The sequence below is a fragment of the Polistes fuscatus genome, unplaced genomic scaffold, assembly GCF_010416935.1.
Source record: "Polistes fuscatus isolate 324 unplaced genomic scaffold, CU_Pfus_HIC Scaffold1, whole genome shotgun sequence".
In the NCBI taxonomy this organism is placed as follows: domain Eukaryota; kingdom Metazoa; phylum Arthropoda; class Insecta; order Hymenoptera; family Vespidae; genus Polistes; species Polistes fuscatus.
In genome coordinates this window covers 9,089,231-9,153,302 of record NW_025112997.1, presented here as the reverse complement: position 1 = coordinate 9,153,302, position 64,072 = coordinate 9,089,231, and the positions used below count along the sequence as shown (strand labels likewise).

Genomic DNA, 64,072 nt, shown 5'->3' with positions numbered 1-64,072 from the left:
GTACCTAACCTTAAAATATGTCATATACTAATTTTTGTAAAATAAGTCTTGATACGTTCTTTCCATGTGACCAATTAAATAAGGTTACATCGGAATGTATCCAATTTCTAGGTTATTATAGGCGATTTTTCAAAGATTTAATTATTAAGCCTTATTTACAACAACAAATAATAACGATATAAATTTAATTTGAAAAATTCTTTGAATACTTGTCATGGTAAAATTTTTGAATAATCTGAATAAAATAGAATTTTATACAGATTAATTAAAGATTAAGATATTTTTTATGTAATCGTTTCATACTTATGTACATATATGCACATTTTTAAAACAGAAAGTAAACATAAATATTATATTATCAGTTTGTAATGCGATTAAAATAATAAAAAAGACTAGTTGACCTTTTTTAAATAGATATTTATTACATTCATGCTTAAGTTGACATGTAATGCTCATTAAATGAGCATTTAAGGGTAGTAGAAAATAAAGATAGTTATGATATATGAGAAAATATCAGAAATAATAGAATGAGAAAAATTTGTTTTTTATTGTTCACTGCGACAAACTATTAATATTTTATATTTGTTTTGTTTATAATTATTGGGTTGGCAACTAAGTGATTGCGGATTTTTTCGAAAGATGGTTTTTATACTTTCTTTTGTTTTGTTAATGTGTTCAAAGCCCCTAATCTATATTTTTTTTTATTGTTTGGACTTCTACCTTTAATTTATTAAAAAAATTATATCAATTAATTCTTTAGTTTTGTGTTTATCTCAATTTAAAAATGGAAGAACAAGACGTGCACTTCAGACATATTTTATTGTATTATTTCCGAAAGGCAAAAACGCATCGCAAGCACAAAAGAAGTTATGTGTCTTATAAGGGCAATATAATGCCATAAGGGAATGAAGTCTTAAAAGAAAGGCAGTGTCAATATTGGTTTGCCAGATTTCGTTCTGGTAATTTTGAACTGAAAAATGTACAACGATCTGGTCGTCCAGTTGAAGTCGATGAGGCCTATATCAAGGTCATTATCGATTCAGATTGTCATAGCACAACGCGTGATATTGCAGAGAAGCTCAATGTATCGCATACATGCATTGAAACTCGATTTATGGATCCCTTACCAGCCTTAGGAAATTCATTTGGCGCAACGCATTAGCATCTGCGATTCGCTTCTGGAACTCAACAAAATTGATCTATTTCTGAAAAGACTAATTACTGGCGACAACAAGTGGATAGTTTATAACAACGTTAATCGGAAGAGATTGTGGATAATATTAGATGAACCAGCCCAGGCGACATTAACCCTTTGGCTACTACGGACCACTATAGTGGCCTTCCATAAGATGCCACCGAGGTACTACGGGTCATTATAGTGGCCCTTCATAAGATGCTACTGTAATTGCAATGTATTAATGCCAATGCTAATGTAAATTAAAGAGCGCATGCTAAGACGTTATAAATACCCTGGAATACCCTTTATTTACAAATACCCTTTGGAGAAAAATTTTTTCGTTCGAAAACATTCAAGCAGCTTGGATTCTCCGCCGCGGTACTCCCGCTGACGTTCGGCGTCGCGTAGCGTGCAGTGATGTCGCGGCACTCCGTTCAGCGGAAGTACCGCGGCTGAGAATCCGCCCGTAGCGAAAGGGTTAAAAGCAGAGATTTATAAAAAAAAGATTATGTTGTCTGGTGGGATTATAAAGGAATTCTACACTTTGAGCTTTTACCAAAAAACCAAACGATCAATTCAAACGTGCACGTTCAATAACTCGCCAAACTGAGCGATGCAATTCAAGCAAAACGGCCAGTATTGGAAAATTGTAAGGGTGTTGTTTTCCACCATGATAATGCAAAGCCCCACACATCTTTGGTCACTCGCCAAAAATTATTGGAACTGGGTTGGAATGTGTTGTCACATCCACCATATATAGTCCTGACCTTGCGCCTTCAGATTATCATTTATTTCGTTCCATGCAGAAGTCCTTAAATGGTAAAATTTTTAATGATGATGTCAAATTGCATTTAATTCAGTTTTTTAATAGCAAAGATCAGAAATTTTATGACACTAAAAATTATGACAGTACCTGAACGATGGCAAAAGGTCATCGAGAAAAACGGACAGTACCTAATTGAATAAAATTATATTTTTCAGTAAAAATTTTGAATTTTCCTTCTTATTTAAAATCCGCACTCACTTAGTTGCCAACCCAATATTATTCTATTTTATAATTATTAGGATGAAGATTATAGGGACAATTGCGTAATATATATAAAGGTTCATGCATTTTACATTTATATATAATAGAACTAATTTGTATCATAATTTTAAGCATCTATTCAGAATAAAATTTTTGTAATATAGATAAATATAAAAGATATAATATTATAAAAAGGATGTACTACACACACACACACACATCTCGATTATTTGTTTTGATAGTAAGTGACAGAAGCAGGAAAGTGTACATATAGTATTTGGATAATAGAACGTTTCGGTAATGGATATGCGGATACTGGAGGTTCACTGTATTCAATATTCTACACTTATATATATACTATACAGGTTGGTCCACCATATTAACACCTAAATATATTCCGTTATTTGTTATAATATAGAAAAATGTTATATACAAAACTTATATGGCATGAAGAAGTATATAAGGTAGTGTAAATATTTTTTTCTAAATATTTTTTGGGTGGAGGCGTACAGAAGTTCTTAAGGTCAATGTCAACGGCAATAATTTCGAAAATTTTCTATAAATTGAAGCCTCATTAAGAATAGATATTCAAAAGATATTCATACGAATTATTTATCTTGTAAATATTGACTTTGGATGACCTTGGATGACCTTGTATGACCTTGAGTCATACGTTGTTGTACTTTGCTCATGAGCCATTATAATGCTATACAAAAAAAAACATATCAATCCTTTTAAAAAAAATCAAGATCATTTTAAAAACTTCCGTACCCCTCCACCCACGCAAAAAATATTTACACTATGTTATGTACTTCTTCATATCATATAAGTTTTGTATATAACATTTGTCTATATTATAATAAATAACAGAAATATTTAGGTGCTAATAGTTGGTAGATCACCCTGTATATGATAAAAAGGAAATATGATATAAATTCTAAGATAAAATATGTATAATAAATAATTATTAACATTTTATATTGTATTTTTACGATAGGTATACACCTACCTCTTTTTTTTACACGGTAGATACGTTCCTTAGAAAATCGTGCAAAAAAATTTATGTAAAAAAATACATGTGACATATGGTAAACTTGGGGAAATGCTGTAAAAATTTAAAAAATCGTGTAAGATGAAAAAACTCTACACATTTTCATTTAATATTTTCATATTAAAATAAAACGATGTAAAATAATATTGCTAATAGAACTTTTCTAAACCGAAAAATTAACACAAAAAATATTACCTCTTTTAATAGTAAAATGTTATTATCAACACAAATTATATTAGAAATTTCACCATCGAATTAATAAAAACTTTAATTTGAACATCAATTTTTAGAACTTTATTGAAATTATTTATTGTATCCTACGAAGCGAACACTTTAACATAAAATATTATACTGAAGAACGAAATGCTGTGTTTAAGTTGAAGTACAACGAGATAAACAAAAAAATGATTATAAAATTCGGGTATTCCCCATAACTCCAGAATACAAAGTAAACAAGTTATGAAGTAGATCAAATTACTTATACATGTGTGTGCATAAACAGACCGTCTTCTGATTACACTGTCAAAAGTAGAATTAAAAAATATTTTTTTTGGGGTTATTGTTTTTGTTACAGAACAAAACATTTGTGTAAAAAAGTATATTGGTGAGTCGTGTTATTTCAAAATCGTGTAAAAAAAGATAAACAAGATGGATTGGAGATATTAAGAGATTAGACTTATTTTTAAAATATTATTAAATAAATATTGAATAATTAAAGGAATAAAAAACTTTGTCCTTTCATATTTATTATTTTCTTTGTACATTTTACAATAATAAAATTCAAATAGAATTTAAAATAAGTATATACTTTTTTAAATCGACCATCGATAATAATGAAATCTGTAAGAATAATTATTTATGTTGGCTGCACTGCTTGACTGACGTCATGATTGGTCCCGAAATTGAAATCAATAAATGGTGTGCAATGTTGTGTGCACATGACAGTCGGAGGTGATTATGTCAAAACATAGCACGAATCCGTATTATTTTTGATTGTGGGCAAATGTAATAAATGTTTTTCACCAAAATGACTGGTAGCACAAAGAGAAAATTGGCGATATTCATAGGAACATCTAAATGTCTAATTTATGTAAGTTATGTTACACTATAAGTGATTTTATTATTTTAATCAAGCTTGATCGTTTCATTGCTATAAAGAAAATGGTTATCGAAGTATTTATAAAAAAAAAAACATTCTCTGCGAAAGAACAAAAATATTCCATTTTGTTCAAATTCGTTCATAAATAAAACAGTCATTAAGCATTGGTTTGTTGTAAATATATTACAGCAAACAAAGAAATATGATACTACATCCCTTAAAACACATTGGGTTTCATATACTGTTATTTTGATTATCAGATTGTAATTGATGATAGAATTTTTTTTAGGCAGAAGCCAAATTCTGTGCCTCTGAAATGCCTGATCAAAGAAAATATTATGAGTGAGTTATATACACGTTTTACACGTTACTCTTAGTAATTAGTGTATTTAAAAATTTTTATTTATACGTATATAATTTATAAAGTTTATATATATATATGCTTATATATATATTATAATGATATATGAACATTGTACAAGATCGATACATGTTTTAATCTGCATGTATTTGATTTTCTTTAAAAGAAATTATTTTTTAACAAAGGAGTATGATTTGTTCAAATAGAAATTATAAGCGTTAAAGTTTTACGAAGGTTATCTTTGTCGCAGGTGTTCTAGAAGTGAATATTGTTGCGCCTTCGGCTGCTGTGTGTCTCCTGGACTTCATTTTCATCATTTATGGTATTATTGGTGCGTGAATTTGTAATAATTTTAAATAAAAATTTACACTCGCGTTACTCTAATCTTTTCATTTTCTTCTAGGATCTTAGTTATAATTATGTTTTTGGTGTGTTCCGGAGGTGGTTGGTGGTATCGATACAGGTTACAGGGAAGATATAGAGCCGCGGCATCAGCCATTCCAAGCAGACCTTCTAATTCGAGAACACAAAGTACGCTTCGAGGTCAAACTTGTCAACCACAACAAGCTCGTATTTCTTACAATTCAGCAAGAAACACCGTTCTATTACATCGTATGTGGAAAGGCTAGTAAATCTTTTTTCGACTTAATTTCTATTAGTTATTGAATACTAATGCTTCATGAAATTATTTTTTAATTTGATATTTCGTCGATAGAATTACACACGTTCGATATCATCTTTTCATACTTCTTGGTTTTCTCACAGAAAGCAATGGAATTAACATTTAACAATCTACCGGCCGTTATTACTTATTGCATTTAAGTTCAAAGGTCATTATCTATAATAGTTTTCTGGGAATGTTTATAACGGTTGATGGACCGTGAGAAATCGATCGTTGGTATATCAAGACGGTATTTTCTAAAGGAGAGATTTTTCATTAGGTCCTCAAAGGAATGGAACATCTCTTAATTTCAATGGGAACGCTACGACGTCAACACACTATCAAAATATGAATGTAGTGCTAAACGACGCCAATTGTCCCTACTATCAATTGTATGGTCCCCCACCGAGTTACGAAACGGTGATTGCTGAAACTCGGGGGAAGACATTATCGACGCCCACGTCACCGGAAGTAGGAGCTACCAGATTGAACTTGGAAGCAGAAAGCAACGTGATAACGAATCCGAGTGTACCTTCATATTTCGCTTATCCGTGCAGTCCGGCGAGATTGAATCCCGTCCTAATGAATTCGGATTCGCGTAGTCAACAGTCCATGCAGCAGTGTGTAAATGATTCAGTGAATTCTCAACCAAGCAACACTGAGGATTGTACACAGGAGAACGCAGCGTACGTTCGTTTTCCGTCGTATTGTCCGGCGGAGAACGCTGTCGGTAGTTCTGCTGCCATTGTAAGACAGAATTACTGTGTTTCTCCTTTGCGACAGGAGCGGAGTTCGACGACACTTTCGCCAATTGACACTTTTGAATTTCCACCGATTGTTCATAGTATTTCAAGAAGAGGCAATACGCTTAAACCTGAATTTGATTCGAGCAACTCAAGAGAACGGAAGGTTTTAAGAGATGCTTGTGAGAATGCGGAGTATACAGTTTCGCAGGTGCGCGGACACATGAAGCTTGAGAAGTGTTCATCGAATGATAGATACGGAAAGTACCGTCAGCAAGTATGGAAGGAGAACATGAAGGATGACGACGTAGATGAATTTTTCTCGGTCGTTCATTCAAGTACAACGGAGAAACCGGATGAGATCGAGGTTGGCCGAAATAACTCTGGTGGATTATTCAAAGTCGTCGGCAAATATGCCAGCGGTTCAAAGTATGATCAAGATGAGCAGAATGAAGAAGAAAGAGGAGAGGAGGACGACGAGGAAGAAGAAGCCAGGGACTTTTTAGGTTCTCACGAAAGGATCTTCGTGCGAACGACTTTAGCTTTGTCTGAGAATGCAAAAAGGAAATATAATTTCGTAAAACGCGTTCTTACGGACGTCGCTACAAGTCCTCAATCAAATCCATCCAATAATGTGATAGCGGGGTCCTTCGTTTCTGCCGCGACGAGAACGAATGCCGACTCTGATTTTGAAAGTAAACGTAGATTAGACAGATCGAAGTCGTTAGATTAAATACTGCGTCCCTTTTTATTCGTGTTCTGATTAATGATTCCTCGTCAATCTATCGCTTATTCATGTATATGTTGTTCGTCGTGTCTGATCGATCCGTATTCCAGTTAGAAAAAAAGGAGGCACATGTTAAAGCCATTCAAAAGAGTCACTTACGTCGCACGTGCCGATAAAATAGATATGATCTTCGAATATGATTTTTAATTATTTAAATTAAGTATATATGTTCTATCTACTGGGATAATGCGAAAGCGTTTTGCATTTCTCTTCATTTTCCTAAAAATTCATGTAACTTCGTAGTAACTCATGTAATATAGTATTAATTAATGGTTTTTCTTCTCGCTAATATTTTTAGACTTTATTATAGATAGATTTCTCATTTAGTTTTTTATTTTATAATTTTATTTAGTTTATCGTTAAATATTTAACCCTAGATTATGATACTTACTGTAAGTTAAACTTCCGTAAATTTACTACTCAAAAAAAAAACTTGTGTAACTTGACAAAATAATATTTTTATTGATTTTTTGGAACAAATCTTTGGAACACTTACACTTTGAAAGAGTTACAGTTTCAAAAATGATCGATACAATTAAAAAGCACAGCAAAGACAAACGTTAACATTATGTGCACGACATATAGTTTTGTTTACAAAAAAACAAAAATTAACTGTTTCTTAATTTTGAAGGATACAGAGCACAAATTTTTCGTAACAGATCTACTTAATGCTCAATTATCTCAGCATTTTGTTCAATTTGTAGAATTTCTTTGAAATCATGTGGTAAAATCGGGGTATTGAATTTTTCAAGCATATGCACATTTAAGACGTCTTCTGCCATTTTCAGGATAAAATCCTGCCTGGATAAACTTCTTTTCTTATATCAAATATTATATTATTGCAAACATAAATAACATATAGATTTATAATTGTCAGATTTAGCATATTGTAAAATAGGCAAAGTGGTTCACGAGCGTCTAATTGTCAATTTCCAATAAATTTGAATTTTGAGATCATAAATTTTACAATACTATCGTAATCTAGGGTTAAGATACATTTTTATGATGCATATGTATAAACATATTTATATACTTGTTATCCTATATTATTGGCTGTGTGACGTATACGATGTGTTTCGAAAGGTTACTGGCAAATTTAAGTAGCATGTGGAGAAATAGAAAATAGAGCAACTTTCGAATTAAAAATCATTCGAAGTAATTCTGGGTTAATAAAAGACTTATTATTAAGAATGTAAACAATTATAGACGTTGTCGAATATTACGAAGCGGCATTTCTTTGGTTATTGGTAGAGTAGATAAAGCATACAGCTCTTTGCGTAGAGTATGTAATATTTAGTAAACTAATAAGTTGTTTTTTCATTTATTAACGTGTGTTTATTAATCGTGAGTGTAAAGGTCCGTGGGTTGTTCTTATTATTAAGTTAAAGATAATTGCTTTCTCCTATTGGTATATACAGTATGGTACTATATGCTTATAAAGAATTACGAGATATGTATTTTATCTATAGCACAGTCACTAAAAATACATATGAAATTGAATACCTATACCGAGAACAATTTCTGAACAAAAACATCATCCAATATATTTTCAATAGTTCACTAGTATCTCGGGGAACAACGTTAATTTCGTACATTGCATTATATATTTAGGTCTTCCACGACAAATTCGAATAGCCGCTATCCAAGAGGATATATATAAATAATTACTTGTGCGAAAGAATAATTATCTAAATGTAGTTCTTACATTAAAAGGCTTGTACTGACTGAGACTAATTTGGAAGAACGTCGTTTATTAGTCGAAAGTTGTTCTAGTTTGATCCTTTCGCTAAAATTTGTCGGTAACCTTTTAAAACACTTTGTAGCTCTAAAAAATCTTGTATTTGGCTAGTCAAGTTCCCATTTTTCTCAACAGAAGCTCATTGTCCAACTTATTTTTCATCGCCTGTCTATTTGTCTCTGTCTTTCCACCCTTTTCCTATTCTCTTTTTCTCTTTATAATCGAGTATATATATAATTTCGGCATTAAAAATTATAAACTTAAATTTTCCGATTTTCGGATATAAATTTATTCTTACATACGTATTTTACCTTGTACTTGTGGAGAATAATCCAGTGCATACGTATTTATGTATGTATATATATATTGTACATAGATATACATGTACATACATACAAAATACATATATACTAAACGTGTAATGCATGAAACATGTTGTCGATATCGTTTCTTCTCTGATGAAAGATGTGAAAAATTTGAGTCGTAATTTTATTGGCTTTCCAATACGAACATTTGTCTTTACGATTTACCTTATATATATATGGGACCACTGTCCGTAGTGATATATAAGATCAGTCCGAAATAATAAGCTGCGTACAATCTTTTTTTATAAGCCCATTTATGACTCGTTTAATAGTAAATTGTTGTTTTATTTTATTTATCTCAAATCTCATTACGATAATGAGTAATTATGTTGTAAATAATCTATGAAACATTTTCGTTCGTGGTGGTAGTTCTTTACGTTACATGTAATGTTCCATTGTGTATGCGGAATTTCTATATTTTAAAGTTGATAGTCATTCATTCGATTTACGCACAAAGTGGAGAAAACAAAAAAAGAATCAATGTCGATCTTATATTCAGTCCATTTCACATTCTACGTCGATGTGATAAACGTCATTTTTCTAATCTTCATCTTTGCACAGGTCATTACACTTTACGAAACAGATAAATTTTAAATATTATACATATATAACGTTTGAATCCATAGGATAATTTACAATGACTATCTTGTCGTATTTTTTAATAAGAAGCAACAAAAAATAATATAAATATATATATATTTAAAATAATATATATATATAATAATATAAATAAATATATATATATATACACATTATATTATATTATATTAATATTTATAAATTTCGATGATGGATAAACGCCGCGTTTCTAATCGGGCTCTTTACGAGAGTTTAGTCTTTACCAATAATGCACGTTATTTCAGTCTTAGTATTAAGGACTAAGGAGAGCACATTAAACAATCAATTATCGGAGTATTGAAGCGTTAAACCGTCATTTTAAAAGAAGGATTTCTAGTTTGCTTGAGCTATTATATGTAATACAACGCATAACGACGATATAAGAAGCTAATATCGAAGAAAGCTTCCAATAACAAATGATCGTACGTATCTACGTAGAAAGTAAGAACAGAATATGATTGAGACAAAGATGAAGAGATGACGATTATTATTCGATCGATTGTACAGACCCGAGTACGTTTTCTTATATTAAAATAACACACGTTCTATTTCTTATTCGCTTACATATCCTTACGAGATCCTAATCTATATAAGATCGCAATAAACATGCGATTGCGCAACGTTAACGCAATGATTATTATGTATTACTGCTGAAGAGTAAAATCTAAAATTGATTATTTTATTATATATACATACATACAGACATATATGTATATGTATATATATATTGTATTAAGTAAAGCAATTAATTCGGTGCCATTTAAACAAATTTAGTATTTATTTATAAAGTAATCGTACATCTGTCACTCTTTGAAATAGTCTTCATTATTTTCGATGACTTTGGTCCATTTTTCAGGCAAGTGCCGAATTCTTTGACGAAAAAAAGATGGCGATTTTGATGGAATGAATTTAATATCAAGGTATCGAATTAATTGCTACACCTTATATATTAATACGAGATACGCTATTATAAAATAAGTATTACGACGTCCATCAGGGAATAATGTATTATGTATGTATATCGAGCGATGCCAGAAAGTCGGCTTCTACAGTGCCACGTTCCGACGTGTTTTGTTTTCCTCAATGAGATTTCAAAATGGAACATAGAAAGTGAAGTAAGAGCAATATTAAAGAAGAGGGAAAAACGAAAAAGAAGAAAGAAACGCTATGACGTGCCACCGTCTGTAACTTTAAGTTCTTGTACGTAATAGCGGTCCAAGATAAGCGTACATACGTGCCAATAGCGTCAAGTTTGTTTAGATAAGAACGTACCAGTTAAGATGAGATGAAAACAGAGGTCTCATTTTTGCAAATATATATAAAGAAAGCGAATATAAAATGATATAACACACGCATATGGACAGATAAATAAATATGTGAGTGGGTTGAACAATTTTGAAAATAACATAAAAAAATGTTCTTTCAGTTAAATACTTTTATTTAAAAAAGAAAAGTAAAAGTTCTTTTCTTGTTGAGGCTCAAAACTTTTCAATCCACCCTCGTACATATATAAACACACAGACACGAATGTAAAAGTATATATATGCGTGTGTTACATATAGATATGAAATATACATACAATATTTTTTGTAATCGATTCTAATTTATTAAAATGGGTTTGTTCAATGGCCCCCGCGAGGTATATATTCGCGGAAAAAGCATATTTGCGTAATCACATACGGCGCACAGTGTGTTCAAATTCAGAAAACGGGGCCAAAATATGAAGATGTAATTTAATTTTGTTGAAGATAAGTATTTGGGAGCTTTTGGGGTCTCTGATGATGAATTTGATATTATATTTTTGAAAAACAAAACGGCGGATACAAATTCGAGAATAGTTTGGATGTCATTATCATTGAAAGTAAAATTATATGTTTATTAATAGGTATTATGACGGGTAAAACAACAATAAGAAATGTTTAAAAATAACAAAATAAATGTTAAATGTTAACAATTTTAATGTTTAAAAATGTCTTTTTTTTAATTATCTTTGTATTTGCTTATGTTATATTCATTTGTAATTATATTTATTCGTAATTACATAAAGTAGAGGATATACTTTACGACTGAGCATGTGCTTTTACACTGTGCATTTGTGCATTATCGTAAAAAATCATGAATACAAGCTAAATTAGTAGTTATATTGGTAGCTAATTTTTTTATATTTATTAGGTAAAGGTTCAATAAATAATTTAAAGCTAATGAGAGCATCCGATGTTTCTCGGGTTTTAAATTACGATTAGAGAGTTCTTTGTATAGATATTTTTAATATCACATCGACGAAAAACATTTAGCAATATACTTTTTATTAGCGATTACATTTGTTATTTATGTAAATTTTAAACAACATAATTTAATTATACTTACTGTCAAGCGAATATTCTATATTTATACTTTGAAATCGATCAAATATTAATGTTACTCTGCTCGTTTAAAATGACCGTAATTTTCGGGAAGCAGCGAGTCAAACGTGCAATGTGCTCGACGTTCACGTTTTAACTGCATTTTACAGGCATACATAAACACTTGTCCATAAAAAATGATTGAAACAAGCGCTACAAGATCCAGTAATAATATTTTTGGGTTAATTTTTAGGTTTAAAAAAAAAGCCCAGAAAAAGGTTTTTCTTTTATTTTGGTCAGATTTTTGGGGTTTGGGACCACTGTGCGGCGCCTCAAATTTGGCCGAGGATCCTTAGAGATTTCCAGCATTACTATATTTTGTGTGCGTGCGTAACCTACGTGTTATAACGATAGCTTTAAAAAGGATAAACAAAAAAAAAAAAAAAGAAAGGAAAACTAACAATAAATCTAGATCCGTGACGATCCTCTTCATTGTAACGTACAAAATTCGCGTGATGTATCGCGCGAAAAAGTATATTATAAGTGCGAAGAATTTGAAAAGAAGATAAGTGAAATAAATAAAAAAAGAAAAGGAAATAATATGGAGCAAATATTGTACCTAACGTGGAAGAACGTCTTCATGAAATAAAAACACGGAATATTTATTCACATAAAGAAAGAAAAAACGATATCAAATTACACGTACGCGTGCCCGTGCGTACGTGTAATACATTTATATATTATGTAGATTTATTCATCATATTTTGATTTTGAATCCTTTTTTGAGAGAATTTCGACGTTGGTTACATTATGGTAATACCTCAAATAATTATGATACCAAACGGAAAGAATAATATTCGTGAAAAGACATAATCACTAATTGAATTAGCGTAAACATGAATTCTTTCGATTTTCAACGTCGAATTTCATTCTGACCTGATTAATTATTATCACGTATTTATTCCATCACCGCCCTCTCTCTCTCCTCCACCATTTTTTATTCAAATATTATTTCCTTCCCCCTCTGCTCGAAAAATCCAAGATAATTGAATTATTTCAACAATAAGTTTATTCTCGTTACTACTATCGGTCAATTTAATCGACTGACTTTCAGTAGATCTATTCTAAGATGTAAATCGTAATACGTAACCGTCATCGTGAATAGTATTCGCGGGGATATACATGAATGTTTTCCTCGTAAAAGATGGCAGCTCTGGTGTAACGATCACCTTTCTAGAAATCAATATAGAGAAATAAAGAGAGAGAGAGAGAGAGAGATCGCGATAGAGGGCGACTTCGTTGTTAGTAGCGACGGCAGTGGTGGAGGTGGTGCTGCTGGTGCTGCTATCGTAAAAGCATCCCCCATGCAGGTCGTCGAACAGCCGTCAAAAGCGAGACGTGAACGGTTTCGCGGCCACATTGGCAAAGAGAGAAGATGCCATAACCGTTGAAAAGTCGGACATCTCGGACGTAATCTTTCTTTATCCTCATTCTTGAATCCTGTCCTCGTTCTACTCACCCTATATTCGTTTTTTACGTTCTTAGATTGAATCTTTCCCTTTGTCTATCTGTCTTTTTTTCTCTCCCTCCTCCCTCACTCTCTTTCTCTCTCTTCCATTTATCTATCCTACCTACATATCTTTCCATCTCGCTCGTTCGCTGTCTTGCCTCGTCGTTCAACCCCCGATGGTGAATCAATAATTAAAGTGACAAAGTGCGGTGATTGCGCGATCGTGTTAGTTCAAGATGTCGGTTAAGGTGAGTCCTGAAGGATCGTTAACACGCGCAACGAACTTCATCAAAGTCAACGTTTTCCTCCAAAAATCTTTCTTTTTTTTCGGTCATGTCAAAAGAATGGACGAGTCGACTCTATCAAATACGTTTATACAATCGTTTTCTTTTTCGATCTTATATATTACGTGATATTGGTTCGACGTTTTATACATTTTATCTATTTCTATTTATTTTCTGAGAGTCAACATGGTTTTATTCTTTTTCAAGGTTCGCGCGCTTTTACTTGGATAATATGTCAGTTCGATTATGCTTTTATATTTGAATAAGGACACTCTTGTAGAGGATATTATGTTTCCTCGTACGATAATCCCCATGGATTGTTTCTCTGTTTCTTAATTTTCATTATTTTTATATCGTTTTTCGTTCTGCAAATAATAAAATGCTTGCGTAACAAATAATGACTCGATATGTGTATATACATATATGCTTTTCTCGTAGGCATTGAAAACCATGAACATATGTTCGAGAGTTGATATATATGTTGACAAATCTGTTGTTATCTTTAAATAATTGATTTTTTCGATTGTATACAAACATATAAGTTTATATGGATATTAAAGAAAGTTGTTATAATTTACATCCACACGGACCATTTATAAAAGCGAACTTAAGGAATAAGTAATATATTATTTATAATGTTCGTAATTTTTTTGATACAAATTGTGTAAAAATATCAAAGGTACCATTACTTGTGTTCTAATCAAACGAAGACTTTATGTGTCGTTTCGTGCCTCGATCGCATTAACTTCGACAATCGTATTAAATAATGCCCTACATCACTATTCAAGTGACTACATAAAGTAGTCACGTTAAACTCATTTTATTACTAGACGCAAATGGTCTAATTTGCGGCACGTCAATTTCTTCAAACAGATAAATATGTATGTGTATAGAAGTTTCTTTTCTTCTTCAATCTGTCAAATATTTGTGTACAAGTTAGCGGATTTAAAATATCTTACTATTCAATAAAATATTTCATTTATCCAACGTAAAAATTCCGGAAACCTTCATAAAATCAAATTTCTCGTTATTTGATTCTTCATATAAAATAAGAACGTCTTATTTATCATAACTTTATTTGATTCATTCAAGTTATTCTAAAACAGCAGATATAACGTTACGCACCTCGAACGTTATCGATTAGCGTCATTACTTCGATGCTCCCACTTCTTCTCTCTCTCTCTCTCTCTCTCTCTCTCTCTCTCTCTCTCTGTATATATATCTCTCTCTCCCTGCCTCTTTCTCTATCATTTGTAAATTTAATTGAATTTAAGAGGAACGTACGAAATATACTTGATAGCACAAATATATATATCAAAGTACGAAATACCGTAATGACATTAACGGGTGCCACAAGTGTCCGTTTCCTGCTTGCTGTGAAGTACTTACATACATCTATGCACGTATGTATACAAATATAGGCTAGTGAAAGAAAATAGCGGGTGGTTGCATACGCATATATTAATGCATAAACCCACGCAAGCAATGAAGACACGCGTGCTCTTTTGCGGCGCGTGCGCGTCCGCATTGAATCTCGCGCGATGCGCGTGTGTTGTTTGATGCTCGTCGTAGTTGTCGTTTATACATCGAGCGCGTTGGTTCTGTACGTTTTTGGTTCTAGATACGGTTCGTCAGTTCGTCGATTGTGAACGATTAAACTATTTCCGCGGGCATTTGAAAACAAACGGTAGTGTTCGTTCGGTCGTTTGTGTCTCCTGTAAAACTTATTTGCTATTTTCTCGAATATTATCGATTTATCATCAACCTCGTGTCTGATTCATTCTAGTTTTATTATGATGTGCATCGATTTCTCTAACTAAAAGCTTCTTATTAGATTAAGAATTTAATGAGAACGTTTAGGTAATTGTGCACGGTAGAAGGTTATCATTTTTTAGCAATTCGAAAGTTATTTTTTGTTCGATATTTTTTTCTAAAATAGTTTATACAATTACCTGAAACTTTTTTTCGTTGTAATTATTTATTTTTGGAGTCCTTAAACAAAATTCGATAAAAATATTGCTTATTGTTAGTTTTACATTTTTTTTTTATTAAGAAGTTATAAATAAAGCATTCATTTTGATATCTTTTATCTTTATTTATGTACTACGCGAGCAGAATGTTTCACGATGGAGTACTATTCGAAACAACAGTTTCAAATCTAAATTTAGTTATTAATCGCAGATTCTTCGTTGAAGATAACATTCGTTATAACAAACAATTATTAAAACGAAATAAACCAAGTATTATTTTAAGGATTTGAAAAGGCAGAGATCAAGCATTACAAACGATAAGAAAAAATGATGACCCATATTCGTTTAAGTATCATTAATTAAATTTATGTAAGATTTTCATTTTAGAACAAATAAATCGCTCGATTGAATCTTCAAGAGAGATTGCACTTGAATTATATTTTATTTAGAATAATATTTTATATCTTTATGAAAAAGTGTACATAGAAAAACTAAGGAAAGTTGAGCATCGTAAAGAACACAAGCTTAATATTTTATCTAGAGATCTCGATAAGAATAAGATTTATAGTAAGAATGATAAGATAATCATAGTAATGCGATTTCTTATGCATTGCATTATCCTCCATTCAATTCGATGTTGTTTTTTTGTAACATCAATACTTGATATCACTCGATAGAATTTTTATTTACTATCTATTTTCACGGTGTCCATGGGCGACGGGCGATAACGAGTCGCGTATCGATCATTCGAACGAGTTCTTGCAAAATTAATTTTGCTTGAGCGTAGAGCATTACTTCGAGATAACACCTTCATAAGTAAAATCAAAGTTTAGTATTAAAAGGTCTATACTCTTTTCGCTGACAATTCAATTCTTGTTAGATAAAAAGTTTTACGAGATTATCAAAATAAATATAGAGTGGGTGAGCTTGTATACGTTTAGAGTAAGGATACGCGAGAAATTAGAATAAAAATATATACATAAAAATACATATGATACATACACATATCTAATTCGTCACTTTGCTTGCGAAGCAGTGCATCTGTTTCTTGTTAGATATATTTTTTTTAAATCACATTTACTATTTGCAACACATGAAATTGTGTCATGGTTCGTTCGTTTGTTTAGTCGACTCTAACAATGAGACATTACGTCGAGGATATATTCAACCAAGTGCATCGTAGAACACTGTCACGTCTAATGCAAAATTGTCTTTGTAATTATCTCTGTTGTATTCTAGTATATTTCTTATAGCGATAACTCTTTTGTTTTATTTTATTGTTAAATCAATCGCTACGAAATAATTTTTTATATGCATATTTAAATAAGGTTAAACTGATTTCTTGAAAAAGTGAAACATGAAATATCATATATTGTTATATTCCGGTTTTATACGTGTACGTTCATAAATGTATAAGTTTACGTATTTAAATACGTACTGGTCAATTATTTTCTTACGTAAGGAATAATTTTTATATCGGTTCAAAATAATTTGTACATACGAATAAAAAAGGAATAATTCATCGAAATAGCGAGAGCTTTTAGTGAAGCTTACGTACTGATGATACGATAAATAAGTAAATCTCTCATATTGTATAAATTAGCGTTAAATTGTGGAAACCATATGTTTTACCTGAAATATCTAGGCATTTTTGAAAAAGCATACAAAACGAATTTTATTATACTTAACAAGTTGTTTCATGAGATAACTAGATGAAATATAAATTTACAAGAGCCGAGTAGTTAAAATGTGAGATTGAAATTTGATCCTTTTTCTACAATAATGCTCGTAATTATTCGTTTCTATCTTTTCCTGTATTTTGAAAACTAAGTGATACATCATACACTAAGTGATTAATCGTGCTGTTCTATCGGATCCATTTTTTTCAAAATTTAATTTTATACATTAACTACTTGCCTTTTGTAAATTTATATATTATCTAATTGAAGTATTTAATTCTGCTTTCTTTCATATTGAAATAGGTCAATATAAATATTTCATGGTTTATAGTTAGTCATTTCGCGAATTAACGGATTTCACAAGATATGCCACACAATATATTATAATACTTATTATATTATATTTTTTATATTGTATTATATACATTATAAAATATATTTATCTTTTTATAGATTGAATGAAACAATAGACAAACTCATCATGATCTCGAATCGGTATTCGATTTGAATTATAAAGTGTTTCTTAATGAACTATGCCATATAATATAATACTTGAACAATGAACAATACAGAAAAGTACGACGCGTCCCATAGGGTACTTCGAGCTCGTATACGTTACAGCAGATACGGAGATTTATATTTTTAGACTACGTTTAAATTAGATCAAGTCGCTGTAAATTTGGCGTTTTCGTGAACTGCCAAAAGCCCAAACGCCGTATGTGGTTTTACATTATCGGAATCTTCGATAACGACATATCGATCTGTGTTTTTTTAAAAGCTTATAAACATTTATAAAAAACAAGGAACGAACTTGAAATGCGCTTATTTCGATTCGACTAATCATGTTCGTATGGGAAATAAATTCGATTTTATAAGTTATTTGCTTTTTTGTTTCTGTATTTTTTGTGATTTCTACTACTACTCTCCGTTACAAATTAATTGTACTAAAATTTTCCAACTTGAATTGATGAGGAAGTAATATTTATTCACGAAACGATGGAATCGTATTTTTGTATCTTTCTCTATTTTTACTCAGTAAAGCGTTTTGTCTCGAGTTTACATTAGTAGGAATATTGAGAAATCTCAAACGTATTATTTCTAATAACGATCGTTCTATTTTAAGATGGAACTATAGATTTTGTGCTTATCTTTGTTCACAGGATTTGCGTGAAAGATGAAATACTGAGAGAGAGAGAAGCTCTGAAAGAATATCTTTATATTTTTCCTGTAATTAGAATCTTTCTGTTGAGTCTCAAGTACTTTTTATTTATTTTCTTTTTCTTTCTTCGCTTTTTAAATTTTTAAGTATTTACGCGGTAGTTTAGTACTACAAAATCGTACTGTACAAAAGTTATTTTTTTTATGAAATTAAATATTCGGTTAGCGTGGAACCGAAGAATCTTTGATTACGTTGTGTACTTACGTATTCAAATTCTTTCAGATGACGAGGTATAAACAAGCCGAGTTTGAGGACGAGGACAGCAGCAGCATTGGCTCCGTGGCATTAAATAGCGAAGGCATCAGTACTTCAGCCACTCATATTAGGTATTATTCGGTAAGTTTGGTGATAATAAAAATGATTATTTCGATGATTTTAACTTCAATATTTATTGTATCGAAAATACTCGCAAGAATACGGTAAGAGATCGTAGAATATAAATTTGACATTAACGAAAGTAGTGAGTTTTTTGCGTTTTAAAACGTTATTTCTATTACAAATTACAATTTAGCATCGAATTGAAAACGGATATTGAGTAATTTATATGCAGTGAAAATGATGCAATCGCTCTTTCTATATCCTTCGCTCTATATTTGTCGATTTCATTGTGGAAGAAGAAAACATTCTAATGTTTTCTTCGTCCATATCATTTATGTTTCGTTATTTTATTATACTGACAATGAATGTGTAGATAAAGATAAAGGCCAAGCTAGCAAATTCTTAACATTTTTTATGCGATCGAATTATTATAAAACTTGATTATCTATAACTACGTTTTTCTTATCTTGTTTCTTAATTATTTGTTTATCGATATGTAGGGTACAACATTATGGAGAGCAAGAAATACCTTAGAGAAATGTCTTTTTATAATATGTACTTGTCTGCTATTGATGGTAACGGTACTGTCGATTGTAATCAGCGGTAAAAGCGGTTGGAACAAAGGACAATACGTACACCTTGGGTTTCACGATGAAAGTAAGATATTATTATCATTATCATTATTATTATTATCATCTTATTATTATTATTAATATTATTATTATTATTAGAAAACTTTTATTGTGTTCAAAGAGTGTATGAGAAGAAACTTGTATTTTCCTTTTCAATGAATACTTTTCTATTAAATAAACGTGATTAACATTACGTAGATAAGAAATAAATTTATAATGAATTGATTGGTTTATTATCCTTGAAAATGATAGATTCTAATTAATTTATATATTATAGATACTAGTTATTGTCTCACAGAACACTGCGTGACAGTAGCGGCGACGATTATAAACAATATAGATCATTCTGTGAAGCCATGCGACGATTTTTACGAGTATGCTTGTGGCGGTTGGATAAAAAAGAATCCTATGCCAGATGGGAAAAGCACATGGGGATTATTTGGAAATATGGAGCAGCAAAATCAACTTGTAATTAAAAACGTTCTCGGTAATTTAATTTCAACGATATAGCATTAAATTTATCGAATTAATGTGACCGAGTAGAGTAAAGTATTATCTGCTTACGAATTCAATTTTTTAGAGAAGCCTTTTAGCGAAATGAAATCTAAAGCGGAGAAAAAAGCAAAGAATTATTATCTGTCTTGTATGGACGCTAATGAAACTGTCGAGGCTTATGGAGCTCAGCCTTTGCTTGATCTATTGGATACTATCGGTGGTTGGAATATTTCTGGGAATTTTAGCATCGAACGTTGGTCTTTACAGAATAGTATGCATATATTACAAAATGTTTATAACATGGGCGGATTGTTTTCTTGGGCGGTAAACGAGGACGATCGTAATAGTAGCAGATACATTATTCAGGTAGTATTATATAAGATGATTGTCGAGAAACATTCATTTTTATAATTTGTTTATATTGAACAATTTTTCTTTGCTTTTTTTTTCTCTTTTTAAAGATCGATCAAGGTGGGCTCACTTTACCAACGGCTGATAATTATCTGAATGTTACCGAGCATGGTAAAGTATTGTCGGCTTACTTGGAGTACATGACGAAGGTACGTAATCGTTCTTGTAAATACAAAAAAGATGTTTTGACTAAATTAAGTAAAGATATTCGTTCGTAGATAGGCGTGTTACTTGGGGGAGAGGAGAATTCGACGAGACGACAGATGCAGGATGTGATAGCTTTCGAGACAAGATTGGCGAATATTACGACGCCTCAGGAGGAGCGTCGAGACGAGGAAAAGCTCTATCACTTAATGTCGTTAAGCGACTTACAACGCAAGGCAAATTTCGTGAGTAAGATTATTTAGCTTGACAACGTAGAGCTTCAAAATTTTATGGAGAACATATATATTGCGTCAGATGTCATGGGTGGACTTCTTTCAAAATGCCACGCGCATAGTTAACAAGAAGATTAATAGCAAAGCGATGATCGTTAATTTTGCCCCTGACTATTTCGCTAAGTTGACGGACTTGGTGCAGGAGTACAACAAAACGAATGAAAAAAAAATGTACGTATATGTAAAAATGTACTTTTCTAAATGTTATTTTATTCGAACATTGACTAGAAAGTTGGCATGATCGCTTAGAAAAATAATCCAAGGAAGAATACGCTGTTAAAATACACGATTAGCAAAAACTTAGTTGAGTATTATTCAAAAAAAGGAAACGCGATTCGAGACATACCACTTTTTGTATTGCCATCCTTCTCTACCTTTTTTTTCCGCAGAATACTGAATAACTATCTGGTTTGGCAGACCGTGAGGTCCCTGACGGTGTTTCTTTCGAAGCCATTTCGCGATGCTTACAAGGTCTTGAGGAAGGCTCTTGTCGGCTCAGAAGGGAGGGAAGAGCAATGGCGCTATTGTGTTACTGATACAAATACTCAGATGGGATTTGCGGTTGGAGCTATGTTTGTCAGGGAAGTGTTTCACGGGAAAAGCAAACCTATGGTTCGTTTTCATCAAATGCGATCAGATATTTTCAAAATTTATTTATTTTTATTTATATCATACATTTTCTATCTTGTTTTATTATTATTATAATTATAAATGATATGATTATATAAATTATATATAAAAGAAGCAATTTTCTAAATCACGAAAAAAGTTATTTAAAAATTGAAGCTATCGGTAAACAACTTCAATGATGGATTTTAGGCGGAACAAATGATCGATGAAATACGTCGAGCATTTACAAAGAATTTGAAAAATCTTCAATGGATGGATGCTGAAACAAGGAAGGCAGCAGAGGAAAAGGCTAATGCGATTACCGATATGATCGGTTTTCCAGATTTTATTTTGAACCCTAGTGATCTCGATGAGCGATATAGGGACCTCTTGATTAAACCAAACGAATACTTCCAGAATAACATAAGAGTGAACAAGTACACATTAAAAAAAGCTCTCGAAAAACTTGATCAAACTGTAAATAAAACTGCTTGGATTATGTCTCCGTCGATGGTGAATGCTTATTACACCCCAACGAAAAATCAAATCGTATTTCCCGCTGGAATTCTTCAAAGTCCTTTCTATGACATGCAAAATACCGATAGCCTTAATTATGGTGGTATTGGCGTCGTAATGGGTCATGAACTCACTCATGCTTTCGATGATCAAGGTGAACGTTTGATTAATTATTTATTTTAATCGATTATATCAATTGTATATGTAAAGCACTTTTATTAGGTGTAGCAGTTTATTCGATGCCTTTTTAACAAATTTAATATTTATTTATAAAGTAATCATATATTTGTTATTTTTCAAAATAGTCTGTATTATTTTCGATGACTTTGGTCTATCTTTCAGACAACTACTGAATTTTTTGACGAAGAAAAGATTGCGATTTTGATGCAATGAATTTAATATCAAAGCACCGCATTAATTGCTATATCTTATATTTATTTGTTCAGTATTTTAAGACATTATTAGTCAGTATTTTGTAAATATATATTTGTAAAACAGTATACATATATAAATATTCTGTTTAGTATAAATAATAATTTATCTATATTTTAAATGGGTGGTCAAGTACAAAAGTGCCAATATTTTATTTGTATATATTGACCCTTTATTTAAAATACTGATTCAACTAATAGGAGCCGATTAATAGTGATTATTAAATTTATTGGTAGATAAAAATACAAATTACAAAAAGAAATATTTCTTTATATTATTATAAGTAATAATAAATTAAAAATTGCAGGTAGAGAATACGACTTACATGGTAATTTGAATAGATGGTGGAACAACGATACAATAGAGAGGTTCAATAACAGAACGGAATGCTTTGTAGAGCAGTACAATACGTATGAGGTGCAAGGTCGTCACGTGAATGGACGTCAAACTTTAGGTAATTTTTGATAACTATAGATACTTATCGTTTGTATGAAACATAAAATGTTTTCGTATTATATATTATTAAATATATGTACATATCACACATATATGTTTTTACTCTTATTCTATTTTTAGGAGAAAACATTGCCGACAACGGTGGACTCAAGGCAGCGTATCACGCTTATTTAGCAACAGTTAAGAACGAAAAAGAACAATTGCCATTACCTGGTCTCAACCTAACGCATCGTCAGTTGTTTTTTATCAATTTTGCCCAGGTAAGAAATGAATAATTTTCGCGTATATGCACGTACATGAATGATTATTATCGTGAGCGTATAGTTTGAGTAATTTCCAATATGGTGTTTGAAGTACATTTACTTATTTTATTTTATTGTTCTATCATTAAATCTCCATGGCTTACAATATATTAAACAATTTATATTACTTTAGATTGGAGAGAACTTACGAGAAAATTTAATAAAGAATAATCGTATTTTAATATAATATGTATAAGTAAATTATCTTTCCGGCCGCTATATTTTACAATGTTTTCAACCGCATAGATATCAATTACAATCTTGTCGATAGGTGTGGTGTTCTGCTGAAACTTCTGAATTGACAGCCCTTCAAATTGAAAAGGATTCTCACTGTCCACCGAAATATAGAGTGATAGGACCTCTGTCGAACATGGTTGAGTTTTCAACTGAGTTCAATTGCCCAACAGGTTCGAGAATGAATCCGGAATCGAAATGCGAGGTTTGGTAACGTACAGGAGTTAGAAGCGGCCCAACATCTATCTTGTTTGATGGAATATCCTTGTTGTATGTAACACCGTGCGAATATATCGTCGAACTTCTTTTCAGACAAATTTCTTTAAATGTCAATCGACGAAGAATTCGTCTTAACGTGAATTCAATGAACTTGTGAGTTACTAGTATCACCGTCAGAATCATCGATAATAAGGCTGATCGTTCTTTTTTTCTAAAAGTTTTCAACGAAAAAGTTACGAGCGGTCTCGTAAGAATCGTTAAAAATAACGGAAAATCTTATGATCTTGAAATATATGTAAATATGCATCTTGAAATGTATGCAGTAAATCACAAGAGTATTCGTACCCCCTCCCACGGTAAATTTGAAATAATTAATATTTACTTCTAATGCAAACATTCAAAATTCCTGTATATAGAAACCTATTTTAGGATATTATTTGATTGCAGAATAACATTTTATTGTTAGAAAAATATAATTTTACTTAAATAATCAAAAATTGAGTATTGTTATCTACATAAGACACAATAAAAAAACAATTATTATGTTTGTAAGTAGTACTTAGTTGACCCTTTCTTGCATCTTGTAATGCTTTCGAGATGATTAAGCTTATTTTGTGAGATATTTTTTTATCAATTATATCAAATTTTACTTCTTTTATAATAAAATGCTCTTTTGCAATAAAATCTACATCAATTTAAAAGTTTAATTATCCAAAAATATTTTTTTGTGCATAATAATTTTGAAATATTGTATTACAAGAAAATATTGATTGTTTTAATTTGACAATGGGGATACGAATACTCTTGTGACTCATTGTATATATTTATCTATGTATGTACGTCGGCACAAATGGATGACGAACAATGAGCTTGGCTCCGTTTATACGGCTTACAATAATTATCTGTATTTGAAGATGGTTACTACTATTTCCATGCGAATCAAATTCGTCCAATAGTATTCCGATCCTTTTGAATCGTTGATTGGCTGCGAGGAGATTAGACGATCGAATGCCTAATAAGTAACTGTTGATTAGTCGAAAGTCGACGAATTATAATAATAATAATAATAATAATAATAATAATAATTATTATTATTATAATTATAATAATAATAATAATTTTTTTCCGCAAAGTGTCTTGCGACTAATCGATTCAACGATTCGAATGTATCGAGTAGTATTCACGTAATATTGGTTCTTTGCGAATTTCATCATGGACTCGAGATAGTTTAAAAACTCGAGATAGTTGAAAATTGGCTTAGAACCACTTTAACGAATTATTAGCTCTTCTTAATTGGATTATAATTGAGAATTGTATTGTTAGCTCGAATATTTCACAAAACATTTTACTTTTCAATGCATTTGCGTCCACGGTTCATCGAGATCAACGATCGAGATGAAATCAATCCAAGAAGGTTTATCAAACGAAAATAGATCCTTTTTCACTTTTATACTCGAAATAATTCTCGGTGCATTACAACACTCGACGAATGGACCTTTTTAATTTTACTGCTTTACAAATGAAATTACTTTTAATATTGTTATATTCCTACTACCTATCGTATATACTACTTGCGTGATCTCTTGCCTCTTTTACAATCGTGTACATTTTATTTATTTTGGTTATTTCTTTTCTTTTTTCATTTTCTTTTAATTACGTTTGAGATACACTTGCTCTCGATCAGACCCAGCGATCGATGTTGTCGATGGACCGAGGAAGAGACATACCATTGTGGTGCCATAATTTTGGCAGGCAGGATCTAGTATTATATTTAAGAAATTTATTTTATGTATAAAGTTAAGAATACTTATCTAATATAAAGTATAAGATCGAGGTTAGGCAATTTGGTGATATTGGAAGAATCTGGAGATTCAAATCGTAAAGAGATTATAGATACGTTTGAAAGAAAAAAAATATTTTTAATGTATTATTCAAACGTTTTCGTTATAAAGGTATATTTCCATATACGGCGTTTGAACGAATCAAATATACGATTTTTTCGCGCGTAAAATATGAATGATTGCAAGTCAAAGTAGACAAGAAAGAACAAAATAGTACGTTTATCAATGATAGTGCATTTTTTTCGTAGCAAAAATCGATTAAATGTCTACACAAACAAAAATATTATTTTATTAATTCGAAGTAAACTACGAGGAAATCGTTGTTCGTCACAAATTATCTCATCGTTAGACATTAATTAAAAAGTAGGATGCATTATGAAGAGAACAAGTAACAATAATCATAAGATCGATCAATATTTCATAGATTTGTTCCAAATAAATAGTTCCTTTATTGTTATTTTCTTCAAATAGTATTTTTTCGCAATTGATTAATAGAGAAAAAAGAACTATAGCATGCAGAAGTTGTTTAAGAAATAGATTATTTTATATCGCGAGAAGTTAGAATTATCCGTAAGCAGATCGAACTGCGAGAGAGTTGATAAGACAGTATTAATACAGTACCTAACGATAAATCCATAGGCGATAGGTGGTGTTTATAGTGAACAGCAATAATCGATTACGTGGTAGCCAAATTGAACAAATGATAACTGTAAACAATAAAAAAAAAGATGTAATCAAACAGTATAATGATACTTCCTGGCTTGTCCACGATTATCGATTGGTGCATATTTGGTATGATGGTTGATACATTACTGATGAAAGATGATAGTTACTAAATAGTAAATTATTCTATTTGCGCAGCGATGATCACTTATCTAATGTTCGGTGCAGGTTGTATGTATGACCAGCGACGTAACTTACAAATACGTTAGTAGGATATCAAGGATATTTTTATGCTTAATTAATTATCGTTGATTCTAGTCGGTAAAAAAGGTCACTAAAAGTTATATATACATACATGCATACACACACATACACACATTTACTTTCAGCCATATTTGTACATTGCCATACAAGTTTTAAAGAAGAAATAAAAATATTAACTTGTGTCTAATTTTGTTTGAAGTAGATAAATAAAAATAAACATCTATCCGTATCACTTCATAAATCGAAGAAAATGGTACGATGAGACGATCGGTAATGTAGAAAATTTGTTATTAATATTATCTATTTACGTATTGTATTAAAAGATTAGACTTCAATTACATGTTCCTAAGCTACTATATTTATATTTTTATTAGTTGAAATTTTGCTTAAATTTAAATTTGCTTATATATATATATGTGTTTTTATATGAAACTTTTTTTTACTTTTTCTTTATTAATTTACTTTATCTTTAAAAATGGTTATGATCTGTGAACATTGAGAAAAAGGTCCCAAAATATAAATAAGTATTACCGATTAATAAATCCAAAGAATACAGAAGTATATAGAAACTCACAAGTCCACTTTTTGCGTAAACAAAATCATTTTATATTAGTTAGTACCGGGACCACCAGTAGATGAGAATACGCGATGACGGTACAATACTATCAAAGAATACTGTATTAACGAAGCTATATATAAGGAGGACGATCGAGATACGCGATTTCGTCGAATTTGTGTTATTGAAAATAAGAAAATACCGAGTACGATAATTCTCTACGAGGGCGGCGGTGGTGCTCAGGAGTTCAGATTTAAGTACGTGTGATTTTATAAATAAACAAATAATTCTATTTCATGTTTTTGTTTGAATCACGAAACCTTAAGTTTTTTACAAATGTGAATTTTTATTGAATTTTTTGTTTATGATGGTGAAATATTGTGTTGTGGTGGATTGCATCAACAGTAAAGAAAAGTAAAAAAAAAATAAGTTGATATTACAGACAAATTCTCTGTTTACCGTACCCAAAGTAAGTGTAACCTTAAAACTTCAGTCTACTTCAAATAAAAAAAACAGTTAAATAATATTTTAACATACTTATAATTAATACCAATATTTTTACTGCAGATTTATCTTGGATTAAATCGTAAAAAATAAAAATTTTGTTTGCAGAAAACTCAAATTATAAGGCAATGGAGTGAAATATTTAGGCAAAATTTGGACTTCGATCCAAAATGTCGCAAATTTATCTGTGATAAACATTTTGATGAAAAATACATAATTAAAAAAGATATAATAATATTAATACAAAAAATTATCTTAAAACGAGATGCTATTCCAACATTAGATAAAAAAACTTCAGCGAATGAAAATAAATAGCATCGTAAGAGATTTTATGAAAAATTTACCAAATTTACCTATTCCAATATCATTATATTATTTCTGTTAAATAAAATTTATAATCTTATACGAAGGAATATTTATTGCTATTAGAACAGCTACTCCGTTAATTATTAATCGATTAATTTTCTTACAGCTCAACAGGTTATTTTATATTGTTGATTTTGTGGTTTACTGTCTAAGGTAACTGGCAATTATATTTTACATGCAGTATTATTCATTTTTATACTAAATGAGTTAAAGATAAATTGATTTAATTTCACAATTTTTTTACAGATATATAGGATGATTTATCGACATTTTTTTCATGTTATTGTTATTTTTTCTTGACTTTGTGATATCATAACCAATTATTCCATTTTCTTTAGCTTATAATTTTTTATTTACTTCGTCGACTTTATTTATCTATTTTTTTCCTAAGTTAAAGGTAAGTTTTTTCATATTTGAAAAATCAGATCTATCGAATCGACGCGCTCTCTAGTGGCAATAGAAATCATCATCTCATACTGCATATATTTAGACACATTTATAACATTGCGATAGTTCTCCTTGATATAGCTTCGTTACTGTATTCTTAGCACTAAAAAGTTGACATAAAACTTAAACAGCTGAAAAAAATGAATAAGTGCATTTAATTGCTAGCTATTTGCTAATTCAAAATATATAATTGCTAACTTTATTTATTATTATTATTATTTATAATTACAAATGTGGAAACGTCATGAGTGGAAGATATGTTATACGCATGCGCAATCACAAATTCAAGACGCAAGCGTACTTCGAAAAAAATCTCCCACTCATAACGTTTCCACATTTGTAATTATTAATAACTAATTAAATAATTAAATAATAAAGTTAGCAATTATGGATTTTGAATTAACAAATAGCTAGCAATTAAATGCACTTATTTATTCTTTTCAGTTGTTGAGGTTCTATGCCAACTTTTTAATGCTTGTATTCTTTGATAGTTGTACCATCATGGTGGAAAGTAATTACTCTCACCCACTGGTGGTCGTGGTACTAACTAAGATGATTTTACTTACGTGAAAAGTTAACTTGTGAGCTTTTCATGTACTTCTGTATTCTTTAATAAATCATTTACGTTTTTTTTATCGATCGAATCTTCGTGTCGGTATAGAGGAGAGTGCGAGGTAGAATAACCGTCGATAATGCGAAGATCTTCTGCGGCTCGTTTTCCGAGAAAAATGAATCTTTTCTTTTGCTATAAGAATTCGCTTTGTTCGTTGATGTCGATAAAAGATAGAATATCGAGAGACTGAAATTTTCCGACCAGCAACACATGAAATTTTTTCTTGTGATCGTATTTGCCATTTGTAAAAAATATTTTCAAGAACGCATATTAATGCACTAAACACAGTAGCAATTGAGAGTATCAAAAATACGACACGTATATGACCATATTCGACTGCACGAAAATCAGTCCATTCAGATTGTCCTAAAGTGTTGTCCCATTCTCTTTTGAGCCATTTTTTTTCAAGGTAATCTAAAATACCGACCGAACGGAGACGGATTAAGCTACAAAATAATATAAAGGTATGTATAAGTTGATATTCTGATTTTATGTTACCTTTAGTTGCTTTTAAATATAATTTTTAGAGGGTTCAATTAATGACTTAGAAATCAAAATCAATTTTTATAAACATTTGGAATAAAAAATAAATGAGTAAAAAAAGAAAAGTAAATATAAAAAAGACACAACTCACTATAAATCGATGACTTTTCTATATTCCGAAGATCTGGCGTGTTGAAAAGCTAGTTTTAAGCTCCAATATTCTTGAGGTAATCGTACGTAGCGACATTGGTTTATTACTGGTTGATAAATTGATAGAAAAATGTCTGGACCTTCCAAATAGACAAAACCAGGATTACAAAGTTTTGAGCCGATAGTATGTATGTCCATTGTATCAGGACAATTCTTGTTTACTAAATTCTTCCATTTCGGCAATAATTCCTCATTTCTTATGCCGTCCTATAATGTAAATAGAACAAATTTTTTTATATCTTTCTTTCTCACATTTAATATCTATTTGTATATATACGTACCACTGTGAAATGAATGTAAGCACCGCTATCGTTTCTCACACAAAGAATATGGGTACGTTTGTTGGCAATATCTTCTAAACTAGTAATTGGTACGGACGTTATTCCGATCGTTAGATACGAAGTTAGAGTACTACTAAATCCACAAAATAATAACATTCCCATGATTAAAAATGACAGGATTGTTAAACGTAACGACCAGCATGACGGAATCTTCTGACAACCTTTTTTTTATTAGAATAAAGAAAACAAATCAATGTCAGAAGAATATCGCAGAAAAACATCAATTTTGAAAACAGTATATAAAATTTTATATTACAAATGACAAGTACCTTGACCGCTTATACCACCTAAAACGTAAAGAAAGACGAATGAAAGAGATGAGAATTCATTGTCACATTCAACGTAGAATCTGCAGATGGTTTTTCTCAATGCATAAATTCCCATAATAATAAATACGATAAATATAATAAATAATCCTATTATTTTCCATAGATCGTAACTGAAAATTCTAACGTACCACCACGTTGAAACGCTTGTACCTTCGGATTGCACGAATAGAGCATAACTGTTGGTAATCAATACTTAATGAGAATTTCCAATTTTTTGTTCACGATATATCATCGAATTAAAATAGAAATATAATGATAATAATAATCGCATAACATTAGTTTCTTTTATAAGAATAAAAGGGCATATGTATACGTTACTTACGAATTTTTTTATTTCGACTTACTAGTTGGTCGTGATTGGAACGCTGTAAGTGTAATAACTAGAGGTGTAGGAGTAAATCACTGTAGTTTCCAAGAGTGCGTGAGCTCGACCATTCATCAGCGTCCAGCCAGTAGACGGTCCCGCTCTACGGTAAATCGTCCTGTATTTTCGAGGAAGAAACACTTTTATTACGGTGTGAGCGCACCCAACGGTGTTAGCACTTTTCTTTCTCTCTTTTCGTCTTTCGCGAAGCGTGATACTATACTTATACCTGTCTAGACGAATGAATCATGCAAGTATTTTGACCCAACACTCCACGTCTGGGTGGTACGCGGAAAATTGGGCAGATTCTACGTACGAATAGGTTGTCGTGTCAGTTTGATCCCCTCACTCTCTCTGCATGCAAATTGTGAATGAAAACGACAAGAAGAGTAACAGGTAAAAACGTGAAAGGCGTGACCAGACGAGCGTAGATTTCTATGAGATTACGTGCCGACAATGATAACAACGAGGTCTTAACAGTTAAAAAAAAATGGGCGTACGAAGTAAAGTTACCCAAGGTACAAAAGAATCGAAACGAGTAATACGATTTTAATCGACACAGATTAGCAAAAAACAAAAAGAAAACTTATTTCTTCTTGTTACCAACTAATTTAAGGAGGGAGGTAGGTGTATAAGCTTTAAAAAATTCAATTTGTTTTTTCATGCTCGTGGCATGTAATATGGAACGGTCGAGCTTTTTTTCAAACGTGTTTTTCTCGAAACGACTTTTTTCGAATTTGTTTACACCTAGCTAAAAAAGTTTACAACTGATCATTTTGAAATTTGGTATGTAGTTTCTTTATATAAATACGCTCTATTCGAACTAAAATTCTAAACAATATCTTTGTTTAAAGTATTTTTTTATTGCAGAAAAAGGTACGAAAAAATGGGAAAAAATCATGCTTTATGTTCATACCCCTCTAAAAATACTAATTTTCAATTTTTTTTAGGGAAATGTAGCTCACATAGAAGAAACACATATAAAAAAAGTAAATTCTCTGTACGACTGATTTTACGTAAAAATTGTGGCCTCCAAGATGTACACAAACTGCTCAGTTGGATTGCGACCTCCAATGCGCGGTAGCTGATATCTCCGTTACTTTTTGAGGAAAATCTTTGAAAATTTCAGAATATATGCGTAAAATGATCTCACGATATCAATAAATTATATAAATTCCTTATGTGTTAAAAAATTCATGAAAATCACTGTAAAAACGTCGTTCTACACCTATCTCCCTCCTTAATACCGAATTCGTAATGAAGGGGTTTATATACGAACGTGAATTTTAAGGTTTCTTCCAAAGTCGTCCAGACGTCCCCTATGAATCCTGTAACTTGGCTCTGATTTGAATTTATTATGATGTACGGATTCATCTGAAAATGAGAGGGCTAGTCGATAAATAGTTCCTTTTCCATTTTCGTTCGATTCACTTAAGAAATTGTCTTCGATCACTCACATAATCGGAAACCACTATGATCGATTTCATGGTCAAGTTCTCGACGAAATCGACGCTACACAATAGTCCGTTGTTCAATTTCAATGTTTCCAATGGTACGAAGTTATCTGCTATCCGATCCCATCTCCAAATGCGACTTGGACTTTTCTTCAAAATTCTGCTCTCTTCTTGATTGTTTAAAAGACGTATACAAGTTTCCGCTTGGATCGTGAGAAATAATGACTGATAAAGATGGATTAAACGAAATGTTCAAATAATTGTTTTCTTTTTTCTTTCTAACAATGATAATTTTCAACAGCAAGAATTACATACCGTGAAGCAAATGAATATCTTCATGATAGTTCGAGCTCGAATGGTGTGACTTCGAACGTCACTGGGTACCTTCATTACTAAATCCTTTCGCCTTCCGAAGTGGCTTTAATTTTTAATCACCGACTACGCGTACATTCTAACGTCTTAATGAGAATAATTGACAACCTTGCCTGTAGGATATCAAAAGTGACAAGGATTGTCGTACCTTCCGATTAATTATTCATGTACAAAGGATCAGACAGGTAAGATGAATCAAATTTTTTAACGAAGATATTGATTTATTGGTAGGATATGCAATGAATATTTAATCGATCAATCAATTAATTTTTATTGGACTTCAATTCGATCGTATGATTTGTTATATTTAATTTTATATTACCAGTTATTAAAATAAACAATTTTCCAGCGAATATGCTTGAATGATTGAATAAGAAAGTTAAAGTAGATTTGTAGTTAACTATGTGTAACGAGATAATAAGCTGAACTTGTTCCTCTTTCACGCTTATTTTAAGCGAACTTACACCCTCTTTCTCTTATATACAATTATAAGAAATGATAAAACAAATAATAACGCATCATCGACGCATATTTTATTTTCGATAATCGAGTTCACGTGAACTCTCGTATTTATGCGCAACACGTTTTTTTTATCCTCTAATATCGAGGTCAGTGTGCTGCATAGAAACAACTTCGATGAAATATTACAAATTGAAAATATTATTTAAACATTTATTCGGTGTAGCAGCACTAGAAGACGATATCTTGGTTTTTTTATAATCATTTATTGTATATCGATGATATGATCTATTAAGCATTTGTTACAAAAAAGGCGAGAACGAAATTCGAATTTGTTTGATCACTTGACTAAAGAATTTAATTTTCATCAAAAATATATTGTTAATTTCCATGTATCGGCACTGTTCGGCATAAACAACACAGTTGCGAGAGTGCCATTGCGAATGTCAGGGTCAGCGAACCGGCCACTCGTTTGCACGATTATTATTAAAAAAAAAACATACGATATATTTAAATACATATAGGTCATCATAACGTTTTTATTTGTATTTTATCGTGTATTCAAGATCACAATAAATCGTATTATACGCATACTGTATAAACGTGTACGTAGTGACGTTTATCTATTCTTGTAATTGTATCATCTCCAATATTTTACTTTTGTATGCTTTCACTTCATACATTCGGTCGTACAAGTTTTACATATTTTATACCGATCCTGTTAAGTAACTACGTAAGTACAAAAAGATTCCGGATGTACGTAACGTGGTACTCCTATAATGTGAACTAAAATTATCGTCATTTCACTTGTATAACGTGATTTAAAACTTGTTAAAAAAGACGATTTATGATATGGAAACGTATGCTTTTTGAAATTGATTTAAAAAATTACCGTTTTACATCAATTATTGTGTAATAATGAAAGCTTGTATAAAGTTTATATTGCAAGATAGTTATTTTTATACAAAATTAGTTGAATTATGTTAAAAAAGAATTTAATTCTTAGAAATTGAAAAAATTGAAAAAAAAATTGAGAGCAAATATATCTACAAAACCAGTATTTTACAAGAGTTTCATAATTGTTCCTCGAAAGGAACACATTGAAATGGTCATTTTCAATTTCTTTTTCTTTGTGAAAATTTAAATTCAAGTCTAAAATATTTGATAAGTTATTTGATTAATATGTTTTATAGATAAGTAATTAAAAAAAATTAACAAGAGTCCATCATATATATTCAAGTAGAAAAAACATGAAAAATTGGAAATCACATACCTTTCGATTGTTCAAAAAATAATGGAGTTAGAGAGCTGAAATTTTCAATAACATTTTTTCTTTTAGTAAAGAGACTATAGGCTGAGTGTCATTCTACAACTCGCTGGGAGCACTTTTTGTAATCTTACTTGCTTATGCCCTTTAGCTAAAATCCTTTTAGAACAAATTGTAAAGCATAATAGGAGGAAAAAAAATCATACAAAATTTAATTGGATGGGACTGTTTTCACAATAATTTTATTATCGTCTATTTTTATTTGTTTGAATATATTACACTTTTTCTTATAATTTATTATATTGTCACTAAATAATTTTGTTGTTTAAAACAGCACTGACTTTTAATTACATAATTAAATTGCATAATGTCGAAAGTCAATGATGGAATATCAAACTGTTGTTTTTCTCAGTTTTGTGTTGATAATACTAAATTAATATATTCTTTCAGAGTCGTTCAAATTTTTCCAATAAGATGTTTCAAAAGAAGAGAAGATGAAAAAGGAAAAAAAAGATTTCTTTTTATCAATAAAGGAATATATTAATAAATTCTCACAATCAGTAAGAATTATAAATAATTTTTGTTGATGTGATACGTTAATATGAATTGTAAGTTCCAAAAAATGTTACAATGATAAGTGTAAATGTATATAACTGTTACAGAGAATAACCATATTACTAGTTAACAAAATCTTATTCCTAAATCAGAAGAGTACAGCTTTTTAATCTACGCACTAAATCTGAGCTTTCAAGCAAATTATTTGAGAGAGGGTTCGGATGGTTAGCTAAACGAATGTTGTAGCATTCGCTGTAGTATGCTCCTTATTCCTTTACAGAATTCCGTATATCAATATTGACTTCAGAATATCTCTGTATATGTCGCAGGGAAATGATGAAAATGGAGATTTGATCAAATCTCTAAGGTAGAAATTCAATTCATGAAAGATGTTAAAATAAAATCTCTGTGGGGTGATTTACCTGAAAAAAGTAAGTGATTTGATCAAATCCTTCAACTGTTTTAGTGAAAAAATGAAATAAACAAGTCAGAACTCGTACAGCTCTACGAGGAGCCACAAATCAATAACATATTTTAATAAAAATGAATAAACATTATTATTTTTTTATATTTTATTTATATTTTAATTACACATACTTTCACTAAAAATGTTTAAAATTTCACTAAAAATTTCCTTTTTATTTTTAAAAATATCAGCTTATATAAGTACCTATTTCTTTTATTAATTAGTTTCGAATAAATAATTTGTGGTTCAATGACTCTTGTTGTATTACCTACTACATTTAATAATGCATAGTTTACTAAATAAATACTTTTATAATATCTAAACAATATTATTTCATTTTTTCATTAAAACAGTTAAGGGATTTGATTAAATCACTTACTTTCTTTAGGGAAATCACCCCATAGAGTTGTTATTTCATGAAATGATCATCTACCTTAGAGATTTTATCAAATCTTCATTTTCATCATCTCCCTGCAACATATAAAAAATACTTGCTCTCTAGATTTTACTTATGTTAGATGCTCTGCAAATGAGTAAATATAGCTTTCTTACTCTTTCCTGTAGGTAAGTTGTTTTGGATTGAATATTTTGTCTTCATGGTAGTCTTTTATCCAGTATCATACTTATTTTTTCTGCTCAAGATCTTGTAATATATGACGAGTTACACGATGAATTTACTCGATTGTGGAATGACATTTTTGAAACCCGAACTGATAATCGAGAAGTACAGGGACATCTAAAGCATTGAGGAAGCGATTAATTCGCAATTTTTGAAACAGTTTGGATAGAGTAGATAGAAGACTGATTGGTCGATATGTCATAACTTCATGTGCTGGTTTTCCTGATTTATGAATAAGGGTTATTACAACTACTTTTCAGGAAGCTGGATAGTAATCTAGATGTAAGATGGTGTTGTTAATTAGATTTTGTCCTGGAGAATTTTTGGTTTTACGTTTGCAGTGATTGTTAATTTGATTTCCACCAAAGTAAAGGGTTTAATTTGTAGAGACATTTGAAATGGTGCGTTCAGGAAACTCCTGATTTCTTCTTCTTTTATGAGTGAAATAGAGGAGGATGGTTTAAATAAATCTGCCAGGTGTGAGGTGAAGAGATTTGTTTTGTCTATTGGTCTTCTGACCTATCCACTTAGTGGATGGCGGAGTGGCGGGATGTTTTGAGTTGGACGAGTGTAACGCCTTGTTGTTTTCCAAAACAATTAGTCAGAGTTTGCTGAAGGAGCTAAGTTCCATAGAAATTTTTGGAGACCTTCATTTTTACAATTTTGTAGAGTTTTTCTTAATACTTCAGTAGTTTGTTTTAATTTCTGCTCCTGAAGTAATCTGCTATTTTGCCAGGTTCTACGCAGTTTCCGTTTTTCTAAGATTTTTTTAAAACATATTTAAGGTAGTAGTGGTCATAAATGTATTCTAATGTAGGTGTAGAGGCTTTAACTGTATCTATTTATTATATTGCGCGTTAGGTAAATTACTGCATGATCAACATCGTCGTTTGTCTTTAATGGAGGAGAGAGAGAGAGAGAGAGAGAGAGAGAGAAGTTGCGGTAGAAGTATTAAATATTTCCCGGAAATAATCCCAATTTGTAAGTCTATTGTATATGAAGATGGGGGAGTTGCTTCCTTTTGCAGCTTGTGCGTAAGAAAATGATGGATCGATGAAACGTTGATTATTTTTCACTGGGTTGGTCTGTAAATTTGATTGAATGTTTGAATTTTCTCCTAGTCTGGGTTTCGGGAACGTTTTCTTGAGCAATTCTTGATAATGAAGCGACCCTTTGTAGTTCGCAGTATGATGGTTGCCACATAGGAAACAAGTTGATGGAGTTTCAACAAATTTTTTGCATTACACAGTTGAATGTGGACCTGCACATTTAGCATACTAATATTGACGATTGCAATACTTCAGAGTGTGAGCGTATTTGTGGAATCTTTTGCATTGAACTATTTCTTTCTTTTTTAAAGGTGGTTCAATTTTAATTATAGTATTATTTAGACGACTTATATATTATATATTGTATTATTGTTTGGTTTTTGTTTCAAGTCATACATATAGTTTCAAGTAATATAGAACATTGACAGTGGGTTGTGTGTAACTCTGTGTTTAATGTTATATATATTCTTTATCTCATGCCTATGTTCTTGAACTTCGTCGTTTAAATCATCTAGATCTACAGAATGATAAACGTTGCTTAGAATAACACGAAACGACTGTTTTTGTTTTAATTGAAACGTATGAAAACTAGCGTTAAAAGACTTTAATAATCTCGTAAATTTTTCTATAATATATGTATCAGAGTCAACTGGTAAGACTTTAAATTTATCTCATTTTTAACCACTTCGTTCAAACATCTTGCTAGGGATTGAATGTCGATTAGATTACCTACATAGATTGGAGGGGATGGAGGTACTTTTGACGATGGTCGATTTTCTGGCATATGTATATCCGTGCTTGAATTTAAAACTGAAAACCTGTTGGCGGTTAGAAATACTGTTTTTATTCTTGGATGTTTATTATTATTGGCGTTGTTTTCTCTTGGTATTTTTTTGCTGATAGAGGTAGTTACACATCCTAGAGAAATGACTATTTACCATAGCGTAAACAAATTTGATGTTTGCATATTCTGATCAAGGATATACGAAAGACTTATCTCCATTAACCTGACTGATTTAAAAGGTATTAACCGTAACAATTTGCTATCGTATTTATCCTCGATATCCACAATTTCAAGTCGGCTTCAAAGGAAAAGAGATGAGGGAAAGAAAAGAAATAAGAAAAAAACGTTACTACAGCGTGAAAAGGTCAATAATGACATCTTGTTAGGGTGATATGACATTATAACAACTGTGGCAACTGCGTTTACAGTTGATGCTTGATTGGTCCTCACGATGACAGACAGGTGCATCGTGTGAGGCAATCAGGAGGACATGGAAAGAATCGAAGATGGCTTCATGCACTCCCATGTCCTGATTCTTCAATTTCTATTTACTATGAAATACTTTTTTCCTTCGTTTGTCCGCAAATTATACTTTTTAAAATATACTAAGTTAAATATTAATTACTAGTTACGATATTAACAGATTATTAAACTTCTTTCTTCTTCTACTACTCCTACTTTTTTCTAGATATTTTTTATAGTCTTCTATTAATTACGTTGATATTCTTAAAAATAAATGGCCAGTATTTATAAGAAAAGATCAGTATGTAATATATATATAATTAGTATAAAACCCAATAATAGAAAAATAATTAGTAATTTTAACAAAATATCAGTATGTACTCTTTATCAATATGTTATCCTGATGCAGTCTCGGCACAAACTCTGACGCAACTTTATTCTTATCATAAATTCTAACAAATTATAATATTATTTACACTGAACAAAATATTAATCTCAATAATAATCTAAATACTAATCCAAAATACTTAAAAATTTTTACTAAATAAATAGAAATGATTTTATGTTAACCTCTATTAATTAATAATATTTGTTTAAATCGGTTCTAATAAGATATTATATATGATTAAATTTGAATAAATTTGAAGATATTGTTAAAGCTAGAAGTGCTGATATTTTATATTAATCTATCGAAATATAGAGAAATTATAATATACAGGGTGTCTCAGCTAAATAGGATCACCTAGATATTTCCTTTATTTATAATTATATGAAAAAACTTCAAAGAAAAAATTACACTATTGCAGGGGGGTAATGTAATGGTTAAAGAAATATTTTCTTAAGATCATTTTTTTATGAAGTTTCAAGATTATCGATGTTGTTTTAAATAAACTCGTAACGAGAACTGGTGAGAGTAAGAAAAATCGTATATATGTAGTTTTAATGTTCTAACTTCCTTACTAAATTACTCTTACAATAATCTTGTAATATTCTATGCATAGAATATTAATCTAGATGGTTGTCACCGATCTAACTTTTTAGAACTAATAATAATTATTCCCGAAGCAGCAGTCTTTTTTTTGATATGCAAGTTCTCCCACATTTTTCGTAACGAATGTAACGTATATTTTTGAAAGGCGTTTGCACAAATTCAAACTCGTTTAGGTACAGTTAGGTCGTTTATATTAGGTACTTTATTGTCATATCTGATAAACATTGTTAACCTCTCTTTGTATCGTGTCCTTGTTAATTCCGTTACTAGCTGTGTAAATATATATTTTTTGAAAGTTTAGAAAAATAATGGTGACTAATAATTCGCTATTTTCTATTCTTTTTTTTTGTTACTATCTTTTTTTTTAAGTAATTTCATCATCAGATTATCTAATGTTTATGCTGTTTTAAACATAGATTCTCAAGCCATATTAAAGTTACAATATGATTCAAATTCAATATTATATTTAATATTGTTTTGATTAACACGTTATTGTTTATTTTTTTTTCAGAGTTTTTATTTATATGCTACATTTCTTAATTTACAATTTAATAGGTTAGTTATTAAATCTATTAATTTATCATATATTTAAAAGTATGAAATTCATCGAATACATTTCTGCTGTTGTGAATCTCTTTTCGAAGCTCATGCATAAACAATTCCATATTTCTTTTGCGGTGGTACAATTATGATAATATTTAAAAAAGAAGCTGATCCACACACACACAGGAACCAAAGAATATGAGTACCGTTTAGGTGCGTTTCGTTCCAAGATCCTGCAGACCTTCAATACAACGACTTTTTCCACGAAACCATAAAATCGCTTAATCTTCGAGTATCCAAGTTATGGATGGTTATAAACGGTTTCGTGACCACGAATTCACGATACTGTTACAGAAAATGAAGGGGATAAAAGAGAGATGAGTGAGAATCTCATCGATCGACTAGACATTAATTTTTATTAAACGATATAATTTTATGCGATATTATTATTATGGGTAGTTTGGGAAACACATTAAAAGAATGTTCTTAATATTTTTTTATAATTTATACAGTTTTTTGTGCGACAATACGGACAGAAAGATGAAGTAATGTGTAAAAGTCTTTGAACTGATTATGCTTTGAAAAAACGTGTGCTAAAGCTAGAAAAGAACAAAGATAGAAGACAAAAGTGAGAAAAAGATCGAAAATGTAAATGAACGGTTGGTTTCAGAATTCTGTACGTATCGTATTTGTGCATCTTTGTTCGCTTGACTCCATCGAGATTTCTTCCCAAAAGAATATGCAGCATACCCTTGTAAAAGGAGGAAAGAATTGGCGATTTCGTCGTTTAGAATATAATATATGTCGACTGGTGTGCATCTTTTAGAGAATGCGAACCAATGCGCGAGATTTGAATCGCTTTGAAAGTCGATTTGGCTTTCAAACGTCACGAGAAGAAGTCGATGGCCTATCTCGGTCTTTCGGTCTTCGCTCCTTTTTTTTTCTTCTATCTCTTTCTCTCCGACATGCGTAGTCCTATCTGGCCGATCGGCGGGACGACGGCTTTGAGCGTGCCCCCGATTCCGTGAGCTATAAAAATTCGATCGAAATTTTTCTGGGGACTCTCGAGAGATCGTGCATCAAATTGCACGCGCATCGGACGGTGCACGTGCGCCGTCGAACAGGCGATGTCATCGAATTTCAAATTTCTCATTTTCTTTTCCTTTTTTCCCCTCTATCTTCTCTCTTACTTTTTTCTTTTTTTTACGCGTCATCGTGTAGAAGCAGCTCGATCATTTTGGCAGACCTGTGTGAATTTCATTTTGACGTAGAGGTATATATACATATATAATATATGGAATATTCCATGCCAACTCAACTTACTGTGAAAATTGACATTTTTGATTTGGCTCAAATTTCATTATCTTTTTGTACTTAGTAAAGAAGAGTTTCATGATTTTTTTAGAATTTTTTTAATAAAAACGTTCACAAGATATGAATTTTTGACAATTTTAGTAGTTTATTTTTGAATGCTTATAATTTTTGTTTAAATATACCTATCAATTTGAATGTTGTTTTTTTTTAATTATGTTTTTTAATAAATATTTCAACACATTAATACAAAAAATTATTAGAAAATTATTTACTAAACTTTTTTTTAATTTTAAGACTAAAACTTTTTTTTACATTCCCAGAAATACTACTTTCACAAAATTAGTATAATTTATATAAATATTAATAATTTTAATAAAAGAGATAACTCTCGCCTTTCTTATCATATTTATTTTTATCATATTATATTATATTATTATCGTTTTTATTGTAAGCTTTTTCCTTATAAAGTTAAAGATGTACAAAAATGAAGAAAATAAAGAGAAGATAAAGTAGAAGATGAAGAATAAGCAAAGAGATTCGTCATTAACAGCAATGTGCTCTGCACGTGGGAGCACGATGTCGGTCGATTTGTCGTTGATCATCGATTGTCGATTAGCGTCGATGCTCTTATTTGGAAAAAAAGATTCGAACTCAATAGGGAGAGAAAGAGAGGGAGAGGGAGAGAAAGAGAGAGAGAGAGAGAGATAAAAGAAATAAAGAGAAAGAGCACTCTTTAACCGGCGACAATGATCGCCACGAAGGATCGCGAAGCATGGTGGGAGAGCCGAAGGAGGTGACGGGCTGGAGGGTGCAAGAAGAGGCGATGGTAGTGGTGATGGTGATGGCAAGAAGGAAGGGATCAAAGAGTGGGGGGCAACGAGCCATAGGCGTCAGTCGTGCCGACAGCGGCGGCAACGAGTAGACGCACAGTCCTGCTACATGCGAATGCATAAGATACTACGCTCGCACGTCAAAGAGGGAGAAAAAGTGGAGTAGGGAGGTAAAGAGGCAGGGAGAGAGAGAGAGAGAAAGAAATATTGTGTGAGCAAAGGGGCAGGGTAGGGGGGGAGGGAGAGTAAGGCGCCGAGAGAGAAAACGGGAGCGAGATATATAGGGGAGGCGAAGAAGGAGAAGAAGAAAGAGGCGGAGGGAGAGAGAGTAGAAGGAGAGGACGATGGAAGAAGAAAGAAGAAGAAGAAAAAGAGGAGGAGGCTTCCACCTCGACATATATGCGGTGAAACCGCGCGCCTCCTGACTCAGTGCTTGACAGGCTAGCAAGCTTTAAGGATCTGTAGGTATCGTGCCTACCGGCAATCCTGAATCCCCCTCCCTTTAACCTATCGACGCGACCTTCTTCACGCGTGATACTTTTGCTCTTATTTTATTTCTCTTTTCCACATTATCTCTCTCTGTCTGTCTGTCTGTTTCTCTCTGTCTCTCTCTCTCTCTTGTTCTCTCACTCCTTCACTTTTTCTCTCTGTTTCTATTTATCTCTATCTCTTTATTTGTTTTCTTTTGCTATCCTAGATAAAAATAGATAGACACCACGAGGAGATCAGCGTATCTCACTCTATTAGTTACCTCCGTGGAGGGTATCCTATTCTTGTCTCTGGAGCACCATCTCGAGTCTGACATAATATAGGGAAAGAGCGATTTAAGGAGGAAGGATCGAAGGAAGAATCACGATCGCTAAAATCGCGAAGGTCGAGCGTGTCGGTGGCGGTGGTGGCGGTGGTATCATTGCGAGTGGAACTGCAGAAAGAGGAAAAATAAGAAGGAAAAGAAATAGAGGTGACGGTCGTTCGAAAGGGGGTAATGCTGATCGAGAGTATGCAAATCGTCGTAAGAGAGCAGACCAAAGCGGTGTGCCGGTGAAGAAGCTCCTTTCGGGTTCGAATACGGCGCGCGATATTCTTCGGGACGAAGACGACGACGACGACGACAACGATGACGAGGAGACCGGGCTAGAATTGAAGGTTACGAGGGTGCAGCGGGACCACTCGTCGTACTCATCGTCTCTTTTTCCTCGTCCCCCTCCCCCCGCTTTCGTTCTCTCACTTTCTCTCTCTTTATTTTCTGATTCTGTTTTATCTCCTTTTTCCGTTTGTGTCGTCCCAGCCAGTCAGAGTTACTTTTATCGGACAGTGTGCTGTATCTATTTGACTTAAACCCTTGCTACCACGCGAACAATTTTTCGTCTCTGCGATGTGACGTACCGAGCAAAAGTCTACCGATCGATTAAAAGTGTGCCTTAAGAGCATAAACCGACCGATTCATTTTTATCGTCGTTATTTTTTCGCGAATTACTCGCAAGTGCCGACAAAGGACCAAATTTGTCATACAATTGATCGATAAAACAGGCACCGATTAAAATCTCAAAGACGTAGGGAAGAAAGCGAAGCTGGATCGCGATTGCACTACGTCGGGCTGGTGGTCGCCTATTTTGACCGGTGCAACATCACCGACGGCTAATCTCGTCAAGCGGAAGTTTTTTGAAGTGAAAAACGTGAAACGGGGGTCGCACGTAGTTGGTAAGAAGAAGCTAGTGCTTTGCGATAAAGGAGGAGGAGGAAGTGGTGGAGGTGTTGGTGGTGGTTGTAGAGAAGAAGAAAGTGGTGGAGAAAGAAGAGGACGGCGACCAGCCGGAAGAAAGGAAGAAGAGGCAGGAGGAGGAAAAGGAGGAGGGGGGGAGGAGGAGGTGGAGGAAGAGGAGAAAAAGAAGAAGGGGAGGAAGAGGAAAAGGAAATCTCCAGGAAGGTGGAATTTTCTTGTTCGAGTTGAAGATACGGAAGAGAAAGAAGCGCTGAGATTAGAGCGGAAAAGGAAGGAGGAAGGAGGAAGGAAGGAGAGCAGAGAAAAGAAGGATGACGTGGTCGTCGCGGGCTGTTTGATCGTCAGGTCGTGCTTAAGACGGAAGCCTGCGAGTGACGCTTCCTCCTTGTCAGGAGCCGTGACCTTGGGAGCAAGATGGTCACGAGACCGCTCCTGATACTCTCGTTGCTCCTCCTCGGTGCCTTCGACGCGCCTGGCATCGAGAGAGCTCGCGTCAGATATTTCGCAATGGCCGGTACTGCTTGCAACGCCTGTAGGATGCACGAAGAAATCAGGGCTCTCAGTCTCGAAGCTATCAAAGAGCAGATACTTAATAAGCTCGGACTGAAGCAGGCGCCTAATATGACTGGTAGGGCCTTCCCGAGAATCCCGCCTATTTCGAAACTTATGGACATGTACGGAATGCAGGCCGATCAACCTCAATCGGTACAACCTGGTATCACTTATCACGAGGAAATTGACGAGTTCGCCGCTAAGACCGAGAGCATTTTTGCCTTAGCACAACCACGTGAGTACCCCATCGTATTTGCCATTTTCTCTCCCCTATTTTCATTTGAACCAAATTTTTCGTTTATACTGTTCCTTACAATATTGTAGATAATTCGCGTATCGACATGAAACGAAGGAACAACAAAAAATTGTTCGATCGTTAATCGGTGAAACACTTCGAGCCATAACTTCTTTTTCGTCTTACGGGGTTCTTACGGCATCGATTTTTGAAATTCGATCTTTGCCTTTAGGCGTCAAGGGCTCGTACAAGGCGATAATGGGACTTATTGAGCCTCTCTCTTTCTCTCTCTTTCCCTTTTTTTCTCACCGTTAAAAACGTTCTCTCTATATAATATACATACATAATGCATGCTTCTTCCTTGGAGAAAAATGGAAAGAAGAGGGTGGGAAGGCTCAGAAGAAGACACGACTTACTTCTACCTACGCGAATCCTTTGGGCGAGATTATTCTCGAACCTTTTATAGGGTAAAAGCCTAAAAGCATGTACTCGTGTTAGTAGGCTACCTTACAACCTGTGTTTAACTCTTCCTCCCTGTATTCATATATTAAAAAATGAATTGTTAAAAAACAACTCGAGAAATGATCGACGTGAACCACCGGACGGCTTCTTCTTCTACCTGCTTCCAGTTAATCTGAATTTCATGGCCGTATTAACGTACTTAATATAGGCTTGATCGATGTACCGTGTGGCTTTATAAGTTTCGAGATCAATCTCTATAGCGTAACTGATAATTACGTATAACACGTTCCACGAAACGCCATTTATTCAACGTGTTCTTTTAATCTTTCTACGAAAGTTGTCTTTTCATGTTCGTAATGCCGAGAGTAATTTTCGTGTCGAACCTTTAAAAAATGTATAATTTTACAGATTTCCATGTACATAGGTAACAGGTTACAGGTACACAGGTAAAACACACATTCGCGCGTGTATGTGCATACATACTTATATACATACTTACATATTTATTTACGTAGATGTATACATCTAAACATGTATACGTAGGTATGTATATACGTATATTTATATATAAATACGTAACACTGTATTCAATATTTGCTTACTCTTAAATATACGTATAAATCATTACAGTGTTATATACTACATCCACGTGAACGAATCACCTGCGAACGGAGTCCAAGTTGTCTGAGGGAACTTAAAAATGTCAATGTGAATCACAAATCAACGATAACTAATTACTTAATAAAATTTGTGCTTTGTTTTGAGAAAGATAAAGCTTCGCTCGGAAAGTCTTTTGTTCACACTTAGTTTGCAAAATGAAACGTAGCATGTATTGTCTTTATATTCAAGCAAGGTCACTCCAAGATGAGTAACTCTTATTGGAAAAATGAAAAGGATCGAATTACATAGAGTTAATAAATAATAAGATAATGTACGAACGATAAATATTGAAATTATTCGAATTCATGAAATAGTTATTTAAGTATTTAGTAAACAAAAAATCGCACCGGATCTAATTTGTTTTCCGCATTGCGGAATTTCGTTACATCGAGAATCGATAGTTACATTCTATTCTCACATAAACGCATCACATTAAATTACTTGCATGGAATATAAAATCTTTTATCTTAGGATAGTAAGACAAAACGTTCTTACGACCAGCATCAGAGACACGTTTTTCGAACCAATGACGAATTCTTTTCATCTGTTAATGCAGTTTTACGTGCCTTACCAGTCGTTTATTTGTTCTACATGCGTTTTGTTCTCGTTCGTGCTCATAATAGGATACTGCAAATTGATCACACAAAAGCATACTTTTTTATTTAAGTAAGAAAATGGAGAAACAGTTAGGAAGAAAGAGAGACAGAGATTAGTACATTTGTTTCATTACAATATTCATTATTTTAATCATATAATTAATATAAAAAAAATAATAAAAATAAAATAAAATTAATCGAATCTGTTGACTGTTGTTTCGGAATTTCCAATATTTTTTGGATTCGTTATAAATTTTGAAACATACAACGGTTCTTTTCGATTTCTTTATGTCAATATTAGATGGACGCTTTTTTCTTTTTTAATTACATTGGAAACGGGCCTTATACCGAAGAAAGAATATAGTTAGATAGTATCTTTAGAGAATACGGCAGTGGTGAACGGAGTATCAAATTCGTGTGGGGCTATCGCTTCGGTCGATCTTTATCTTTCTTCGGATGCTTTGCAATTCTTACATGACACCATTCTAGATCTTGATTTTACAAATTTATTGTCTCTCTCTCTCTCTCTTTGTCTCCCTTTATTCATTCTTTCTTATATACATATATTTTTCTTTCTCTTTAATTTTCATCTTCCTCGTCTTTTTTCTTTCTTTTTTTCTCCTTCTTTACTCTTCATTCTTGCATCTAGATTTCCTTCGACGAAACGATAGTCAGTTTTTTGTAGTGCGTCCTCAAGAGATCGATCGATCGATTTTGGTCGCTCGAATGCAAGCCGATCGAATGTGTGTGTGCCAACATCAATAATTTTTATATATGCACATATATACGTACAATAAAATGTTTCTATTTTTCAGATAGTTCTTTTTCGTTTTTACCACATTATAGGTATATACTAGTATATACATATATTCATATGATTTAATGGGTATATGTTAAGAAGTAATTCGCGAAATGAGCAAACGAAATAATTTCAACGATCATATTTACGTACATGCCTTTGAATTGAATTGTAAGGGTTCTAACAACGAACTGTCATATGTGCGATTTGTGGTTAACGAATTAGTCATTTCCTTACGGTGTTTTTGTCGTCTGGCTTGCGAGTATTCAACCGAAATAACTTCTTTGTTCTTCTTGAAGTTAAACTAGCTCTTTTATACCGTTTACGTTATCGCTTTGATAGAAAATTTTCATGAAAATAAGGAAAACAAATTTCTTTTAGTTATTTTATTTTCCCTGTTAATTTATTTTTTTTTTATTATTCATCATAAAATAAAAACAAGTATTATTCGATCTTATCAGTGAAACACTTATGATAGGTCAAACTTTGTCTTATTTTCAAATTATTTTACATATTTCAATTTAAACAATTATTTTTCTTCAGAATGTCTAAAATTATTAGTTTTTTCCGGCAAAAATTAATTCAAGCTTTGACCTACTAAGAAAGAAAGAGAGAGAGAGAGAGAGAGAAAAGAGAGAGAGGGTAAGAGAGAGAGAGAGAGAGAGAAGAAGGGATCAGGGGGGAGAGATTAACCTGTTGAAAGAAGGTTACAGTCCAGGCTGAAATAGGCGTTTACGAATTTCCAAGTACGAACGACGAACCGGCCTCGATTCGTAACGAAGGTCACGGCCGATGCAAAGCCTAGGTCAGGCCCATCGCTCATTATCGCGTTAAAGCTGTCTGTAGTAGGTGGTAGGTCGCTGTTAGGACTCATCTAGTTTAGGACCAACCTTTCTCTTATTTCGAACTCTCTTTTTTGCGAATATTTGAATTGTTTATTTTTAACTAAGGCTCGTTATTGCTGCTGACTCGTTGTAGCATCGTATTTTTACAGTAGTCCCTGATTTATTTTAAGCATACCAAATGATATTTATTGTTTCTTTATTAGATGGTCAGAAAGACGAGATTTTTCAATGTAATTTAATACAAATTTACGAACGTATCTGACATTTCAAGGACATATGATGGATGTTTCGTAATATTTTTGATCATCATGTGGTGGGTCATATAAATGAAATCATTCTTATTAAAAATTTATGGGAATAATTTAATGCGTGCCATTCAACGGTCCGTTAAGTCGTGTGCTTACAAAAAGATATAACTACTATGTATACTCGAAAAGTGTATACTCGAATGGTTTAACTGACATTGTTTTTCTTTATTTCATATTTTTTAATATTTGATTTTTACTAACATTGTTAATAATGAAATTGGTAAATTTGTTGAAATATTTCTTTATTTTAGTTTATCGATATTCGTTTGACTAACAAAGATGATCATCCGTAGGATAAGAAATACGTAGGTCAGAAAAATGCCAGTATTTTTATTAATTGATAACAATTTTCAATGCTCGTAATTTGGCGATTAGCGAGTATAATCAAAATCTCATATATGAAGAGTTATAAAAAGAAGTAAGTATAGCGATAATCGTCCACATGAATACGCTTCTTCAATATATGCTATCGCTATCATGGATTTTTTTTTTAAACGTGGATGCTTCAAATATATGTTTAATACATACAGATGTACAAATGTAAATGTTACCATACATTGACAATGACATTTAATTAAATGTTGTTTAACTTTTTTGTACAGCACATATATTTATTTTCTCTCTATTTCGATTATATATTCATTTCATGTATGACATTACGAGGAGGAGTTTCTAAACTATAAATAAGTGCACATCTATTTGTCCATCTATCGATCTATATATCTATCAATCGATTCCCTTTTGATCTTTTCATTTCGGAACTTCAGAACATGTAGCCTCAAATCCACCCGCTTTCAACGAAATGAATAACTCTGAAACAGATACATAATAATGACAGTTCTGATAGCGGCACTTGTGGTCAGCATACTCGCAGACAGGCGCCGCACTTTTAGTGGTTCTCAATATTATACACCGACATCGTAATGATCACGCTTTTCCTTCGAGGAATACGCATGCACGCGTGTATTTTTTCTATAACAGATAATTTCAAAATGTGGACTTCTAATTGGATTTTTTCATTTATCATTATAAACGATTATATGTGTTATTTAATTATTTTTGAAAAATCAAAATGTATTATGTCATTAATAACATATTCTCCGATTTCAAAGTGCACGTAACGATTAGATAAAAGTCATTTTTTTGGGTTGTTAAAGGGAATGGTTACTTTTGAAGAAAGCATTGTGACTGGCGTCAAAATTGCTTGAATATTTAGCGTGAGTATTCGAGATTTAACATTCTAATACCGAGATGATCCCGATGGAAACGGCACTCTCCTGTAGCTGTCGATACGCGTTCTGACCGATTCACTGTGGCGGTGGGATCGATCGATGCAGAAAACCAGTTTGTCGTGTTCCCGACTAACTCGGAGATATTAAGAGTGCAAATATCACTGACACGCAACAACGCGAATGCGTTTAAGGGCTACTTGGATTACATAACAATTCAACGTGTATTACTGCTCCATCGACGTCTATAACATTAGACAGAGTTAGATTCACGTATCACTTTACTATTGCCACGCGTTATTTATTTATATTTTCGTTACGCACGACTTTCGTAATACGGTTTGCTTTACGAGTATATCCAAATTTCTAATAGATTTAATATCTTCGTTAAATCTCCATCGAGATCTTGCTAATCAACGTTTTTATTAACATATTAAATGAATAAATAAATAAGGAATCAATTGATCTCTTTAACGTCGCATTGCGTTAATTATCGAATAGATTTTATTTTTCTTCTATTTTTGTGTTTTTCTATAAAAAAGTACAGCAATCGTCACATTTTTTGCATGAAATTAATGAACGTCGGAAAAATTGATTATAATCTGATTTATGAAAAATATTTGTTATTTTAATGGAAACACGTTTAATTTGCGATCTTGAATTGAAAATTACAAACACGGGTATGATTGTTTATTACTTTTACTTTTCGAAAATAATCAATTATTTATGATATGAAGATTATCTTAGGATCGGTGAACTCGGTTTGCCTTTTTATTTGAAAGGAACCATGTCGTTCTTTGAAGCAGGTTTGATGTTTAGACCAAAAGGTAGACGTAAAAAGGAACGAGCCTACAAGTAATTAGCTATTGCGTGATGAAGGTAGCTCGCAATTGCTATTACAGTTCGACAGTATAACAGCGTAACTCGATAAAATTCGCATTTGGGTCACGCGTTTCTCTTACCACCCACCCTCTTTTTTCTTTCTTTCGTTTTTTTTCGCCCGCTCGTCCATATGCATATAGAGGCGCGGGGACTTTTCATCGACATCGCGTGCGTTCGTGACAGCTCTCCCATCATCCCCTTCGAAACGACAGGTGGGCGCGCACGAGGGAAGGAATGACGAGAGAAAAACGCAGGAACGCCTCTTTTTGCACCCCATCGCTCTTTCATGTACACAGTTCGACATAAATGACCCTCCGGCAAAAGCGAAGAAAAGGGACCACACTACATTCGTGAGACGGAAGGAATCAACCTTTCCTTCGTTTGTTAGATTTTGCGAAAGAAGGAATGAGACGTTCTTCGTTTCTTTTTTTGTTTTTCGAAGAAGAAGAAGTGGACAAAAATTTGTTATCTAAATATTGGAAAATATCATTCAATGATTCTTAACGAGTTTGTACTTTAAATTTCGTGCTAATATTTAGGGATGATTAAGAATTGCAATTAGCTACGATTAGAATTTTTGAAGATCTTGAATAGTACATTATCGAGCATTTTTAGATCGAACAAGACGACCCTTTCTAAAGTAAAAATGAGACAATTTCTTTTCAGGTAGGAGTAAAATAAAAGAAAAGAGTGTAAAGGAGAGAGACAGAGAAGGAGAAAGAAAGATTGAGAACCGAACTCTAAATTAATTTAGGGGTTTAATGTTTTTCGTTTCGCACGTAGGTGAGATGGGTAAGACCGTTTTTCGTTAAATTCACGCAAAGGTCTCTCGCTGCAGGCTGATTGTATCGACGAATCAACGTTCTCGAATACTCTTTTCTCACCATCATTTTTTTCTACTTCTTTCTCACTCTTTCAAATTCCAGTCGACCCTCAATTTTCGTTATTTGTTAATTTCCACCACCTTTCTGTTTCGTTTTTTATTTGCAATCGGAATTCCCATTGATTTCGTAAAATGTACCCAATGGCTAAAATGCTTCATTTTACATATCATGGTTTTACACTTTCCAACAAGATTACTGTGTAATATTTAATATAAATATTTATATAGACAACTTACTTAACGATCATAAGAATAATAATCAAATAAATGTGTCTTGCTAAATGTTTTCTCTTACAATTACAAAACTTTCTTAAGTGCAGATGTGAAATAATGAAAGAGTTCAAATCGAAAGAAATCTATTAGACATGGCAATGAATTCTTTTTCTTCCAAATAGTCTTCATTATTTTTGATGACTTTAATCCATCTTTCAGGCAATTGTGGAATTCCTCGACGAGAAAAATATGACGATTTTGATGCAATGAATTAAACATCAAGGATCCGAATTCATAGCTAGACTTAATATAGTACTTATTGACTCTTAAGATCCATATAGAATACATTTTATTTACGAATTATTTATTTTATTAACGAAATATCTTGTACAATAGAATGGATTAAAAAACCTTTCGAGATAGAAGCGAACCATCCGTTGTAGTAACTATGAAAGATTTGTTTAAAATGGAGGAAGAAAAAGACAGATCGATTGGATGTTGACTAGAACTAAGGATAATTTTTGAGTGAGGGGGTTGAGAAATAGACGTTCGGTTGGTCTCGAAAGCGTGGTTAGTGTGCGAGTGTACTCGACTACCGGACTATCCTATCTGCCAACAGCAAGGTTGGTATTAAATTTCGACGAGTCATACGATCCGCTCTCGCGCTCTGGTACGTGGCCATGCGCTGCACGTAGACGATTTGTCGCATGATATTTTTAAACGTCGTCGCCCTTACGCGTTCCGCAACGCCGAAGCGTTAAAGAACTGGCCGATAGCAGTGAGAACTCGCGCTCCACGATCGAGTACTAGGAGGGAAGAGGAGAAACCGTGTGTTCCGTATCAATTATTGCTTCATTTATTTATAGACAGGGCCACGACATCGCGGTATCACCGTTGTTTTTCATAGTTCCCACTGATTCTCTGTGTCGCTGTCTGTCTTTTCGTCTCTCTCTCTCTCTTTCTACCTTTCTATTTGTTTACCTATTTATCTATGTTTCTTTTTTCAATGACAGTTTCTACTTCATTTAGGAAATATTAAGGGAAAAATTCAATTAAAATTGTTTCTTGAAAAAGATTAAATGATTTCTAAAAATTTATCTCTTGATTATATACAATCAAAGCTTTTTTTTATTTGCATATATATATACATTTTAAACAATACATAGTAGAGAATATATAAAATAAATTAGATTTTGTATAAGATGATAAATTTATAAATCCTATCCTTATTTCGTCCGTATTTCCAAGAATCAGCTACGATTGATCTAATTTTGTAATTAATCTATATAGTTAAAAAAAAGTTTTATTCTACATTTTATTGATTTTATAAAAGGTATTTTAAATATGTGGTTTTTAAATTTGTTGTAAAATATACAATGCAATAAGATTATTGTTTTATTGATTTGATCTTAAAGTTCGAATAATTGGTTAATAATTACTTTTGATTTCGATCTTGTTGTCATCGAATCATCAAGAAAGTAACAGAATTCGATTCAAATAGAAGAAAACAGTTTCACCGGCTGATCCAGCGATGCGAGTGACCTCCGTTTGCAAACACTATATTTATCTCGAGAGAGCTAAAGCGAATCGTCGATGTACTTTCGCTTTATTGTCTTCTTCTGTCCTTTTCTTATTTTTGTTTTTCTTTTATTTCCCCTCTCCACTTACTATCTCTTTCTCTTTCTCTCTTTCTCTTTCACGTTCACTGGGATACGTTCCATGCATTTATTTATGTCTCTACGCGCCATCAAATTGAAAATCCGCGCTAAGCACCATCACGTGTGCCGAGCCGAGCGGGATTTTAAACATCCTATGACAACTATAAGCGAAAATCTATTGTTCTTTTACATTTCCTCATCTCTCAGACATATCATAAAAAACTCGGCCAAAAAGGTTAAACGATCAATCGTTTTTCCTTGTCTTTGTTTTCTTGGCTCGCAAATTGATCGTTTAGTTTGTTCTCCGAATGAGAGGAATATGCAGAAAGTCGACATAATTTTTAAATAAAGTATTTACAAAAAAGGTTATTCGCCTTATTTAAATAATATGCGTCGATTATGTTCTTTCTTTCTTTCATTCATATTTTTATCCTTGCTCTAACAATAAGATATAAGAAATATGGTTTATTTATGCGTACATATGTATATAATAAAATGTCACGGTTCCAAGTTTCTCAGCTTTTTTCTAAATTCAATCGTAGAAACGTTAAGAACGTACCAATGTCGAGAATGTTTCGGACATTTTCAAGGGTGCCTTAGAAGTTTTAAGATCAGTCGTTTCCCTTTCAGTAATCGCGTTCGCTTTGCTTTGACTTTTTCTCCAGACACAATTCTTCCCCTTTTTCGCGTAACTTTAAATTTAGTTTTCGAACTTGCCAAGCCAGACGGTCGGTAATTCGTCTGGACCAAAATAAGTCACCCATCTTTCTGTCTTGTCGTTCCTTTTTCCTTTTCGCTTCTTTTTTCGCTATTTTCTCTCCTTTTTTTCTTCCTCGCTCATCAAAGCACGACTCACCTCAGTTATGACGTACGTTTTCCTGTTTAAAATCAGACACTCTGAGAACCTTCAGACAACCTCCAGACAGTTTGATTTTAAATCTTATATTAACTTTACAAATCATTCGAATATATTCCTTTCTTTCGGAATATCAGTCAGCAATCAACCGTTTATTTAATTTTTTTTACGAAATGGATTTGTAGTTCATTCGTCAACAAACAGCAAATATGTACATACATTGCAGCATAAATAGAAGAAATTTTATCATTTAGCAGCAAATGTTATGCTTAGCGAGGAAGACGTCATATTAACTGAATGGTTATAGAAAATGAAACGAGATATTATGATAATAATTATTCAATTAAATCCGTGATGTACAATTTTACGGATAAAAGAAGACGAATGTCGTTTTGTTGGTAATCTCAAGAACAAAAGAAAGAGGAGGTGTCAAAGAAAGGAGAAGAATGAGTGGGTGGGGGGTGGAGGAGGGTGAAGAAGAGAGAGAAGAGAGGACGTCTAGGTGTACGTCTACGAATCCTTGGCACTTCGAAGGTGAAGTCACAGTAAAGAGATTAGGTTTGTCTTCCTTAAGTCGATTATACCGGCCGGGAAGGGAAAACTTGATCCATCTTCATTCTGATCGTATGAAGTTTCCGAAAGACGTCGCCGGTGAAGGGGGTAAGAAGATCTTGCTATCTATAAGATTAACGCAATTAGTCGTTAGAAATTAGTTTATAGAGAGAAAATGTCGAGGATGACGGTGTATACTGAATCTATAACTACTCGAAATTATGATCGCACGAAGACACCGTGGTCTGTTATTATTTGATAAAACATTGAAGCTTCCCGCAGATAATCATTTTCTCTCGATTAAGTGTCAATTTTCTAGTACAATAATACGAGAGAGATAATAAAATCATTGTGGTCGTTTTTCGATCGTGATCGTGATCGGGGAAATCGGACAAAAAGAGAGATAAATTGAAAAGGAGAAAAGAAGTTTAAGAATGTTTCTAATGAAACAAATAAATAATATATTGATGGTAAATAAATAAATTGAATCATATGTGCTCATAATTATGGAAGTAGTCTAAGTCAAAATTAAACAAAAATAAGTTTATTAGTTATTTCACACTACATTATTTTAAACTAAATTAATTCAATGTAATTTTCACGATATTGTCAAAATGAACCGTTAGATAGTGTTTGTTATTTCAATATTACATAGAATTCATTTAATGTTCATATGTAATTCTTTAAATATCTCGAAACAAGAAATATATGACTTAAACCACTTTCATAATTATGGGCACATATAAGAAAATGAATTTCTCGCTTAACAAATATCGTGGCGAATAACATTTGCTTTAACGTCGCATTGACGTGAAACGTTGATCCCGTCGGAAAGACATTTGACTATTCAACAATAGTCCATTGGTTATTAGCCTAAGATTCACTCATCAAAAGATCGCACGGATCGTGTTTAATTTGTTAGGAACGGAAGGATTGATGTACAGTGCGACGTATTAAAGTAAAAGATATGTTTTTAGTCGGGAGCCTGAAAATTTACTAGGACCGTTAAACCTGCGTACAGTGACGGTAGCAGCGGTTTCTATTCGGGCCATCCAAGACCGCTTCCATGAAGGGTAAAACCTGGTTTGCGAGTCTTACCGTTACACGGAGCATCGTTTTTCTTACGACGATCAATCAGGAAACTTTTCTCGAGGTCTCTCCTCGACAGTTTGCCTTGCCTTGTTTTTTCTAGGCGAACCAGCATAGTTGCAATCCGATTGAACGAATGGCACGCAAAGAGTCTAACCCTTTGACCGGATGACTCGAATTATCGGCACACGTTTCTCCGTTGCATCTAGCCTTACAGATCGACTTGGCGAATTACTTTTTTCTTATTTCCTTTAAAAGAGGAAGAAAAAGATGATGATAAATTTAGGTACTTCGTGTACATTATTAGCGTTTCTTTTTTATTTAACGTATCTGTTGCACATTAGATTTATTCTTTTGCAATGTCTGAAATCCTCGTCATTAAATATATGTTTACAAGAAAAAACAGTGTAGTCACAGTGCTAATGTGATCAACATTCCATTCGATTCCACTCCATAGAACAATCTGTAGATTTATCAAATTCACTCTAGTTATTTTTTTTTATTTAAGAAAAACTTGAATGCGTCGTGATATAACGATAAACACGCTACAGATATGTTAATCACTTGAAGTTATTATTTACAATCGCAATTAGAAACAAAGTTTCTAATGCGTCTTATCGTGATAAATACTTTCGCAATAGCTTATGTTATGATTAGAAATTATTATTAATATAGTCTAGACATTTAATTTTTTATGTTAGAGAATGAAGATCGGAGGAGACAATGCTTTACATTAAAATAATGTTTTTCTCTTATTCGTATTATTATATGATATGATTTTTCCCAAAGTCGGTAAATGACTTTCTTTTATTAATTAATACAGCACACTATTCTTATTAATAATGTAAGATAACGAAAGAGTCTTTTCGTAATAATAGCAAGAGATTCGCATTTTAATCGTTGGCGTGTGCGCGTATACATCATCGATTATCGCGAATCTTTTCCGATATTCGGTTATCTATTCTGATAACCTCACGACAAGCAATAATCTTCGTGTAGATTCTCTCTATGTAAGTAGAAATCATTAATCTTCGAACGGTACGGCTGTATTGCGATCGGTATGTCTCGATTGAAATCATATATTCATTTTGCTTTTTTCCTCTAATCATTTTTGCATCTAATAAATAGTCATATGTATATATATATACAATCGTATACAGAAATGTCTTTAGCTAAATAAATCACTTAGATACCTTTTTTATTTATAATTGTATGAAAAAAACTCAAAGGAAAAAATTGCACTGTTGCAGGGGGTGATGTAATGGTTAAAGGAATATTTTCTTAAGATCATTTTTTTATGAAGTTTCAAGATTATCGATGTTGTTTTAAATAAACTCGTAACGAGAATTGGTGAGAGTAAGAAAAATCGTATATGTGTAGTTTTAATGTTCTAACTTCCTTACTAAATTACTCTTACAATAATCTTGTAATATTCTATGCATAGAATATTAATCTAGATGGTTGTCACCGATCTAACTTTCTAGAACTAATAATAATTATTCCCGAAGCTGCAGTCTTTTTTTTGATATGCAAGTTCTCCCACATTTTTCGTAACGAATGTAACGTATATTTTTGGAAGGCGTTTGCACAAATTCAAACTCGTTTAGGTACAGTTAGGTCGTTTACATTAGGTACTTTATTGTCATATCTGATAAACATTGTTAACCTCTCTTTGTATCGTGTCCTTGTTAATTCCGTTACTAGCTGTGTAAATACATATTTTCAAAAAACTCACAAGAATAACGGTGACTAATTTTTAGATATTACAAACCCTATATATATTTCCTGCGATATTTTTGTAGAGCAGGAAAAAATGAATAAAAAGAATCTAAATGACCTTATTATTCCCGTCATTTATTTTCGAGATATTTACATTTAAAGATAATAAAAATTTCCGAAAGATATGCACTATATTATGTTTGTATAACCAATAATACACACATGCATTATTGGTCTGTAGAAAACCCACGATGGATGAGAGAAGTTAAACTGAGACCAAAGATTGTGAATGTGTGGTGCGAGATTCTATCATTTAAAATAATAGGTCCTTACTTCATTAAAGGCACACTTACGGGACAAAAATACTCAGTATTTCTCAACGATATTCTCCCGGAACTTTTATCAGATACTTCGTTAAATATTACACAATCTACATGATACCAACATGATGGTTGCCCCACACATTATTCGAAATATGCAAGAGTAATAATATTAGATAGAAAGTTTAAAGGCTGTTTGATCAGACGATGAAGGATTGTGGAATGGACTTTTCGTTTTCCTAACCTTACCCTATTAAATTTTTTGTTATGCAATGAATTAAGAAATATAGTTTATCAGGAAAATTAAATCATACCTAAGAATATGGAAAGAAAAATTCTAATTACACGTTAATCGATAACATTACAGGAAATTGAAAATGTGCAGAATGGATTAGTTCAAAGACTGCAATTGTACATGGAAGCAAACGGTCACCATTTAAAATACTTGTAGCCTATGTAATTAGTTGAAGTTTACTAAAGACAATAGTGTTTACATTTGAATACAAGTGTGTATGATCTAATGTGTTTTAATTATCTTTAAATGTAAATATCTCGAAAATAAATGATCGGAATAATATTGTCAATCGAGTCATTAAATTTATTTTTTATGCTCTACAAGAATATCGCAAAAAATATAGGGTCCCATTTAACAAAACATCAATAGCCTAGAAATTTCATAAGAAAATGATCTTGAGGAAAAGTCCTTTCAACAATTACATTTATCTGCAGTAGTGCAACTTTTTCCTTAGAAGTTTCTTTATACAATTGTATACAAAGAAAATATTTGAATGATTCCATTTAGCTGAGACACCCTGTATATACCAGAGATTATTTCAAGCCAGTTTAACAGCTTGATGATCATAAGCGTTACATCAGAGTTATGTAGTTTCTCGACTTGTTTACTAACGAAAGATTTTAAATATTTGGTATACTTACACAAGATAGAGAACATATCGAAGTACGTATCTCATAATAATCTGTAGAATATGTTCAACTAGATAACGAAAGAATGCTAATGTTTTGTTGACAGATCAAAGGCTAAGGCATTCGAAAGGTATAGACGTGTTATACTTCAAGTTCTCCGATAAGGTGGTTCAACATCGAGTGACGAGAGCAGAATTATCTCTCTGGGTTTGGGGTACCAATCAAGACAGTGACGAGCCGAGCGACTCGGTTAAACAGGATAATATGGAAACTCATCACGAATGTCCTATGACGATCACGCTTCAAAGGATTCTTCGTGGTAGCACAGAGTCAGGTGGTCCGGTATTAGGACCATCGTTAACGACGTTACATTCTCGACCGATTGGTCGCAGAGGTGTTTGGGTGACGATTGAATTAAGAAAAATGGTGGCTGAATGGTTCAAGCATCCTAGAGATAACTTCGGTGTCGCTTTAAAGATCGCGGGTCCTGGTGGAAATCATCGTAGGAATTCAAGATTCGTCGAGACGAATCCTGGTGCTGAGTTTGCCCCCTATCTCGAAGTGCAGACACAAGAATTGGACACGAGAAGAGGTGGTAGGATTAAAAGAAACGTCGGTCTTAATTGCGACGAGGCCAGCCAAGAAACGAGGTGCTGTCGGTATAAGCTCACCGTGGATTTCGAGAAGTTTGGCTGGGATTGGATAATCGCGCCTAAGAAGTGAGTCTTGTTATTTAATTTTATACACTTTCGGATTTCACTTAAACCTCGAAAAATTAATTGAATATTTGTTAGAATTTTGTACAATTCCCTGGTGGAAATAAAGATAACAAAAGCAGTATATGGAGTATACGATGATTGGTATAAAAACAACTATGTTTTATATTCCCTGTTTCAGATACGACGCGAATTACTGTTCGGGTGATTGTCCAATGGCATTTCTACCAGCCTATCCGAACACTCATATAGTTAGCTTGGCGGAACCACCAAATAACACGGGACCATGTTGTGCTCCGAGGAAGCTTTCGGAGATCACGATGCTGTACTTTGACAACGAATATCAGATCGTTTTCTCGCGGCTACCAGGCATGGTCGTTGAAAGATGCGGATGCTCATAGTCCCATTACTTCCATTTTGGAATAGCGAAAAGGACAAAGACATGCGTCGTTGGTTCGTCTTTGGTGAATCCTCGATAAAAATAATAAACACAGAAAAAATAAAAATAAAATAATCGTTCATCTGATAGACTGAAAGTGCCTTGTTCGGAATTGTTAGGTGCCGCGTGCTTGAACGTTTACGCGAATAAAATGGCGATCAAGAGAGAGAGGAATGGGAAAAAACGAGAAAAAGGATATAAAAGCTTGAGAATAGAAATAAAAGATGTCGGAAAAAGAGAAAAGTTCGAGCGGGCATTTCGATGGTGATTCACGGCAAGGCGAATAGTTCCTAGAGTCACGGTATTATTTTTAAGGCGTTAATGCGTTTGCTCCTGATTCAGGAGAACGACTCTTTATAAAGCGTTTTGGTTTCTTCCCCGTCACGTATACCCTATATACTCCCTCTATTATTTTTAGTTTGACTTCTCCTTTCCTTCGTTTCGGACTAAGAGACGTATTAACGATGAAGTTTGAACATATAGATCCCGTCCTTTTTTTTCAATTATTAAAATTTCTCTCTCTCTCTCTCTCTTGTCAATTGTACTGTTAGCAATTAGCAATACTATAGTGTTCGCTACTGTAACAAAAATCATGAGATCGTTCGTTTTACATTTATGATAATGGTTATTGTTGATTGATGAGGACGTACTGACCAGAAAAGATCTCGGTGTACAGTGAAATAACTTTGATTTTTTAAACATTCTTTTTCTTTTTCCAGTTTTCTTGATATTTTTTAATCTTTCTCCTGTCCATTCATATTTGTTTTCCTTCTATTTTTTTTTTATTTTTTTTCTATTTTTAAATCGATAGTACGAATGATTGTGAGATAATGCGTATGAACCGTGAATGTGTACATAAAGTAATCCAAGCAAGTGTGGCATAACTTTTATCAAATTTCTCGATTCAAATCGGGGAATTCGTAGAGGAGCGAATTAATTAACGAAACTCCGTCTCTTTTCTAACGTGAATATCTAATAGGGTAAGTTGTAGATAAAAAGTGTAACTGACCCAGGCATTCGTCTCTTATTAAACTGTACCGTACAATACCGAAGGCTTCCTTCCTACGCCATTTTATCATAATTCGCAAATACGATTTAACGAAATAATCGTTAAAATTTTTGATACACATGAATTTCATTCTACTTTTCTTTTTCCTTTCTTTCTCCCTTTCTCTTTTTATCTTTCTTCTCCTTGTTCCTCTTTTTTCACTCTCTGCAGCTTTGAATTTTCCAAGTTATGTGCATCGTAGTGAACTTTTGTATAATAGAATAGGTAATTAACTTGTGCACCGCCTCAAAATTTACAACGAATTATGCGATAAAAGTGTATAAAAATATATTAGATGTACAAATGAATAATCCATATTTTTTATCAATAATTAAAAAATTAATATTGTCTTTATTATTTTCCTTTTTACGGGTTCAAGTCACTTTTCTACAAAAACCTTCTTACACATAGCCAACATTTCTAAAGTAATCACATGTTTTACCACCTCTCTGAAGTCAACAGCACACCATGTAATAACTGTGCTCATCATTGCATAACGTTAGTGATCCTACGGAAACTAGAAAATTAATATTTAGGTTAATTAATTTTCTCGTTCTTTTGCGATTACGTTTTATTGACATATTGTTGTTGCAAATCATAATTGGTTTAGAACAACTGAATATAATCTTAAATTATATTGAATTAAGTAGAGTAGAACATGGCGACTGATACAATGCACATCTTACATTATGTGTCTTTTTCTACTTAATATGCGACATAGACTTTTTTTTACAAAATAAAATTTATTAAAAAATATATTTTTTATAGAAGTTTTTCTTGTGAGAAACGAGCAAATAAAAATGGATATCGAATGATAGTCCGAAACGATGAAAATTTTTGGTAAATTCTTGGGAACTAATAACATTGGATGCAAAGCCTAACCGTTGTAGAAATAAAAATTCTGCTGTACAATTGGTGGAATATCAAAATGTTTATTTAATAAGAACTGTTAAAACCGAATGTGGGTTACTGTCAATTATCAATTGGTGTTAAGACTTGGAATAAAAATGTTCATATACTAGCAATGAAAAGGGTCATATAAAATTATTGCTAACAACATCAGGTCACACGCTGTCTGTTCTTGCCACAAAAAATATAATGAATCTTAGCTGTTATATCATGTAGCATACAGAATATTCACTAGCTATTTTTTCTTTGGATTACTACTTAGTCCAATCGATTCAACACGTTTTATCCGATATGCACTTTTAATCTATAGACAAGATTTGAAAATGGCTTGATTTCATCATATCGAAAGATATCGCATTTTTCCGAGACGAAATTTATCACCTGCTTCAAAGATGGCAAAGATAACTTTAAAGTTATGTAGAAAGGCGACAGCGAATACCTTGAGTGAAAAACTTGCTTTACTTGATTTTAAAATAAACCTGAAGTTTTGCTAAAAAAAAAAATTAGATTATTCATTTGTACACCTAATATTTCGGTACTGTTTCTTATCAAGGCTACTTCCTTTTCCTCACTATCGTTTAGTATTAAGGTCTTCCCTCTTTGTTCTTTGCTTTTTTTTTCCTTTTATCTTTGTCTCATTTTCGCTCTTCGTTTGTTTGTCAGTATACCTATTATCAAAAATAATGGAATTGTGTACTCTTCAATATCCGAAGGAGAACGACAAAGACAAAAAAATGCATAATTATATGTATAATGTGTACTTCTTAGGTAGAAAGCATAGATAGCAAAATATTTATTCGGTAAAATAAATGGTTTTTCGAGAAAAAAGTGTCATTCATTTTCTCTATCTTCATTCACGCTTACGTTTACGTCAGTTTTCAAATTAAAATGGTGAGTTTACGAAAAACTTTAATCGAGACGTAATTCGAGTTTAATTTCAATTGCATTTTCTTTCTTTATTGCTATTTTTGGTATTCTTATTTTTCAGACGAAATCGCTTTCTCATTTGTGTAAATTCGAGGGCGAAATCAAAATCGATGGAGTGGAAACGTTTCATTTTGTGAAGTTCAATGTGATAAACTATCGGAGCACAAGAAGCGACCTCGATTGTTTAACGATCGTTTTTTTGTGAGAGAGAGAGAGAGAGAGAGAGAAAGAGAGAGATTTCAGTACAAAGGTGAAAAAGACAAATATTTTTCGCAATGGTTAGAATGATATTGTAGATGAATTAAATTTTCTACAGACAATTTGTTGACATTCACGGGTCTCTTAATCTTAACAACGTTGTTAGAATAAAGAATATAAAAAAATAATGAAAATCAAATTTTCATTGGCCTCTACTCAGAGTCAAAAGAACCGATGATTCGTTATCGAAGCCGATAGAATTTGACCCACGAATAAGTCAAATCAGTTGCAGTCAGAATTATATTTACTTCTTAATTTTTTGATTTTAATGACGACGATCAAAAGAAATTTCTACCAAACTCTTTTCGAATTCTACATCTGATTTTAATAAAATTTATTTTTTTAATCATACGAATATATTACAGCGACTATAGATCACCTATGAACTCAAATTCAGAAATTTCACTTTTATTGATATATTATGTGACAAGTATACGTGACATATATGTAATAATGAACTTACACGAAGCGGGTATGTCAAAAATAATTTACGTAATTACTTATTTAAAATTTATTTACTTTAATTACGTAATTTTAAAAATTGCTTATTTAAAAATTACTTAATGGTAAACTTTGTAATTATAACAAATTTGGAACTAGATTAAAAAACAACTTTGAAAGCAATAATTTATCGATCTATTTGCCTCTACGATTGGCAAATGTAATGACCAGTTTGACGAGTCCGAAGGTAAGTATAATTACCCTATCGAGTAATCTTGAATAATTTTATATATCTACCACTTTTTATTTGAATTCTTGTAAAATTTAATCAATTTCATATAAAAATAATAATAGAAGGAATGTGAAGGTAGATCAACTGGAAAATCTATAGACAAAGTGTTGGTATTATTTCTAATCTGTGATATGCAACGAGTAGAAGATGGAAAAAACATTACAGATATACAATGCATACAGTCCGTTAAAAGAATGATTACACCTAGATCAACGAGGTATTACTTTTTTATCATGTCACCCGTTACATACATGGGATGTACGAGTACTTGTTTGTCTGGCATGTTTGACCAAGAACTATTGCCCCTCGCATGTGCTTCGCGCATTTGTCAATTTATCTACAATATACGGCTTCATTTTAACGAGTCATTAATCAGAGTGCAGCACCCGATTACAAGCGAACTGCCACTTTGATGGAGATACGTGTCTGTCTGTGTCTATATGTACGTTTATACATATTAATATGTATTTATTTATGTATACACGCATATCTTTGTTTACACACACACACACACACACACACATCCGCACCTTTATATGTTAATTAAAGAATATAAATGCGCATTTAAAATAAAATGGAGTTGCATTACTTTTTGTGAATCGCACCGACATTAACGAGTTCGTATTTAACGGCATAAACGACATAAACATTTTCGAATAATATCCTAATTATCTTCATTTTAGATTGCTAAATAAGTAT

General features: G+C 32.4%; 3 protein-coding genes and 2 long non-coding RNA genes across 9 annotated transcripts; 4 read left to right on the top strand and 1 right to left on the bottom strand.

Moving 5' to 3' along the window:
- Positions 1–4,165: 4,165 nt before the first annotated feature.
- LOC122522884 lies at positions 4,166–6,994 on the top strand. 2 transcript variants are annotated; one of them, XM_043644244.1, is made up of 5 exons: positions 4,166–4,345; positions 4,644–4,696; positions 4,966–5,046; positions 5,119–5,339; positions 5,657–6,994. In XM_043644244.1, exons 1-5 carry the CDS (start codon positions 4,268–4,270, stop codon positions 6,850–6,852), a joined length of 1,629 nt encoding a protein of 542 aa, XP_043500179.1. In that variant the 5' UTR covers positions 4,166–4,267; the 3' UTR covers positions 6,853–6,994. The 2 variants fall into 2 exon arrangements, with proteins under 2 accessions (XP_043500179.1, XP_043500188.1); XM_043644253.1 differs by having other exon boundaries at positions 4,167–4,345; positions 4,648–4,696.
- A 6,268-nt stretch (positions 6,995–13,262) lies between these two features.
- On the top strand, positions 13,263–24,239 carry LOC122522865 (endothelin-converting enzyme homolog). 4 transcript variants are annotated; one of them, XM_043644215.1, is made up of 13 exons: positions 13,263–13,727; positions 18,854–18,967; positions 19,450–19,606; positions 19,859–20,068; positions 20,162–20,442; positions 20,538–20,636; positions 20,706–20,876; positions 20,947–21,095; positions 21,314–21,536; positions 21,744–22,203; positions 22,789–22,935; positions 23,058–23,197; positions 23,511–24,239. In XM_043644215.1, the coding sequence occupies exons 1-13, from the start codon at positions 13,716–13,718 to the stop codon at positions 23,685–23,687; spliced, it is 2,340 nt and encodes a 779-aa protein (XP_043500150.1). In that variant the 5' UTR covers positions 13,263–13,715; the 3' UTR covers positions 23,688–24,239. The 4 variants fall into 4 exon arrangements, with proteins under 4 accessions (XP_043500150.1, XP_043500167.1, XP_043500159.1 ...); XM_043644232.1 differs by lacking the exon at positions 13,263–13,727 and adding an exon at positions 15,334–15,450; XM_043644224.1 differs by lacking the exon at positions 13,263–13,727 and adding an exon at positions 15,462–15,623.
- Positions 24,240–25,129: 890 nt separating this feature from the next.
- On the bottom strand, positions 25,130–26,347 carry LOC122522852. The gene is made up of 2 exons (XR_006305186.1): positions 26,155–26,347; positions 25,130–25,451 (listed from the first exon to the last, which is right to left on the bottom strand). It is a non-coding gene; the product is annotated as an uncharacterized LOC122522852 (long non-coding RNA).
- Positions 26,331–27,730, top strand: LOC122522857. Its single transcript, XR_006305189.1, has 2 exons — positions 26,331–27,485; positions 27,629–27,730. It is a non-coding gene; the product is annotated as an uncharacterized LOC122522857 (long non-coding RNA).
- A 15,984-nt stretch (positions 27,731–43,714) lies between these two features.
- On the top strand, positions 43,715–62,283 carry LOC122517745 (growth/differentiation factor 8). Its single transcript, XM_043636296.1, has 3 exons — positions 43,715–44,348; positions 58,450–59,062; positions 59,241–62,283. Exons 1-3 carry the CDS (start codon positions 43,976–43,978, stop codon positions 59,458–59,460), a joined length of 1,206 nt encoding a protein of 401 aa, XP_043492231.1. The 5' UTR covers positions 43,715–43,975; the 3' UTR covers positions 59,461–62,283.
- The last annotated feature ends 1,789 nt before the right edge of the window (positions 62,284–64,072 follow it).

Excerpts from the sequence above, each read along its gene's own strand:
- LOC122522865 (XM_043644215.1), top strand. Across the intron at positions 19,607-19,858 it reads CCTTGGGTTTCACGATGAAA|ATACTAGTTATTGTCTCACA; the intron begins GTAAGATATTAT and ends TATATATTATAG. Across the intron at positions 22,204-22,788 it reads TCATGCTTTCGATGATCAAG|GTAGAGAATACGACTTACAT; the intron begins GTGAACGTTTGA and ends TAAAAATTGCAG.
- LOC122517745 (XM_043636296.1), top strand. The coding sequence starts at position 43,976 with ATGGTCACGAGACCGCTCCTGATACTCTCGTTGCTCCTCCTCGGTGCC. Across the intron at positions 44,349-58,449 it reads TTTTGCCTTAGCACAACCAC|ATCAAAGGCTAAGGCATTCG; the intron begins GTGAGTACCCCA and ends TTTTGTTGACAG. Across the intron at positions 59,063-59,240 it reads TGGATAATCGCGCCTAAGAA|ATACGACGCGAATTACTGTT; the intron begins GTGAGTCTTGTT and ends TCCCTGTTTCAG.
- LOC122522884 (XM_043644244.1), top strand. The coding sequence starts at position 4,268 with ATGTTTTTCACCAAAATGACTGGTAGCACAAAGAGAAAATTGGCGATA. Across the intron at positions 4,697-4,965 it reads GATCAAAGAAAATATTATGA|GTGTTCTAGAAGTGAATATT; the intron begins GTGAGTTATATA and ends TCTTTGTCGCAG. Across the intron at positions 5,340-5,656 it reads ATTACATCGTATGTGGAAAG|GTCCTCAAAGGAATGGAACA; the intron begins GCTAGTAAATCT and ends ATTTTTCATTAG.